Genomic DNA, 52,709 nt, shown 5'->3' on the forward strand with positions numbered 1-52,709 from the left:
CCTTTGGTTTCCTTTTGGAGCATGGGGACTTCGCTAGGATGTCCTCAAGTCAAGTCACCATTTAGAAAAATGACAAAAATTATAGAAATTAGTGCTGGCCACAGTATGGCAATCAGACCTCTATCTGGAAATATAATCTCATTAATAAAACCTTTTTGGAAAACCAGGAGTGAATTTGAATATCCTGATAAATATTTGACTGACCGTGACTGTGGAAAATGAAACCAATGCGCTTATCCCTAGTCACCACAGTTGTAGTATCTCATTCTAACCAGAACATAACACAACACAGTTTTTGAACCGTGCTCCAAATACCGAGCTGCACTTACAGATCTTGAACCCGCCAATGAAAGAATTTAGATCCTACAAGCAAAAGTCTTATCAGCTATAGATCATATCAAAGCTCTCTTTTAAACAGGATTATGATATAATTTATGTATTGAATAATTCTGTGAAATTGCCCAAGCAAAGGCATAAAAGCAGTTGCTGCTGTAAAAAAATACTTTGTTTTCCTCCATCTCAATCTCAGACTATTTGGCTTTATTAAGCTGTTTGACCAAAACAGGTCAAAATAAAGCTCCGCTTCACTCTTTGACAGTAAATTTTAACAGTGCACTGCAGAGGGATGGGTATCGGCACTGGATAACAATAGCTTAGACAGCCCTGAGGGTTATTACCTCTCGTTGTGAGCGGGCAACACTTAGATTTACGTTTGTAGAGAAGCATCTAAGAGGCAAATGAAACACTAAACCTTATTTATTGTTTATCTCATGTCACATATATTACTAACAACATATACCTTCTCCATCTCTTTCCTAATTATTCCCTCTTTTATGCTGTTACAAGTTGTAGTTCACTTGAAAGTCATTTTAAACTACCATTAACTGCAGCCATTCACTGTCTATGGAGAAAAATTACATCCACAGTCTTTTGTTACTCTTCTTTTGTATATTCCAGAACATATAATGGTTAAAAGACTAATTGACAAAGAAAATCATTATTAGATGTAAGACCCCGATTCTCTACTGCAGATGGCGCTGACATGTTCCTGTAATTATATTTGATTCTGCAGTAATATCTTGTCAATGTGGTGAGGAGAGTCAACAGACGATCACCTGTCTCTCTGAGGACTTGAGTGGCTAGGCAAACCTCATTACTGTGAATCACAGAGGCTGAAGAAAGACCAAGCAGAAATACCTTTATCCTGCTAAGGTGGATCCCAAGTGAGAGTCAGCAGCTGTCATTTACCATCAACTCCAGCCATGTTAATTCCATATAAATCTCTGACTGCTGCAGACCACAGTGTCTCCTGAGAACCTGGGAAGTGACAACCATCGGTCAGGCCCTAAAATAGAGCATATTACAGATAGGGTTAATCCACCATAGCCAGAGGAAGTGCCAAAATCCCTTTTGTTACAGATACTGCTGGTCCCTGCAGCACATGTGCTAGTTTCCTCACAATATTAAACCATACAATAAAAGCCCATTTTAAGAATTCCAATAATCCAGCTTGTTGTAGTAACCCAATTGGTGCAAGCTTCAAAGTCCTTGCATATTAAATCTAATTTCAGGTCGAGGAACAGCTTAGCTGGCTTATCCATATAATGCAATTGTGCTGCAGCAAAAAAAAAAAAAAAAAAAGTGATTCTTTTCGTGCATCCATGAGCTGCTTTAATGATACAAGATAAATCAATGACAAGTCATATAACAGTCCTATAACTGAAGTTGGAGGCTCTTTAAAGTTACCACAGAATGTTTTACAACGAGAAAGCGCTGTGCAACTGTTTCATGCAATGACCTCTTTTGCGGCGGAGTGATAAAATGTCACAGCATCTGTGCATTTAATCCATCAAATGCTCGACTTTCTTGAAAGGCCTCAATCATGTATTGGCCACCTTAATCATAATTTTTCCAAAAATGAAAATGAGAGTACAAAACAAATTGCAGATTGAACCGTCTATATGCATCAGAATGAGATGAAAGTGTAGCCTAGCCCAACATATGTTAACAAGAAAATATGAGCCGCACTGTCAAACTAAACTATGAACACATTATGAGCTGACGGCCAAATAAAATCACACTTTGCCCCTTGTCACATTTATGAGTCATCCAGCAGATGAAAGTAGTTTTATGCATTTATGTCCAGAAATGATGCTGCTTGCAGGTTTCTACTCAAGGCTAAAAATAGTTAGATATACAACATCTTGGGATGCTGTTATGGGCATAGGGAGCAAGAGAAGCAAATATAACAGTAAATTTTATTTTGCCAGTATGGGAGAATACTGTCTCCTGAATTAGATTTGTCAATTCACATATTACAACCACTTAGTCAGAGCAAGCAAGCGGGAGCAAAATAAATAAAAAGATGGATGGCCTGACGCATCGTATAGCTAAGTCTATGTAGTAAAAATATCACTGGTGTTATTTAGCTTTTCTGTCTGAGTGAAACTTGGTGTGTTCCTTCACAGTGTCAATGAGTGCATTGTGCATGTTTAGCTACAATGGTACATGTGTGTCAGAATCCTGGTCTAACCACAGTTGACTATTAGACAGGTGACAGGATGTCTGTAATCACCACGTCAGCAAAGTTCAGTCCCCACACACACGCACACACACACACACAAAACAGATCTTTTAATAATCAGTGTAGCTGGCCGGGCTATGCTCATCATTACCCAGGGAGACAGGATATAGAAAAATCTCACCAACATCATATTTTTCTGCACTAGTGGATGGTGAACATTTTTTCCATTTTGCACAAGGTTAGTAACTTACATTGCACTCCATCACTGTTAGTTATCCCAGTCACCCCCAACAACCCACCCCGAGGATGAATAATTTTGCATGTGAGGTAGTGGAAATAATCACTGAATGAATCATTTTAAAGTGAATGTCATTTGTCACTGTACAGATACCTGGACTACCCAGTGTGATGAATTAAACACGGGGTCAAGACTGAGATAGAAAATAAAGCAAGAGCAAAATGGAAGGGCATGGAAGGATGGGGGCGTAGAGAAGGGATGGAAGTCTGTGTTAATGATATGGTCATATGTACACAGTTGAGCTCAGATGTGATTAAGGCAATGATATGATGGGTGGTGTCAGTGCCGAGCTTAATGACTAATGCAATGAGATGGAATTTGAAGAGACACTGGTGTCAGGCTGAAGTGGAATAATGCCTGGAGCGTCTGCAGCAGCAGACACATGGAACTGCCACAATGAGCAGCCTCATAAGCACAAATTGTTACGGTAGCTGGAGACTTAGACATGCATAATTAGCCTTACCGCAGAACAATACAAAATTGAAATTCAGTGCTTTTGACATTCTGTCAGGCAAATGATAAATAACCAGAAAAAAATAATGATGATGATTATTTCACTTACTGTATTTGTCACAAATCAGTTTCCAGCGCTCTAAATGGAAGAGGGGGGAAAAAAAAAAGTAAAACGTCTCACCAAAAGGACAGTGACTCCATGGAATAATGAGGACCCCAACCACCACATACAAAAATATTCTTAACATTGTGAACTCAAGCCTCTGGTGATAATGAGTAGTCTTAGTTTTAAAAATGTTAGTCTTGCAGATTATGATGGCACTGAAAACCTGTTAGACTCAAATAAAAAGTGTATATATATCTTTAGATATCTGCTTCAGCTTGTAAGGTGGAGAATATGAACAAGGTGAAAAGAGTACAAAAATTATGTAAAAGGGAACATCCACCTCCATCAGGATGACCAGGGACACTGCCTCTATCCACCATATTGCTGCTTGGCCTTTCAGGCAACAGAACTGCTTGCTATTGCACATCTCCAACAATATCTCCCTGCATACATAAAAAAGAAGATGGTGAGGCTCACAGGAAAGACTGGATTGTTTATGGTTGCAATATAGATTTTATACAGCTCCCAGGAAAAGAGAATTACGTCTTAAATTACAAAGATGTCTCAGTGAGTTGTCAGCAGCAGGAATTATATGGGCCTGGCAGGTAGTGTGGATGTTTGGCTGCAGGGGACACTGGGGAGCTGATGGTTCCAGAATTGGGACTCAACGGAGACGCCTGACCTACAGTTAGCAGAGTCAGCACAAAATAACAAAGTTACACAAACCCCCTGATAAAATAATGGCCCAGATGTGGCTAATCCGTAAGTACAACAAAACAGAAGAACAGAACTGCACAAAAACACTAGACACACACATGATATGAACAGACACGCGCATATCTTCAAACAAAAAACTGAGGCAAAAAGAATATAATAAACAGTTTGGTGATCATTATGGGATTGTGACATAGAAATGATCTGCTGCAGTTTTTTAAGAGTAAATAAAATAAAATAAAGATTCTTATTTCAGATACTGATAATAAGACTGCCAGAATTTTAAGGAGTACACGAGCTGTTAATCCAAAATATAAGAAAATATCTAAAATGCAAGTCAGCACAATTTAATCCCTTATATTAAAAATTCATGTCGTGAAATTACCTTATTCGTTCTTTCCAATGAAATATTAGTGTTCTGTAATCACTGTGTTATTACACCATCATTAATTAATCACCTTTAATTTAGCTAATAACGTTCAGTTAATCTTGCAAAAAGAACTTAAGCTACGGGTTGTGGCAGCTAATCTTGTCATTTGGGAAGAAGCAGCCATTGGGCAGAAATGGTTTGATTGCAGATTGTTCAGTCTGAACACAGTCCCAGGGTTATTGTGCAGGTTACTACTAAATCCTCCAGCACTCATAAATTTGGATGTGTTGCATCAATATTTGCAGAATTAAACCTCAAATGGAACTGTTGCCTTTTCTCATTTAAGGAATCACTGGGATGAACCTTCGGGAACTCATGTCTCCAGTCCCTAGACATACTGAAGTAATATTTATGTGCACACACACAGGAGACTGGACTGGAGACACACACACACACACAAACACACACACAAATGGAAATGGCGTGTTCCATATTAAAATGGCATTTATAGAAAAATGTGTGCACCTCATGCATTCCTTCCATCCTGGCATGCACACAGCATTCTAGAGCCAGATGCAGGTGAAATGATAAGGAGATTAGATACAGGATTAGAGATGTGATTTTATTAAAACTTTCCCCACACTTCAACTGCTCTGTTTTTCTTTTTCTTGTTTTTTTAAATTGCAGTTTTTCTCATTGGCAGGTCTATGAAAGGTGGAGCTAGTGGAGATTTGTACTCTATGTCCACTGATAGCTGGAATAGCAAAAAAGTCTACATAAATATTAGGATTGTGCATGTATATCCACTTCTGTAAAAACAGAGGTTTATTTGTAATAACATAGAGGGTTTTTTAAAAAAAAACCCCATCAACATTTATTTCTCATAAGACTATAAAAAGACTTGAACAGACGTGAATCTACACATAGATGGTAAATGGACTGGATTTTATATATAGCACTTTTTTACTCTACCGGAGCACTCAAAGCACTGCATACAACTTGCTTCATTTACCCATTCATACAAGAGCTTTTTTCCATGCTTCCTACCTACACATTCACACTCTAAGGGATGCATCACAGAGCAACTTGGGGTTAATACCTTAGATATTTGGCATGCAGACGGGAGTAGCCAGGAATCGAACCACCAGCCTTGTAATTAGTAGATTACCTGGTCTTTCTCCTGAGCTACAGCCACCCCCAAATAGATTTACACAGAAGAAGTAAATATCCTTCTGTAAAAGATGCATGAGTAGAAAGTTTCTTCATTGTTAATGTACTTGTCTCTTTGGGTTTCTCTATGAATAGCTTTATCCCATTGCTTTACAGTGTCAGGGTCATGATCCTAAGACAGGAGAACATTCATCACAGTGGTGGCCCATTTGTAAAATGGCATTTATAACTGGCTTGCTTCCAGCTAGAGGAACCAAACACTGGTGTTACTGAACACTGTGAATAAGGAGGTCTAAGCTGAAATAGAAAGCAGAGGGACAAAAGGTGAAACACATCAGTCTATATCCTTGGGATCCTTGCTTAGAGGTTACAAGAGATTCCACCAGCCTAGTGCACCCTGGGACAAGGGAAAAAATTCACCAAGCATAATGTCAATAGCATCAAACAACATTGAATTTCCTCCATTCTTCTGTATACAGTAATCTCTCTCTTTTATATTCTTCCTGCGGAGGAAGCTGCATCCAACTCAAATGTATAAGTCATTCAAATGTACAAAGTGTGACATTTACAATGTCAATTACAGAGAGACTAGAAAATCATTATTAATTTAAAACATGTTGAATTATTCAGCATAGAGACTGTTATTAGTTTTGAGCGCTGGAAATTGTGAACATTTATGCTTGAATCAGCAAATAAATTAAATCTTTTCCAGCACTTAGAATAGCAATAAAGGTAGGAAACACTGGTAGGAAGAATGTATATTTATGCAGTGCTTCTTGTTCTCCGGGTGTACTTTTGAACATAAGGCATGAGGAAACCAGATTAGAGTTAAGACTCAAAATATAAGAACTAATTGTAGCATCATATTAAATGCATGAATTTGGACTAAACCTAGTTTAAGTATCTGCTGTTAGCGAGAGAATTAATAACACAAACCCATTTCTGAAAAAACTGGGAACCGGTGTAAAATGTATGTAACAGAATGCAATGATTTGCAAATCTCATACACCCAGATTTTATTCACAATAGGACACAGAAAACATATCAAATATTTGAAATTAGAATATGTATAATTTTAAGAAATATATATTTTTGCTAATTTTGAATTTGATGGTAGTGACATCTCTCAAAAAAAATTTAAGGAGAGCAACAATGGGCTGGATACCTGTGATCTGTGGGTTCTCAGGTATTAAAAATAAAAACAATACATTTTATTAACAATAATTTTATATCTTCTTTTGGTGTGGAGAGACTCACCTAGCAGCTCCAGTAACATCAGAGCATCATGACCTTCATTACGGTTAATAATTAACACGGCAGTTACGGTGCATGTTAAATATGCTCTGGTTTGTCAGATTGGGTTGCAGGATTTATGTTAAGATAGAAGACCGCCCACCATTATCATTACCTTCCATGTTCCTCATCCTGGAGGTTGTTAACATGGCAGTGATGTTAGCAAGCGTCGACTGAGGTGGACAAGTTGGTGGCCCTTACCAGCTTCTTGTTAAAAGCATTATGGGACATTTGGTTCAGATCAGAGTTCCAAGAGCCTAATTTTGTATTTGAGTTTTGGTAACAGATCTAAACAAGATTCAGGACTGAATACTTTATAGCACAGAAATATATGTGTTTCTAAAACTATGAAATTCACAGATTAAGTTGAGACAACCTGAGACTGACTATAGGGGTCATTTACTGAACTGAGATAAAGTGAAAAGTTTGGAGTTTTAACCAAATGAGCAAAAGTAGACAGTTGATGGGATTTTCATTTCTCCCCTTTCTTGTTCTTTCATCTGCAGATATTGATCTCAAAATAGCCTCTCCCTTGAACTGCTACTGGAGCTGTCATCAAGTAATCTGTTCGCACCTCTGGAAATACAGTCTACACTTTCTGCGGCTGCTCTGCGTTGACAACCTAGCGAGTCTTCGGTTCCTTTGAAAGATAAACTTCTTATAAGAAGATTTGGAATCTATAGTAATACTAGCAACCGTGTGAGGCTGTGCATGGGCACAGAGGTGGTTTGACCTAAATGCAAAAATCAACCTTGCATACTGACAGAGATAATGATAAAGCCCACATGCTAATATTTAGAAGGTATACTTCTGTTTAGAGAAGTATTCACTGAAATAAAATTCACAAAAAAGAAGTGTAATATCAAATCATTAGTTATTATGCAAGCATTAGCTTTTTACATTTACTTATTTTAGTTATTTTTGCATTTATTAATTATTTCAGAACACATTTAAAAATATGAATACAATCCCACACAATACTTCTAGTCAAAAATAATACATTCTAGTTCAAATAAAGTAATATTAAAATTACGTTTTAAACTACATCACAAAGATAAATGCAGACAAGTATTGCAGTTGTCTTCAAAGTGTCCAGTTCAAGTTCAGGTACAAAATGCTTTGTAACATACCTTTAAAGTTACTTTTTTAAGAATATCACACACTCTCACACCTAAGCACACTTTGCAACTAAAAATTAAGTAATTTAAAATAAATTAATGAATAAATAAAACATTGAGTGCAATTTCTGTGGGTACCAATCAAATGCCTTAAGAAAGGTGAAAATAAGATCTATTGTAATTTTTTAAAATATTTTCTGATGGTTGTGTAAAAAAAAAAAAAAAGTCCTGTCTTCACCTCTACAGTTAATGGAACAACTTATAGCAGAAATAACTCTGGGTTAAACAGTCCTGCAACAATAGTATTTTCAGACATGTGGTGACTTAAAGAGAATGGAGAAATGATAATAGAGCTGAAGAGGCCAGAAAAGCTCAGTCATCACATCTGTCTTCACCAGTTCCAAATAAAATTACCGTTAACTAGATGGCGTTCTTGGCCCCAGAGTTGCTGCGGTTTGAGCACTCTGAGGGTGGACAGCACACACGAGTGTGTAACTCATATAAACCACTTTACCAAAGTTTGAAAGAAGTATGAAGCACAATCCCACTTAAGCCTCGTGGGTTTTAATCTATTTTCACATTAACCCTTTGCTCCGATACTTGACCTGCAAGGTTTCCAACATAACACCACGTTGTCAACAGACAGATTCATGTGTCAGCTGGCATCAGCGAAGCGAAGCAGGGCAATATTGTGCTGTTTGCCGATGTGATGTAGCTGCATACCGTGACTCCTGTGGCCTGAGGAGATGGCCACGGCCAGGCCACAGAGCCTCTAGCCGGGTAATAAATCACTGAGATGACAGGAATAGTTGCCGTTGCATTATGACACACACTTACACAACACGTACAGTGCATGTGCAACAACTCAGTCATACAGTATATTATAAGAACCCAAGTTCTCCTCTAGGACTGCAAGTTATTGTATTGATATTTACATTTTCTTATTGTATATCATATGGGTTCATTTGTTTTGCCAATTAAAAGATAATAGCCTGGAGGGTCATAAGAATTCCATCACCTGGAATGTGGCTGTTGTCACGATTGATATCACACACAAAACAAATCAATAAGTCTAAGCACTGCATTCGTTAAGATACACTATCTAATTTAAACTATCAATCCTGCATGTCTAGCCTGGTGTGTAGTCATTACCAGCCTCCAGAGCCCAGAGCTATTAGTGCTGCAGCAAGCTAGTGAGCTGAACAGAGTACCTTGAACATTAGTGTGGTCAAACACTCTCAGCGTAGAAGGATGAATGAATGGCAGTGCTGTGTAGCCAGCAGAGTATGATCTTACTAATGGGCCATGGTAAATGGACCAGCTATGAGTAGTATGGGCTCACTGGCCTGCTCTGTGATCCAGAGCAGTGCCCATTTCACGGTGTCTGCCTGGGACCTAACTATACTTACTCACTGAGATGGAGAGCTCCATGTAGGTTCCAAATTTCAAGAAGGGGTTTGTCTGAGGTCTCCGAACAATCATTGGAGGCAAAAAGGGAGCTGTCTGTTCTTGTTAAGTTGTGAGACAATCTGTCTGAAAATCTGTCTTTGAACACTTTGGCCCATCTCATGGCTTCAGATTTATAGAAAGCTACGTCAATGAAGAGCATAAAGGTAACATTCATATTGTCTGTTGTTTTACAAATGGATGTGCAGTACATTTATTTATTTATTGTAGAATGCATTAATTATAAAACACAGTTGTTAATGTACTAAATACTGTTGATTTTTCCACTATTTACTATTTACTTCATTTTGATTCCTGTGTCTCATATTCTAATCTTAGATTTGATATCTAGTCGTGATGCTTTATGTGTGAAATTATGTTGTTTGATGTCACTGAAAGATGCTATACAGATAAATTATTTTTACCATACCTTTTAATGCACTGAGAATGCCAAGCTGTGTACTTAGCAACACATATTAGTAGGATAATTTAATTGTTCAACTTTATCATCGCAAAGTAAATGACAAAAATGTGAAGAAAGGATTTCATCTGTCAGAAAGAGAATAAAAGAAATGTTCACAAATAGGCTGTAAGCAAGTGAGTGAAATGACCTGCACTGTGGTTGTCGATGTAATAAACTGACAAATTCAGTTTGAACAGCGTGCCACTTTCATGACATTTACTCTCCTGTTTTTTGTTTTTTTTAAAAAAAATCAAATTCTACTGCAAAATATGAGAAAAATAATGGGTGTGCTGTGTATCTGCTGCCTCCAGCAGTGCCCGGTTCTAACAAACTCACAACACTAACCACAACTGATGAGAAAAGAAAGCTGAGTGAGCCATCTTCTACCATTAATGACCAATAGAACCATTCAGCTAAAAGGGGTAGAGGTCAGACATTAGTGGCTGACAAGAAAAGAGGGGTTTGCTGCTCCAGCTCTTTGGTATTTAAAAAAAACGCATCATACATCATTTAATTACACAGTACAGAAAATAGCTGTTTATTATACTAACGACTTGTGCTAGTGTCAATCCAAGATAAATAAAATCTCATTTGTAACTTATGTACCAAAGAGAAATAAATGGATGAGCTGCATTTTAATAAGTAAATGGCTCACTATATTTTTAATAAAAATGTTTTTAATGACATTTTGTATGATGACTCTTAAATGTGTGTTATACCTGTATGAATTATATGCAATCTTCAGACAATATTAAAAGCAGACCAGATATTTAATCTTAACGGCTCTAATATAGTTTAGTCTTCATATCTTATCTTCATATAATGAAACAGATTAATAGCTTTCTAAGAACATCCAAAACACTCCTCTGAGCTGATGCCCATAGAGCTTAAAAAACAAAATCTGCATCTTGGAGAAAAATCCTGAAAGTAAAAATTGCAACCATACTCAAATTTTGTGCAAGGTCAAATAAAACTCAAATAGTACTGTTGCTTAGCTTGTACCAACTGGTAAATACAATGACTATCAGTGTGAACGAAACAACCACACACTGATTATTTTTTTCCTGCCTTTATTAATGAATGGTGATGATGATAACCGTAAATCAGCAAAAGTGGCTCTGCTTCTTAATCTAAAACAACTGTTATTAATTAACCTTTTCCATCTGCCAGTCCTGACAAGGGCACTGTGCACTCTGCATATCTCCATATGCCCACACAATCATGTTTCGCTCTGCACACCAACATCAGTAATATTCAGCTGAATCGCATTCAGGGTTCGACACAGCTACCGCAGATAACCAGCTGTCATGTGGGTCCTTGCAGGTCTACCTGTCCCTCAGGACAAATCACTACCATTACTGTTATTGACATAATTTATTTTTTTAGGTTGTTATTTTTGTAACTCCAGGACTGTCTGGGTTTTTATATTCATAATGTACAACCCTGGTACCAATGGCATTTTCAGACTTTGCTTTCAGTCAGTGTTTAATTTAAATTTCAGACACTGTGTGAAATTTAATTTTTTCAGAACTTTATCTTGAATTCATTTAATATGTTAGTGTTTTGTTTTTGTTTCAATTCATTCTTGGTTAGTATAGTTGGAAAAAGTAGTTGGAGTTAAAGGAAAAATTTTTTAGCTAATGAGTCCAACCGACTACAATATGAATAAAAACAAACACACAAAACAAGCATACTGAAAACACAGCAAAATAACTATTTATGTTGTAAAGCACTGTAACCACATTTTGCTGTGAACTTGGCTCAGTATGGAGTCCTACGTTGCTGCAAAAAACATAAGATGTCATGAATTATTAGATTTAAAATTAATTCACTTAAAATTCATTTTTCACAAATCTCACATCTCAAACACGAGAGACAAGAAAAAACACTGAAGTAAGGCTACGCATAGTTATCAGTGAAACAAAAAAAAAAAACAGAACATTTGACTTGGATAACTTATCAATAATTAACCTTTTACCCACTACAGACGTCAGAACGAACACAACCTATGAGCTGAAACCAAAGGATAGATGGTAAACAATCCAGAAGCTTTTAAATAGGCAGAGCCTAAATCCGAGGTCTGTGTAAAGATACAGTATATGACATCTGACATTGAAATTCTTAGGGTCTAACCTATTGATTTTTTTAAAGACTTCACCTTAATCTAGCCAATGCAAAACACAAGGCTGAAATCTACTGACTGACAGATTTTTTCATATGGGACAGGGAAACCTTTCTATTGATTTGATGCCTTATGTCTTATTAAAGTGTGTTTACAGCACATTTTGTAGACTCAGCAGTAAAATGTGGGAGAAAGGGGTCTGTAATTCAAGCTGTTATTCAGTTATATTCCAAACATTGATCTACTGACTCTCTTGACTTGATCTTAATATCACATATATATGCTGTTAGATCCAAGACTGTTTTTGGAGATAGACACTGGTAGGTCCATATTCCCAGCATCATGGCCCCTGAGAGCTACAATAAAATTGCTAATATAAGGCAATAAGTTTACCCCATAGCCCCAACCCTCCTTTTTAACAACAAAACCCTGTTTACCATCCTTACCTAGACCATGCTGGATAACATCTATAACCTCACCCAATATGCTGCGCTTGCACTCACAGGAGAATGGGCTGAGTGGTTGCTATAAGACATCAATACTCCTTTCTACTACTACCCTTTCACGATTTCTAAATAATAAATAAACATTGAGTGGACCAATCACTAGCTACAAACCAGGTATGAGAGGAAAGTTTGTTGTCTGGTAATGTGATAATGTAAAAATAATGTGGTGAGAGCACATGCTAAAAAGAAATAGCCTCTTCATTTTGACACACATTAGAGCAGTATGTCCATGGGCCAGTTGAATACCTCCAAATTTGAACAAAAGTAGTATATCAACTAACAGTGACCCTGCTGTATTTTAGCAATATGGCTAAAATGCACCACAAATGTACAACAAACAGCAGGTGCCGTTTTTCCTAGCATCTTTTTCTTGTTCCATGATTGTTTATTGATTGTGATGGATTATTTTAGCAGGCTGGGTTTATTTTAACAGTTCCCTGTGTTTGAGATTTTGATTTTAGTCCTTAAAGTAATGTGACTATTATGACTATTAAACATCAAATCAAATCAAATCAAATCACTTTTATTGTCACGTCACATGTGCAGGTACACCGGTACAGTACATGCGAGTGAAATTCTTGTGTGCGAGCTTCACACGCAACAGAGTTGTGCAAAATACAATAATGTAAAACAAGCAAAATATAAAAATGGCTAATCTAAAAGTAATAAATATATGTACAATATATAAAGGTATATACATTACTGAATGTGTATACTAAATATGTTTTTCTACGTGTGTGTGTGAGTGTGTATATAGTGTGTATATGCATGTTTTACAAATGAAATAAAGTAAACAATAAAATAAGATATATAAAATATACAGAGGTTGGTATGTGCAAAACAGTGGTATTTATATACAGTATGGAGTGCATAATGTTGAAGTTCCAGTAATGAGGGTGAGGTGTCTATGACGTGTTCAGCAGTCTGATGGCCTGGTGGAAAAAGCTGTCTCTCAGTCTGCTGGTACGGGACCGGATGCTGCAGAACCTCCTTCCTGATGGAAGTAGTCTGAACAGTTTGTGGCTGGGGTGACTGGAGTCCTTGATGATCCTCCCGCTTTCCTCAGGCACAGCTTCCTGTAGATGTCTTGGAGGAGGAAGCTCACCTCCAATTATCCGTTCAGCACACCGCACTACTCTCCGGAGAGCTTTGCGGTTGTAAGCGGTGCTGTTGCCATACCAGGTGGTGATGCATCCAGTGAGGATGCTCTCAATGGCACAGCGATAGAAGGTCCTGAGGATGCGCGGGGCTCATGCCGAATCTTTTCAGTCTCCTGAGAAAGAAGAGGCGCTGCTGCGCCTTCTTCACTGTTTTGTCTATGTGTACTGACCACGTAAGATCCTCAGCCAGATGTACACCAAGGAAGCGGAAGCTGCTCACTCTCTCCACAGCGGCGCCGTTGATGGTGATGGGGTGTGTACTCCTCTGCACCTCCGGAAGTCCACTATCAACTCCTTTGTCTTTGCGACGTTGAGGGTGAGATGGTTGTCTTGACACCAGTGGGTCAGGGCGCTGACCTCCTCCCTGTAGGCCGTCTCATCACCGTTGGTGATAAGACCCACCACTGTAGTGTCGTCCGCAAACTTCACAATGATGTTGGAGTTGTTAGTGGCCGTGCAGTCGTAGGTGTAGAGTGAGTACAGGAGAGGGCTCAGTACACACCCCCTGTGGAGCACCAGTGTTCAGTGTGATGGGGGATGAGGTGGTGCTGCCCAGTCTGACCACTTGGCGTCTGTCAGACAGGAAGTTAAGGATCCAGCTGCAGAGGGAGCTGCTGCATATATTAATTATCTAATTCTAGTATGTTTGCCATGGTCTGGATGAGTGGGAGTAGTTTTCCACAGTGCTATGGTATTTTCCTCTGGGCGGAGCCATCTTCATTCCAACCAGGATCCTCATGTGGAGTTAATTAGGCCTCTGTATATAAGATCAGTGAACACAACTAGTTTTCAGCAGATCGTTTGCTAATCTTACGTTAGTTCTCAGCCTCTCATGTCCTTAGCTAATCATTGTTCTTGTTTACTTACCTGGTTATCTTGCGCTTCTCGTCGTTCCACAGAAACCCTAGTCCTCCAGTCTATAATAACCACGCTCACCTGTATGGGGAGGCAGGCAGGCGAAGCCCGAGAGCACATAGTGAATGAGTCTTCATTCAATCTCAGCCGGGACCCATTCACTATATGCTCTCGAGCTTCGCCTGCCTGCCTCACCATCTGGAATTCCTGGATCACTCCATCTCCATACTCACCCAGACCTCATCGACCACACTTCCCCGTCCCGTTTCTCTCCACCTACAAACAATACCTCTGACTACCGGCTCTCAAACCACTATTACCTCGTTAAGCTTACCATAATTCACAGCCCATGTTCACAGCCCCTAGCCTCGGAAACCCATAGCTTATGTTTCATGTTCACCGTTCCTATAGCTGTTCGTGTTTGTAAATAAAGTTGTTGTTCACACCTACTCCGAGCCTCTGCTCTTGGGTCCACCTCACGCTCTGGCTTCCCCGCCATAACAATGTTTCTAAAAAGTCAAAAAAAAAAAAAAAAAATAATGAATATGAAAGCAATTCTTACATCAAACCACTTTAATTTGCTGAAATTAACTGACATTTTGTATGACAATATTCTACAAATTATTAATTGATTTATGTATTTCCCCTATTTATGTCTACAAATGTCGTTTTTGGTGTACTAAAATGGAACAGATATAGAGCTATGACACAATATATAACAAGAATATGAATATTCTATCAAAAAACAAAACAAAAAAAAAAACATCCGCTGTCTTAATTACATGGGCCAGAAATTGTGCTGTGGTCTGATCCCTTTTCACATGCAGTTCAAATGTATATATGTGTGTTTTCAGTAGAGATGGACCGATCCGATATTACGTATCGGTATCGGTCCGATACTGACGTAAATTACTGGATCGGATATCGGTGAGAAATTAAAAATATAATCCGATCCATTAAATATAAAAAAAACCCCACCTCACAAAACTTGCGACACGGCGTAACTCGGCTCATAACCGTAGCATGTCGGAGCAGTGTGCTCACGTGATAGAGCGGCTGTGTGTATTTGTAGCCTCCCTACCAAACCAGCATTTCATCTCCGAGGAAGTTATCCCAGAGAGAAGTAAAGCAAATGTGTAAGTTCATCTCTGAATGTTTGCAAAGCGTTCCCATGTTAAGCTTAACAACCGATATATGGAGCGACTGCCTCTCTCTCTCCCTCACCTTCCTGCGGCTACTTCAATCGTGAAACTGCTTAATGATCAGCTGATCGGCTTTTCTGTCGGGAGTCCGTCTCTCTTCTTTGTTTTTGGTCCACTTTCCACCAGAAAGAGGAAACCAGCGGCGGAACAACAGCAGCACCTTTAAGCTTGATAAGCTGTTGTTAGAATTTATTTAATATTACTTTCTACACCAGGATCCTTTTCTACGTAGCTGACGGCTGGTAACTGTGCAGGGGCGGATCTAGCAAAGTGTAGCCAGGGGGCCGATAGGGCATGAACAGGAAAAGGGGCACAAAGACATACTTTTCTTTCTTATGCTCATTTAAAATATCTAGCTTTTAATAAATAATTATCTGAATCTTACACCCAAAGTTTTAATCTGATGTAAAATGTATAGAAGTCCATTACTATATATAGTAACTGTTAAGTCTAATATACCCTAGTAAGCTATAGTACTTTTTCCTTTGGGAAGATACCATCTGTGCAGTCTGCAGTTCTGTTGAAGAAAGATGTTGAATCTATTTAATTATTCTTGAAAAATAATTTAATTCTGTGCATTTTTTTTCACCCTGCATCAAATTTAAGTTGATTACATCGATTAAGCATCACAAGGTGGAGGGTGGGGGGTTCCCTATTTTTTTTTGCTGGGAGTTTGCAACCCTATTAGTTAGGTTGCTTAATATTTCTGCTAAGTACTCTTTAAAATACCAGAATAGGGAGGATGGAGTAGGTTTAAGTTTATTAGATTGATCAGTGTTGCTGAACTATAAAATATTTTGGGTGCAGTGTATTTTTTACATACAGGTATAACAGAATAGCTTTAGTGTTGTTGTTTATTTAAACTTGAGTATGAACTTATACAAAATGCAGCAAGATATTAAAAAAACAGTTTTATTGATTAAAAAACACACATCGGATTCATATCGGTATCGGCAGATATCCAAATTTATGATATCGGTATCGGTATCGGACATAAAAAAGTGGTATCGTGCCATCTCTAGTTTTCAGCACATAAAAATACACATAATATATAAAATGGTACTATATAGCAAATGATACAGACGTGAGTGTTGGATTTACATATGATGTGAGCTAAATATCATAAAATGTTGCCTGTAAAATAGGGTTAGGGGCTACACAGTTGAATTATATATATCACCTTTTTACACTATAAAACTGATAAGGCCAATTGGACATCAGCATCGGTTAACTGAAAAAGGAGTTTCCCAGTTACAAACATATACTTTGCAAGTTAATTATGCTGTACCCATGGAGATGACACCAGAGCACTTACACCACTCACAAGCTTGAGGGACCAGGAGCCAGTCAACTTGGAAGCAACAATTTATGCAGGAGGGAAAAGGCCAGAATTTGAACCCTGCAAAGGATAAATATCAGTGCAGGGGAAATTAATGCACAAGGAAACTCTAAGTTATTGTAAAATGAACTCCATCAATCAATCAGAAAGGTTAGAGGAGCCTTTAGGTGGCATTAATCCCACCAAGAGGCAGATAAGAGTGTAAGACATAGGACCACAGCAAAAAAAAAAAATTCTCTTCACTTTCCATCTCTATCTCCTGACTGTGACTTTGAAATGGCACACGTGTCCTTGTTACTGTTCAAGAACTACTTTTCAGAGGAGTTTCTTTCACCAGGATGTATCTCTGGCTCTCAGTAAATCAAGGTGTTATTTTTCCATTTTCAGTGTGGGAGCTTTGATTACTTCTGCTCAGTGACTATGTTTCTTGTTTGTGGCTATTTTTGTTGTTTGCCTCCATTTGGATCATAAAAAGTGAAATTTAACTTGAGCTTTTTTTTGTCCTCCATCATATAAAAAAAATCTGATTTACTGTAGTTCCTTAAATAATTCTATAATACATAGATTCTTGATTAGACATTTGTTGAGTCTGAAGACTGTTAATTTTAGATCTACACCTTTTGGTTTTTCAAAAGAAAGTGCAAAGTTGTGCTCAGACTGGCTCTTATATAGACGTGTTAAAAGTCACGGTGATAACAGGAGCAAAAGTGTTGCAAATTAAGGACTGGACTGGATTAATGACAGATATCAAAACAGTACACTACATAAGTCTCATTTGGAAACCTGCTTCCAGTGCTTTTCTTTCACTTTCTTTCATCTCTTTCAAAGAAAAACAAAAACTCATAACATGCTGTTTCCTTGGCATATGGCATCTATAATTTCTCAGCTAAACAAATGATATATTGGTTTAGCATTGCTCTTGTTACCTTATCTTTTCCTGGAAGTACTGAGGGAAAAACGGAGAGCACAAGAGCAGCAGACACAACACAAGCAGACACAAAGGCCTAAGCAAAGTCATTGGGTTTCTTCTCATTTTATAGCATTACAAGCACATTTTGGATTATTGAGTTAACTTGCCTATTATGCCATGCTTAATCCTCTTCTACACTGTGTCTTTTATCCTGTCTTCCTCCCCTGATGCCTAACCAGATTGCTGCCCCTCCCAGAGCCTGATTCTGCTGTTAGTTTCTTCCTGTTAAAAAGTTTTTCTTTCCCATTGTTTCCAAGTGCTTGTTTATAGTCTGATTGTTGGGATTTTCTCTATTATCGTAGGGTCTTCAGCTTACAATACAAAGTGCCTTGAGGCTACTGTTGTGACTTGGTGATATATAATTTAAATTGAATTGAATTAAACTGAGTTGAATTTTCAGCTGCCACATCTGAAATTACCAATACATGTTGTTATGTTAAAAGTTAAAAAAAAAGAGAGCTTATTTCTAGAGGCTGTGAAAGCATATATCTACTAATAACTACACCATAATTTATGAACTAAGCCTTCATTTTACTTTAGGCGCACAACATCAATGGCTACTCAGGTGTCACATCTACGGTTGTTCAGTTTCATGTCCACAATCAAGGCATTATTCTCACTAAAGCAACAACAAAAGACCAGTAGTTTTTTATTTATTTATTTATTTTTTTATTAAACCTTACAGATAGTCCCATTAAGACTCAATGTCTCATATACAAGAGAGACCTGTTCCAGACAAACATATTAAAAATTACATCTTAACAAGCATATTAGCACAAAAACAGATATGTTTATGATTCTGTTTCTTAGTTTCTAGTTTTTAAAAGTTTCCTATAACTTGTAAATGTCTTATTATCCATTAATCACTTCCTTTTCTGAATTGAAAACATTACTAAGATGTTAAACCACTAAGCAGCAAAATGATAAATACATGTGATAAATACAGTGAACAATACATTGTAAGAGTGCAACCACATTAGAACTTATCACAAGTTTTGCATGCATTGGCCCAGTCCTTTCTCATGGGTTTGACATGAAAAATGCATTAATCAGAAGGCCACAATCTCTGTTTAGCCTGGAGCAAATCTATATCAAAGCCTGCATTTCTATTAATATATATGGGGCAGTACTTGTTACAAAGAGTGGCCTGTCTCATTTATAAATATAAAGTCTCTGTGATGTGTGTTTGCTCTTTATTCCTGCTTTTTAATAGTCTTATCAAATTGCTGTTGTGAATAGAACACCTGTTTTGCTGCCACATCTCCTTTTGATACATGAAGACATTAATTAGTTTTTTGATTAAAACACACACGCACACAAACGCACGTACACGCGTGTTATGCCAAGACAGGAAACTCAGTTATATTTAGCATTGTTTGTGGACACTCACAGACCCAAACAAAAACCTAATATATACAGGTCTAACCTTTAAAAAAAGCTTTCTACTTATCTATTATTTATGCACCTCCTTCACAATCCAGTAGAGCACAATAGTGAACAGGACAGTCTATAACTAGAATGTTGTTTCTCCTCAGTGTCTAACAGTTATTTGCTGTACCATAGCTAAGTAAGATAAATAATTTAGCATCATTGTGCTGGACATTATAATATAGCTGATCTCTTTATACAGAAGGGATCTGGCTAGCTGTGCAGTTTCTAAGTGAGATGGATGAGGCAAAGCCTAAACTGCTGAGGGGTGAAGTGAATTAGGTTCACATTAGCGCTTACATTTTACCATAACAATCAAAATGGAAGAGAGTAGGCAAGCTATATTCATCTGCTAAAAGAGCCCACACCTTATAGCACAGACTCAGCGTAATGAAACGGATTAAAGTTGAATGAAACTAAGAGCAATTAAAACTTTAGATAAGACTGTCAAGGGTTATCTAATATATATATATATGTTACCTGAAATGTATGTGCTTCTTTACGGTTTATTACAAACTGTAGGGCTTTGACCCATTGTTGTGATCTGTATGTTCGTGTGGGGTGGCCTTCGTTGTCCTCCAGGAGATTTGCTCACTGGTGCATCTTTATTTATAAGGCCCTGCTTGGTCAAATGCCCACTTACATTTGTGATCTGCTCACACGGAAAAGCACTGTTTCCTATAGCTTGCGTTCAAGCGATCTTTTGTTGCTTAATGTTCCATTTGCCAGAACTGAACTGGGAAAGAGGGCTTTTAGTTATGCTGCCCCATCCACATGGAACAAGATGCAAAAAGATTGGAAGATAGCAGATCTTATTTCATTAAATGCTTTTAAGTCTAGATTGAGAGAGCCGGAGAAAATTGTTGTTTAAAATGTAATTGTTATTTTACAATATGTATGTAACTTTGTAATTTTTAACGTGTTGTCGCCTCTTGGCCAGGACTCCCTTGAAAAAGAGGTTCTTAATCTCAATGGGATTATTTTTCCTGGTTAAATAAAGGTTATAATAAAATAATTAAAAAAAATGTGTGCGCCTTTGTATGCTCATATTCTGTAGCATCTCTGTAATCTGGCACATAACGTAGAAATAACTCATTATAATAGGTAATGTGCTTATAGCACATATTTGAAAATTCAGTTATCAACCTTTAGATAAATTAAACATCTGGTGAATACGGGAATTAATTTTCTAGCTTGCTGAAAATTGTATTGTCTCTCCAGGTATGATTATCTCTAAAATACACACAGTCATTTAGATTGATATCTATTAAAGAATTTCCCCAATTATGGAAATTAAAATATATATATTTAGAGCAGCATAAGACAAATAAAGCCTGAATCAACTTTAAAAATCATCTTTCTGTTTATTTTATTAATCTCATACATTTCTCATATTGAAATACTCCAAAATGCTCTGCTGCTTGCAAAATTACTTTTAATTGATTAAACAGCAGGGATCACACTAAGAGACAAATGATAGAAAGCGAGAGAAAGTCTTCTGACAGGCCTTCACCTTGGTATAAAATGTCAGAATGTCAAGGCTTTCTGCTTGGCACTACTTGCAGGAGCCTCATTTGATACCCAATAAATGTATGACAACATTTCAGTGAAGCAGTCAGGCAAAGACCTGGGTCGCATTTTAAAAACATCTCCTGACCTTTCCACGGTGGCAGTAATTGCTAATGCCAGACAAGGAAAGAATGTAAGTCTCTTATGAGCCGCACCATCAGGAACGGACCCGGTGACTTTGAGAGGGAAACGTATAGCAAGTCACAATTTCCAGGGGAAAAAAGTAACAGCAGCCTTCACCATGCAAGTGCAACCTAATCACCCCCCAACTCTCTCAGTTGATAATAAAAATAAACTCCACATCATATCCTTTTTGAAAAGACACAGTGCTTTTAGGTCTCAGACAGAGCCAGGTTTCATTTTCTTTACCTTACGCTCAGTGTCAAGGGGCTTAAACTTGATGGCACTATGACAACAAATCCACTCCTCCCATTTCATTTCCCCATTACTTCAACCCGTCGCTGCAACGCTGTGGCAGAGACAGATCAGAGAAGAAATTAGAGAGACATAAAGATGTCTAAAGGAGTTTAAAAAAAACACTAGAACAGAAGAAGCGGCTACACTCCAGAGAACTGTCAGGAAACTTCTTCCACTAGTGAGTGTGTCAGGAGGAATTCATCACTGGGAATAAAAGTAAAGCTCCCTTCATATCAAGTTATTAAGTCAAAGTCTTCCTCCCAGCAGTTATCCATGCTGATAAAATGCAGTGTCTAGTTCATATTATATCTAAATAAGTAAACGTCTAAAACTCTTTTTAAAATAAATCTGTTTTTGTCATAAAACCTCTCAGGCGCAGATACACTCTCCCATGCATTCAGAAAGAGTATGTTAACGTTTTGTGAAAGAGAAAAATGGCTACGTTGTTAAACATCTGAAAAGACACCGAGTTTCACCAGCTGTGTCGATAAATTAGTCAGTAACAGATTAATCAGAGGTAAATAATAAATAGCAGTAGGTTTAAATTGAACAAAGAGTACCATGTACTTGCTGAAAGTATAATGGCATTTCCAATTAAGATCCCATCCATGAGTGCTTCCAGTCATGGGTTCTCAATATCCCCTCTGGCCAACAAAGCACGGGCTTTAATCTCATCACCTGGGTCCATTGTTGATCACACTAATCACAACCGGAGGAGACATTGGAAAGATGAAAATATAGTGTTTATGGGGACTGGAACAGGACTTAGGCAGGTGTTTGGTTTTTGTGCCATCACCAGTGCCAGTGCTCACTCACTGCCCATTCGTATTACAGCCTTCAGCCAAAGAGACAGCTTGCGAGGCGCTGGCCCCTGATCCCAGCACATTAGTTTAATGCCTAGATCTGTGGACTGTTCCTGACTCCCTCTCTACCCAAGCATAGTAGCCTGCCAGATAGACAGACAGACTTACAAGCGCACACTTACACACACAGAGCCTGTTGTCATTATACTGTAGTTCACAAATTAAAGTAGCATCTTTAGAAAGCTGTTTGCTTCCATTTTCTGTAGCTGCTAACTGGCATCAAATGTGAACAACTGTGTCATGTGGCAAAGATGTAATCTTTCCAGCATGTTGCTAAAATGGCCAAAAATTGCTGTCGTGTGTTTGCACTGCACACTTTTTCTCCCCTGATACATAGTGCATAGCTCACTATCAGGATTTAATCATTTGGCTCTTGTTTAAAGCACAGCATGTGGCCATAATTACCGCTATTTACAAAGAGTAAACAAGATCTATGCAAGTAGATCATTGAGTAAATACCCAGCAGTGTTTGAGATGACCAATTGTACCTTAAAAATAATCCCATCCATCCTCATAGACGCCATCAGAAGGAGACCAAGGGGGCAACTAGCAGGCCATCTGTCTATCTGTCAGCACCTAAGTGTCAGTGCTAAGGAGCCACAATCTGTTCAAGATAACCTGCCAGAGGAAGAGATCAAATAAACATCTGCATGTATATTTATACAGTATATCCAAGCCTCCACCCTAATGAGTGTTAGGCACACTGGTTGAGGATCTGGATTTGATTTCTTGCCAACATTAAAGCTTATCATCTGCTGATATCTTCTCATCTGTCTTTTTCCTGGTTTCACCTGGACTTCAAGACATGCCAACAGCTGCATAAGCTACTGGAGTAGAGATCTAGTGGTGAACATATGGGCTGTCGGTAGAATGGAGAGTCTCTTGTCAGGGATTTTTTCAATTTTCCCGACAGTTGGTGAGGCTTTTTTTTTTTCAGAAGGTTGGCTGAAGTGTCTGTCGGTGGCAAAAAGATTAATGTAGTGGGGGAAAAGGAAATGTTTATGCAGCATTTTAATAACCAGGCTATAAAGAGAACCAAATTGTTGCAAAGTGGCGTAGTTGCTTAAAAATGTACTGTTTCATTAAGTGAAAAAATATTAAGTGAAATTTTTATGTGATTACAAAGAAATTAATTTGGCAAGGGAAATAAAATCTATGGTGTCTACATACTTGCAGGAAAATATTGTCATTGAGAAATACAGTTTGTGCACTCAGTAGTATTCAGCAGTCAAAGACACTCCAATCTTAATGAGACTGCCAATTAAATAAAGACTTCGAAAAAATTAAACACCAAGGCAGGTTCACATACGATAGACTTTTGTGGCGCACCCACACGCACACTTGTAAACTAAGCCTTGTCAACACTGGCCTCTACCAAAGCCCCCGCCTGTGAGGTCCAATGTGGCAAGAACAACAGTGCATTCCCATAAATTAAAAGCTTTAAATGTTTGCACGGTTTAACCTTGTGTGGGTGAGGGCTCACAGAAGAACACAGAAACAGAAACATTGAGTGTACTTGTGCACAAGAGGTAAAGATGGCCTCTAAAACACTTCAGCCCTGGAGGTTTTGTCTCTCTTTAGCGCAATTTCTTTCCAGTAGTTTCAGTTCTTGCGTGCTTCCTTCAGTCATTCCAGTCTCTCACCTTTCGATTACTTTGTTTTTGAAAGGAAAGTGAATGAGATTGTCTCAAATCACAGGCTTCTTACCAAAGCCATCATTTACAGAGCTTAGATTTACTGGTTGTAAACATATGACAATTTAGACAACGTGCACCGAGTGTGATGTCAAAACATCTTTTTTTTTACTTTAATTTTTACATTTTATTCTGTTATATGTTTGGTATTATTGTGTTGTGCATATAGTGTTGTAACAGCAGCAAAAAAATAAAGAAAAAAAAAATCACAGTGTACCATCTGCTGTTGTATCAGTTGAGTGATGTTAATGTGCTGTCCTGGGAAAGCCATCCATGTGTTGAACATATTTTAATTCGTTTTTATATCATGTGTTCACACTAACGCTTCATCTATTAACAGATAGTTAAATCAGCGACTCTCTGAGGAGACGTAACATTCTTAAATACAAAAACATTTTTTAAAAACAATAAAACCGCTGGCAATAGAAGTATTGAAATCTCTCTTCAGAGTATGAAGTTCAGTTTTCTACAACATTTTATGTGTCTGGTTTATTTTTTACAGCTAAACCAATAATGCCTCTTCCCCTGATCCATCAAAGCACCAGTGCTTATGGTTGAAAAGTTTACAAGACTTCGAGGCTTTTAGTTTTGTTTGAGAACTTGCCTTTAGGGTCCTCACAAGGACAACTGGCTTCACGCACCACCTGCCAATAATGTTAACAAGGACCCACAGCCCCACACTAATGTGGCCTGTTCCAGTACTAGAGGGATTGCTAGCAGTAATGGCCATATCTTTCCCACATGGTGTCCAGCTCTCAGGAATTTTCCCTGCAGGTTGCAGTGCGGCACGGTCTTCATAAAGCCGCAGGAAACTACACTTAGCAGCAGCAAGTCTCCAGTATTACCAAAGCACCTGCACCTCCACTGAAAACATCTTTCGCATGAACTAATATTGCACAGTGCTTTTATACTGCCATGTTCACAGAATACTGAGTTGATTCAAAAAGTCAGTGAAATTAGAGTTTTAAAAAAACATTTTTTTAAATATGAGCCATCAGCATTATGTGTCTGTGACCTTTCTGCCTGATTGTACACATTTAGAGATAGATGACAAGAAAAAAACAGAACATGCAACGTGGTTGTATGTAACATTTTTGAACCGCAACAACTGACTTGTGCATTAGTTGTATCATTTCATGGTGCTCAGGCGATTCAAGCACAGTCATTTCTCTTCCCAAGCTGGTATGGCATGCATAATAAAGAGGTGGCAAAATCATTTGTCAGGCTTTGATGGAAGTTGTTTAGTACCCCGGGGATGTGTTTTTCACTTTCGCAGGCTGTGATGAGGCAAAGGTTTTGTTTGTTCACTTGACTCAAAAGGCCCCAACATTTAATGCTTTGAACGAAATTATTATCAAACCGTTCTCTGGACGTTCTCTGGCTTCCTTCACATCAGAGCTTATCGGTTTTAATAGCTATGTGTGCTGTAATCACGGTGCCAACATGGTCCCTAGGCTCAGGGCCTATTACACTCTGTAAAATATTAATGACTCTCCAGTAAAAACCATTTAAAGCAACTCCCATAAGGCATGGGAACCCAAAACATCTTCCCCCCCAGCTGAGCACACTTAGAGAGCTCAGCTATCTAAATGTGCCCTCCTTTCTAAGCTTTAAACAATAACCTTGGAAAGAGCATGCCATGGTGTTCTAAAAACACAAGTATTGACAAAAAGCAAAGTTCCTGTGATGATTTTAAGAGGAAGATGCCTACAAAAGATTGGAAAATGTTATGAGGTCTCTTATTTCCAGACTTTTGAATCCATGAGTATTCTGCCCATACTTAAAATTGCATCATTGGCTTTCACATTGTCTTTGCTGATCTATTCAGTTTGTTTATGCTCCAGCCAACTGTAACGGGTTCTTTGCATGGACAGCTGAGAGAACCTAGACGGCTCTTCTAGGGCTGGTGCAGAACACTTAGCTCGGGCTATGGTCCAGACATCACGTTAAGATCTTCCTTTTACTAAGGAACTGAGTGTGACATCTTTCCACTGGTGCTGATTATAGATCATCACGGCACAGCAGTCGATCCATTAGCACATTTACAGACTTCCATCTTCCATCTTGTGAAAAACAGCCAGACTGAATGAACAAATAATAGATTTGAGAATAATAATAACTCAAAAGCTGAAGGTTGGAATGAGTGAATCTGAGGGAGATGAGCTATCGAAAGCTCATTCATAGTGAAAAATAAGAAAACATCTTGTCCTGATTACTTTTACATTGGTTGTAAATGTAAATCCTAAGTCTGCATTAATCAAAATGAGCACAAAACAAGCAGATGATGCTAGCGGAAGCAGATGGCTTGATGTTCTACAGCCACTTAAATCATAAAACAGTTTCTACCTCGTTTTATCATTAAGAACACTGGAGGCTAGACAGTTATTATACAGACAAGTGAACGTGTGCTGTAATGTGCCATAAACATGTCAGAAGGGCGCAATCTTCAATATGGCAGTGGTAATAACCCATAACATAGGCTAGGTAGCAGGAAAAGAGGACCTGTTAATGGGACTATTATCTGAGAAACATCAGGCTCCTGTAAAGTCCTGCATGGTGCAGGGAGACCAAAGCTGACTACAGAGAATTAGGCCAAACTCCCTGTGCAATCATTCAACTTAGGACCTGTGAGAGCCTTTAAACTGTGTTGTAATTACAAATTATTTGTTCTCATTAATTTGGGCTTTCGTGTTCCATTAGCTTGTTGTTATGCTGGTTGCAGTGAACTGAAAATGTTATTAAGCTAATAATGTTTGCTTTGTCTTGTGTGGGCTGAACTGGGTGCTGCTAGAGTGCATATCATCCCTTCTCTTCCATTCATTCCCAGGAGCTGTTTGCTTATTGTAATTGGAGATGGGAGAGTTTTTTTCCCCCCTTCATGGCTACTTCAGTTCCCTAATCCATACTGACGTGGTGTCTTCAGGAGATGGACAGAATGTTAACCTGCAGAGCTGCTGTGCCCCTTCATTACAGAGTGGCAGGGACCAATGGACAGAGGGAGACGTAGTGACTTCCTCCTCCCACGTAAATAGTCATGTGACCACTTGTCTTTAAATCACTGTAGCACTCAAGATGAACTAAACCTCATGACACACGTTTAGGTGCTGACTGTACTTGCTGAGATATAATGTTTCTGTTATCTTCTTTCAGTGTTATTTACTGACACAAAAGTAAACACTAGTCTAGATGTTTTAGTCTAGATCACTTTTTTGGCATTTATTGTTTCAAAGCGATATGACGGTCAGAAATTAATCCTCAAACAAAGTGTAGGATTTGCTTTTGCTTCTGTGCCATGCTTTACGGTAATATTGCCATGAAACCATGAACAACATGGCCTCAATCTAATTTTCTACCAATATGACTCTGTCTAACTTCATCAGGTTTCAGCCTATCACATGGCAATAATTACTGAAGGTAGGTGTAACCATTAAACTAATCATTTACACAGCCAGATATTTTTAAATGGTTTGTAATTAAGAAATTGCAAGGTCCAAAATAAAGTATTTGGAGTAAGAGAAAGTCTCACTCTGTGCTACAGTAGAAGCACTTGGTTATGTGAAAACAGTTATTATTAGTTATTATATATTTTTGCACTGTTCTAATCCACCTTTACCAGACCATTTAAAAATCAAAACACAATTATAAGTGCAATGAATCACCTGTTTTCCTGTTCTTTGCTTACAAAAATATTATTTATTCATTTTTAACTTGGGTTTTTTGAGCTTTCTTTTGAGCAGTACATTTGAGTTTCTTTGTGAAAACAGACAAAATAAACATGGGAACATGCGTGCTTGTTTGAACTGAATTCTCCTCATTATAAAATACTCAAGCTAATGTCAAAACTTTTGGGCCATGTCAATTTAATTGGTGCTACTAAGCGTCATCTGATTTGCATGACAGAACAATATCCAAGAACCTTGAAGTGGCAAGAAGAAAAACAACAACCCCGGTGACTAACATTTGCTAATTTTAGCGGTATAGGAACTGTGGGCATTCTTGCCTTTGTTAGAATGATTATTTTCTCCATTTGACTCCACACAAGACAGCAGCGCCAGCGTCTTGTGAGCAGTGACATGTTAACCGCTTGGTTTGGCTTCACTCTCCTTCACATTGCGATTCTGGAATAATGATTTATTCTCCAACCTTTCCCATCAATGCAAGTGATGCTGCTTTCAGACATTGAGCATTTGCTATCGTGGATGCTGCCTGGAAGCTTTTCTCTCTGTTTTGAACAGCGGCAGCAGCAGGATGCCGTGCCACAGCAGTGGCATGCAACTAACTTCATCTCAACAGCATGTACACCCCAGGCTGCTGCTAGTCACTGTTCAGACACAGTGAGTTGCTGCTTAAAATCAGGGATATGGTTAGCCATATGACACAATAAACTTATATGGAGCGCCCTATTAACAAATATTATAGAATTTGTTTACTGCCCCATATTATAAGCAGATGTTCATTCCATTATGGGCTTTTTCATTGTTCTGTTCATTCTCTGCTGTTGAATAATCTCTTCCTGTATCCTTTCCCACACTGTATTTTTGGTGGATCCTATGGAAAAAAATATCATGACTTTCTATTGCAGTAGCAACAGTTTTTGCCGATGACAACAGTAGACAGTGGAAGACACTGCAAGTGCAAAAGCACTAAACTGCTTGAAAAATCTACTTTTCTAAACCATATTTCTCATTTCAGGCTTTCATGGTTTTGGTATATATGTCCACACCAGTTGATTGATGCAAACCTTTGCTTTTAAATCCCATGCCCGGGCTACTTAACCCATCTCTGTTCTCACCTTGTTCCTGCTTTTTCTACAGTCTCACAGTGGAGCGGAGGGAGCCAATTTCCCATCAGTCTGTTAAAGCTAGATTTGCATTAATGAGGCCTGCAGTGTTAAGCCTGAGGGGTGGCTTTTGGTCAATTCACCAGCTGCTGCAAAGTAAGCCACAAACTTTTACTGACACAAGCATTTAGCCAGACCAAGCACTCAGAAGGAGGATATGAAGCAAAGGGCACATGAAGGAAAAAATCCTAATGTCAGACATTTATACTTTGCAATTTCACTATGAGAAGGAAAGCATGTAGCACATTTTAACTGATTTTTGTGTTGCTTAAATAAATCCTGTAAGATGTAACTTTTTTTCATTCCGTTTAAAAAAAAAAAATAAAAGTCCCCTATATACCTAATTGGTCGGTCACATTTTCTTTTTGTCAGCTGGATAGCAATAACAGCAAGGTCACATGTTATGCCACACTTGTGATGTGCCACTAGTAGTGAAAATGCAAGCTTGTTCCTCTATTATTGCCCTAAAAATGCAATGAACATGACATTCACTGACCTATTCTGTAAAATGAGCTTGAACAAAAGACTGAACTCCTCCTGCAGACTATTGTAGTTCACAAATGTAGTGCTTTATTTGAACTGGAAAAAACAGTTGCCTCTTAACATAATCAAGCTACTGACTGCATTCCACCTAATCTGAAAAATCATTGCCATAAAACAGGGATTAATTGAAAGCTTGTTGGATATATTTAAATAGTAGGTATTCAACTATTTTACATTTATTTACATGTTCGGACATCCCTCTCAGGTTGTACCGGGGTGATCTGAAGACTGCTGCATTTTTAACAAATTCAGTCATTGAAACCAGGTCGTTGGACTCATATATTGAGACTGGATTAAATGGCTTGTATCTTGTTTATTTATGACAGACAGCTCCCAAGCCAAATAGGCTATTGGATAACAAAAGCCCATACTTAATGATGAAGGCCCAGATAGCTACCTGCGGTAGTTTCTACTTCTAACAAAAACTGACACAAAATAAGTAACTGTGGCTGTCATTTTGCTGTTTCACATTGATGGAAAAACATAATTGATTTTGTACAATTTCAAAATGATTCTGGATCTTGAATTTGTAGAAAACGCTTTTGTTGAGGGCTATCTGCAAGGGGCATCATTATTCCTCACCACATGCATTTCCCTCCAGAACCTTCTAGTGATCAATCCGCAATCATGTTATTATTATGGACCTATTTTCAACAATGGAACTAAGATTGAAGCTCCAGTGACTTGTTGAATGAAACCCTAATGGATAGCTGTGGGAAACTGCCACATAGACTGATTAATTAGTCCATCACTATGAGCTCTAAAGCCTCTCCTTTCCATCTCATTAGAACAAAAGCCCCCACATCTTGGCTACAATACTTATTATCCTTTCAGAGTAGTGAAAAGTGATATTCTCTGCATGTACAATTGCCTGATGATAAGGTTTAGTGTAGTATGTTGCTGCCATGGATGGAGATGACATTTTGCTCTTCTTCCTGCTGCACATCCCACAGTTATATTTTCACTCAATTTCAGTCCCTCCTGATTATTTGTCATCTCTTATTGTACCAGTGAGAGGGCTGGAAGCTGACCGGGTGTGAAAGGCCAATGGGTCTCAACAGCATGAGGCTATGATGACAGTCAAATGGACTTTCATTTGTGTGAACTGACCACATAAATGGCCAAACAAAAACAAACACCCTCATACGCTTATAACAGAAGAACTCTGCTGTGCAATTTGTAACATGATAAGAATCCCAATAAGGGCCTTTTATTATCACTGTCTAGCCAATCAAATGACCGTTTTCATTGTGCAAACACAATGTGGTGTAAATGGGTGTTATGTGAAATTTGTTCAGTTCGCAGAAGCAGAGTTTGAATATATATATAAAGGCATAAAGAAATGAACGCTTGATTAATAATTTGGCACTGGAGGTTCAAAATCTCCAGTTATGTCTGCAAGTTCACAGTTAAATTGACCCTTTCAGAGAGTACTAAGACAAAGTATTATTTTGCTGGTGGAGCACTCATCTCACTGACATGCTCATGCATAAACAGTACAATTTATCTAACCTATGTGTATGTGTAATTTCTTTCCTTCCACTCTCTTGAGGATCAAAAATAAATAACCTTCTTCCTTTCTGTGTCAATGAGCATTTAATGGGATGCAGATAGGCAGGCTGTGACAGTAAAATACTATGCTGGAGAGCCGGAATGATGCCAGACTGGACCAGAAACATCTGTTCACATTATTAATGAATCAATTATATGTCACACATGTGCCAGGCCTGCAGGGGTGGAGGGGGAGGTGAGAGAAACCGAGTCTGAATATGCAGAGGATTTGGGCTCCCCACAGGGGCACGGGCTTCAGTTAGAGCCTTTACTCATGTTTCTCTCAATGATTCAACTCGTCAGGGCTAAAAGACAGTAAAAATGAAACTAAAGAACTCTTAAGCATACAATGGAAACTGTGTAGAAATTACCATGACTAGAGAGGAAAGATTTAAAAACAAAACAAAAAAACAAAAAAAACAACCAACAAAAAAAACAACAAGCACATGCCTAATTTCATTTCAGTATTCAGAGAAGAGTAAAAAGTTCCTGAAGTTCTCAGAAAAATAATACATCTGGCCTCGCTGTATTACCTGTGTTATCTTCATGTTTGAAAAATATGGGCTGTTACCTCCCCAGTCTGTCATGTCTGCAGGCGCCCACACACATAATTGTACATCAACAGTGAGACAGGTAATACTTACTGTTTACCCGCTCCATGTGATTCATCATGCAAGCTACATGCGGGGATGCTGTCAGTGAGTATTTACATCATTAGAAAAGAGGTGAGGCCACATCCTCAATACTAAACATGGTGGCCACTGACTCTTAATGGGCTCCAGCATGTTTCATACCCCCCTAGAGAAAGAGGCTTGCCAGGGCAAATGAACTGTACATCGCAGTGCTCTCTAGGGCAGCAGCCAGTGAGGTAGATGGAGGGAAAAAATGTAAGCAAGGACCACATGTTTCTACTTTTGTGAAAATAGCTGTATTTTTTTAATTTCATTGATCGTATGAATATGCATTTTTGAACAATGCAATTATACATTTATATTGTTCATGTTAATTATGGGGGTGTTTTTTTGTTTGTTTAGATGTTGTGTGTATTCAGTTGACTCTTGGTTTGTTTGTCTGCTTGCAGCAGATGTGTTCCTGGGGCAGCTGTGCAAAACTGTCATAAGTGTTAAATGAACTCTGATGGGATTTAGCTTACATCAATGAGATGATGATTTTTACACTCTCATACCAACATTTAAGAAACAATCCAAAAAATTTGATACAAATCATAGTGAAAAAATATAAAATGTTCAAAGTAAAGAGCCATTTAAAATTCTGATGAGTAGGTGGAAGGCTGCAATGTCATCAGCAAGTAAGAGTCAACCCTCTCACGGACTTTAGCTGTCTCCCTGGATTCAGTTTCTATGATTTTGTTCCATTTTAAAATGCTGCTCTTTCACAACTGTCACAAGTAGTTAGGTTCATCGGTGGAAAGCCTAGACTGGCCTCATGCTTGTTTGAAAGTGTTCTCAAAAAAGGAGCTTTTATTAAATCTAGTGAGTATTTTATATTCATCATATTTAGTATTCCTGTGTTTTTTACATTATCAGGATCATATTGATAGATAAATGGTGTCCTGTCTCTATATATATAATTTATTTCAGGAAATCAGGAGTCTTGACACATGGAACCCATTATACTATCACTTTTATTACATCATTTTAATAAATGGAATTCTACTTACATGGTATTTGTTGGATTAAATTTAGCAACTTTTACACCTCCCTCCACTTTCAGCAGATTAATGTGGGAACTACTGAGTTTTCTAACTTCTAAAATACCTTTGACACTGCAGAACAGAAAAGAAATCAAATCGAACAAAGGTCAGGTCTTTCAAACCGCTTTTACCTCGCCCGAGTTCTGGATCGCTCAGCGCTTTTTCACAAAAGAACTGTCTTTTTACATTAAAATGAGTGACCCTCCTCTGTCATGCAAAGTTCCACACAGACCTATATTTTTGTTGATGCGGTTAGCGGTGCTTTAGGCAAAATGACAACTTGCTTTTTGACCAGAGCTGATGGCTTTTTTTTCCCATTTTTGTTGAGACACAGGGGGGAAAAATTACTTCCAATTCAGTACCCATTTGTTGCCCTTCCAGTGATGTGTGACCCTGTTTTATTTGATTTCATTTGTTCACTTTCATCACTGTTATTCACTTTGATTTACTGGAATGGCCATGCAGAGAAGTTGGACATCAATTTGAGATGGCACTGAGAAACCCCAGTCATCATCTACTTATCTAGTTACTTCCTTTTATTCAGAGAAATAAAGATTTAGAGAATCTCTCAGTATTATGGAGAAAAACATGGTTTTGATTTTATTGTTTCAAATTGTTTTTAATCTGAATTGACTATAATTATCTGTTTTGTAGCACTTATGAAGCCATTTTATAATTTTATACACATGGCTTATAAAGATTGTATTAAAGTGGTCATTATTCCATATATCCATCCCGCTTTAGAATGGCCGAAGTGCTGCCAAGTAATCAGTCACTGTGACATTGTGATTAACAGCTGAGGCAGTTTGGGGGCAGAGGGCAGGACAGCTGGCATGGTCCACTGACCATCCAGCTAACAAGCACAGGGAATAATTTGTAATTTAACTTACCTTACAGGTTTTCTCTCTGCCCTTCACACTGAGAGCCCTCTGAAAACAACGTGGAATTGTAGCTCATGTACTCTTACTCCTCATCAAGCAATTACTGACTGGCTCATCACCAAAGGAAAGGGGATTAGGCATGGAGGTAAAGCGAACCAGAGGGGAAGGGCAAATAGAAACAGTGAATATCAGTGAATATCAGTGTATCTAATTTTTGCCTTTGAGAAAACGTGGTTCTCTCACTGTAGTCTAATTTCTCATCCCCCCAAATTAATCCTCAGAGAGCTGTCATATAATAATTACAAATCCCACTGATAATTATAATAGCCACACTAATCCCGTTAGTATAAAGAAAGCTGATGTAATGTGGAAGTATTGTGACGATTCTCGACTTGCACATGATCAACTAGTAACCGAAGAGAGCTGCCACTCTTTTCAGCTGCTTTGAGTTTGTTGGAAATGTACATCTTCTCTCCGCTCCTCCTTTTAGGGTTTGCCACAGCAGATCATCTGTCTCAATCTCATCCTATACACCAGTGACCATAAACATACATCAAAGCTTTACCAGGACCGTTTGAAGTCCAGAAAGAAGCAAGGAGCACTGACCTGTGTGGTCACTACCTACACAATCATGAGACTCTAAATAACTTTGAAAATAGACAAGAAAGTGCCATAAAAGAGTACTGGAATATCTATAAAGTTTTCTTATTTGTAGTCATTATGAACACACACAAAAAGATTGATTTTCAATAAATACAGTAAATTCTACAACCTTTAGTTAATGAGCAATTAAATCTAATAGGGAGATTGATATATATTACTACTGAATGTGTTAATGTTTCATGTCCTCCAGCCTGGTGTTGCTTCCAGTGACAGCATAAATAATAAGATCTCACAGGCACTAACAGCTTCGACATCCTTTTTTCCTTCTCGTCCATGTCATACGTTCATGGTGTAGACATAAAGTGGTGGTTGTGGTACTTCAGCATCTTAGCTAGTTACAGAAGAGGAAGTACCACTACCTTTTCAAACAGCTCAGCAAATAGCACACAAACTGTATTTTGTTACAAAATGTGTCTGTGAGATGAATTGCTTGCTGGATTTTCCTGGGAATAAAAATAGCATTAATGTGTGACACTGATAAATAAAAAAATGTAAGAATGAGATGACAGCAGAGGTAGATGGGATATTATTATTACATGTAAGGACTGCTCAGCAAATGAAATTTTATAGACTGGAAATTTAAACTGTACATGCAGTACACATACTAGATCTGTATGTATTTTACAAATATTAGCCCTCCACATACATCTATACTATCTATGTCTTAATGCATGCACAGCAATCCAGGTAAGGAAATTCCAAAAAGCTTACACTGTTCACTCATGAAATTGGGCTCACAGCCTATTGTTAGTCAGTGATACTTGTTTCATTCATTATTCCACTGTGCTGTTGATAAAACTGGGGAAACCCACAGTCAGCTGAGACTAAAGATGTCACTGGATGAAAAATTTCACTGAAAAAAAAAAAAAAAAAAAACTTCCACTGAAAATGTTGCGTCCAAATGAACAGAATCAACTTCTTGGGATCTATACAAGATTTTTTTGCTGAATTTTGTTTTTGTGGAATAAACTGGAGTATACTAACTTTGTGCTATATAAAGGATTACTTTGCAGTGTTGCGATAGTTTACAGTTTACAGTGATATGCCATGCTGGACTGATTACATCTATGGTTCATTACATCAAGGATGGCAAGCATCAACTTAATTTTAAGGAGTTGATGCCAAGTTTCTTGCATTGAATTCTACTTTTAATTCTTTCTTTAGTGTCTAGGAGTTGGAAATGCTTGTATCCTGCTGAATTTGAGTAGCTAAATCAACAAAGAGCAGTGAATATCGGCACATCGATATCTCTTCAAACTACTACACCCCCTCTTAGAGTTCCACCATTCACTACTATTTAGTGAGGGATAAAGAATTAAATGTATTTGTAATGGATCTAGAAAGGAAAGAAATGAAAAACAAGCATCCAATCATTTATCCCTAAAAGTGGAATACTGTTTGCAGTTGTGCAAATGCTTAAAAGATGAAAGATAACACATTAAGATAGATCATTAGCTTTATCTAAAAGTACTCCCACTGTTTTTCAGAAACATTGACCAGAAATGTCTTGCGATTAGGACAATAAACAAGCTGTATAATTTAGACAGCAATGAGAACAATTCATACCAGTGCAGGGAACCTTAATGTTTAGTAATTTAAAAGGCAGGGGGCTCAAATGCATTTTAAAGTTATTAAAGAGATGCTGAGCTGGGATCCATGAGAGTAGAAAACCTAGAACTTTTTCTTTCAGACTCAGTGATAAAATTCAGAACACTAACCCTAAAGTTAGTGGGAAATGTAACCATTTAACCTGATAAGGAATTTCTTTATTGTGTTAAAAATACTCACAAAGTAACGCAATTGTCCTATTTCTTTCAAGCAAAGAAAACATTCTTCCCCAGTGGATAGAGTGTCATCGCTAGCAAAACAGTCTTGTCACTGATGCAGAAGGACACATGACCCCCACACCCGCATCTCAGACCAAGCTGATCCGACTGTACCAGATGGGAGTGACTTTGCCCCGCCCTTCTCTCTAGGCCCTGTCACACACAGCTGCTGGACAAAGCATCAGAAAGAGTGGGGGCAGGCCAGTGAGCCCACAGGATAATCAGACATAGGGAGATAGGCCACCAGAGAGTGAAGTAAGACTCTGACCCCTACTGTTTATCTCCATCACCCTTCTCTTCCTTGGTCCTTACTCCACGCTCCATAAATGATTTTAATTCTTAGGCACCAGAACTCTGCTGGGAGTGCTGAGGTGTCTGACATCCCTCAGGCTCTTCAAAGGTCGCTCGTGTAGCCTCTTACCCAGCGCGAAGGCTGTGAAAATAATATGCACAAACTTGGAGACATTTTTATTCTGTTTCACTTTTTTGGTCTCATTTTCTCTTTAGCTTTCAGACTAGCAGATGTAGAGCACTAGACAGTGGATAAGGTTGAACTCCTCCTAACTCTAAAGCAAGGGAGTTCATTTGAAGACTCAAGAGTCCTGTGCCCTGCAAGGCAGCAAAAGTAATTTCAGCTCCGAGCTTAATAACATTTCGGCTCCTCTAAGTCATTTTTTATACACCCCCCTATTCTGATAAATATTAACAAATGAATCAGAGTTAATGCTTCAAATTAAGTGTCTGTGACCAGTCATCATTAATAAGTTCTATGAGGTTTCTATCTTGGAAGCTCATTACAGTATTGTTCATAATTTATTACTGTTGACTCCCTAATGGCTTCTTAAAGGACTATTACACAACCAATTTTTTTTTCTGTAATAGCCACAAGTCAATCCACTTAACAGGCTGGAGTGCCAAGAAAAATTTTAGAAATCCATTCAAGACTCGGTTCTATAGAAAAAAAAATTAAAACAATAAATTATTTTAAAAATTACAGTAATTGAACTAGACACTATATGCAGCCAGCAAAGAAGAGAAATGGAAAAATAGGCAGGGAAAGAACACAGAGATTGCTCATATGTCTTGAAAAATTAATAGAATTCAGAGACGCCCCCATAAAGCTCATTTTACTTAATATGAGATGTTTTTTATTTTAAAGTGGTACTTTTAAATAAATTGTAAATCCTTAGTGCTGTATTCTGTCCCTGCATAGCTAAGTGGTGTACATGTTTGCCTAATGAGCAAAGGAGCCCTGGTTTGATCCCAGGAAGAGATTCAGATTTCTTGAAGGTTGCATCAGGTCAGGAAGGGCACCTGGTGTAAAAATGTACCAAGTCAGACAAGGGCACAGCCAAAGTAGCTTTTTCTACTCTTAGTACTGTATAATATCACCAGAAGCACAGTGTTTGCCATTTCTGCTGACAGCAATTTAAACATTTTTCTTCAAACTAGTACGTCTGGACAACATAAGTATAATTTATGTCTAAGTGTAGTCGAAGAAAAAAAGCTGAAAAAGCTTAGCAATCCACCAATCAAAACCTGAATTGCAGGTTGGTTCTGAAAACTAACGTCACTCAAATCAGATTGTGATTTAAAATATATTTTTCTATTTAAGCCTGAACCTGCAGTCTTGTTTTCAAAGAGACAGATCATCCTGGATGTTTCAAAGCAGGATTATAAAGACATGCTGCAGAGAAAATCCAGTCTGTCCTGCTTTAGCCTTTGTCTGTCAACCTAGGAGAACTAGATCAAGTAGGGATGCGAAGGTGAACGTTTGCCCTTGCCTTCCCCATCAGGGAAAGAGGACGCCTTAGATAATGAGAGGGGATAAATGGCTTAGTGGAGCCAACCCCAAACTGAACAAATGACTGTTCAGTTTGTTTGCAGAGAGCTTTTTACATAATAAAGCACAAAGAGGAGATCTATGCTCCTTTGGTGAAATAGATGTCATTGGTGTAAAATGATATTATTCATCTGGGGATCTCTTTTCAGAATACCCTCAAACTTTATTGAATATTTTTATTTTTATTTTGTTTAATTCTATTCATTATGAAACAGTACATCTCCACATGGTAATTTTCATGGTTTTCACATGTGTGACGTCATCACGATCTGTAACCATAAAAGCAGTGTGCAGCCATATTACTGGCTTTGTGAGACAGTACTTCTTAGTGCTTTTAGCTGGTTGCCCCATTTAAAATGGCAATGCTCATGCTGGTATTTAGCAAATACAATTTTTAGTGTTGCAGCTGCAGAATTCGGATTTTTTTTTTTTTTTTTTGCCAAATTAAATTCGAAACTACTTGTTAATTCTGTAACACATCCTCTATTTTCTTTCAGTCAGATGGTGAATATTTTTGTGGCATGGGTTTGATTATTGACTATTCACATATTCAACAACCCTCAATCAGTCATTTCCATGGATCTCTGTAATGATCACTGGGAGGCAGAAAGAAAAATGTTTGGGCAGGAATAAAAATTGCTGCAGTCAGCATCCATGAAATCCCATAACATATTACAGACAGGAAATATAGATTACATTTGGCTAAGAGAATTTTCATTTTCACATGTGTTTGTCAAAGAACTCCCCCACAGACACAGCGTTGCTGGGTTTCAGAGCCTGGGTGTCTCTATACATTATCTGGCTCTTGTTATTTATAATTAACAAGGTTTGCCCGTCCCTTTCCACTAGAAAGACTAACTGTAAGGTAAACAATGATGTGAGTGGAGGCAACAGTCTTCATAGGTTGCAAGAGATTTCAGGCACAGCTACCTCAGATTCTGACAACATAACTGATGAGCAGCAACCCAGTGCACTCAGACTAGTTTGTCATAAGTGACATCTTCATTTTGCCATCAATTCCTTAAAGAATAATGTGATGTCCTTAACTAAGACATTTGAAGCATTGCTCAAGCATGCCAGCTCAGAGCAGATTCCACTGCATACTCTATCCTGTAAGCTTCGGGCCTGAATTAGAAAATGACTCCACATGGGCTTCTCAGGGGAGAAGCAGATACTCAGGTCTGTCCTTGTTTAGAGACTTCCCATCCGCATAATGACTTTAGATTATTATTTTCATCTTTTTCACAGCCAGAGAAGGGACTGTGATTGAATCCAAATCAACCTGTCAGATGGCTAAGCTAGAAAAGCCAATTGTGTTTTAGCATCACACAGAGGAGAGCTGCATTCACTTACCAGGCAAATCAGAACCTTCAGGAGATTATAAATTGGAGAGAGCAATTGAGTCTGTAGCAGGATTTCCATTCCAGTTTAATTAGATCTCTAGCCTCTGATTGACTTACTAATTTTTCAATTAACAATCAACATTAGCTTTTTTTTCCCAGGACCACATTGCATTGCTTGCATTGTTTGCTAATCTGCTGAAATGAGAAAGGATACAGCCATAGCTGCAATGAGTGAAACAGGAAAACATCTGATAATCTTTCAGTGTCTTTAGGGTAATTATCAGTCACTCTGACAGGATGACATGATTTATTAAATATATATTTTGGAGAGTCATGTGGGCCATGCACCACTAGCCAGCCATACATCAGTCATGAGCTCTTTTCGGCCGCCTGAATGCATTGCTTATTGTGGTGTAAACACTGCCTCTCAATTAGCATCTCAGAAGTCATTAACACATGTTAATTAACTCATGACTATGGAACAGAAAGATTTTGATCATTAGCTTTCTGAGACTATAAATATGGGCAATTCTGAAGCATCTGTTGAAGACCCATTTAATTTCATCTTCGAACTACTCCAGTAAGAATCTGTGGGAAATTCTGACACAAAGACAAATTGATCTACTGAGATAAAGTTAGACCTCAGCTGTACAAAAGCCTCCACCTGGGCCAGAAGAGCCTCCTCCAGTTGAGTCAGCTGGAGCAGGGCACCTCCTATGGGACTGGAGGGCCAATTACACCACATAATAATTCATTGCAAGCCGGTAATGAAGTCCCCATCCTCATCAGATCCAATTAGAAAGAATGGATATTTGAAAGGGGAACAAAATGAAGAGGGAGGGGAAGAGAAACAGAGGAAATGGAAGTGGATAAAGAGTGCAAAGATATTTAGGATGACTGTGGAGAGAATTCCTCATCTCTGTCTCAGGATGCTCACATGAGTTTCCCATTAAAATGATTGTAATTGATGTTTTCTTGAAACATGAACTTCTACTTCAAATTGCTTTGAGTTTGTGACAAAAAATAGAGCACGTTAATTACATGAAATACATGTCATCTGTCCAAATCCCACCAAAAAGGAAAAGAATAGAAAGAAAGAAAAGAAAGAAACACTGTTTAAGCTAAACCAAAAGTATTTCTTATACTACTTATTAGCTGTGGGAAATGTTGCTGGTTCACAGGGTAATGAAGGCACTGTATAATATTTCTTCTGATGGGGTGTTGCTGTCTCTTTGTGGCAAGCCACCCACAGGGAGTAATACATGCTTAACAACCCCCCACAAAGCTGGTCGGATGCCACTGCGAGGGAAAGGAAGAATAATTCTAATTAGATTGCTGAGCACTTGGGGTGATTTCAGGGCTGTTGACAGAAAAGACTTTACTGTGCTACATTCAAGGACATACAAATGGATTATGATCTCAGTGTGGACAAAACCATGCTAATACAGGGCAGAAGTGGAGCTGGGATGTATGAGTTAAAAGGAGGGAAGAAGATAAATCCCTCATTAGTCTGTTTGCATTTTGCTGGCCTGTGTTTAGTGAAGGTTTCAGCCCCACAGGGATTGAGGCGTTGAGGAGCAGACACAGGTGGTGTGATATCCCCAGGGAGCAGCAAATTCTGAAATAGCCCAATTTAAATATTTTGGCTATAATAGTTATGCCAATAATCATCCCGAAGTCACTAGGTCAGTCTAATCAACCCTTGGGGATAATATGCCTGTGCTCACAAGAAGCTAAAGGCAGTTTACTCCACACAGATAATGTGCCGGGGCTTTCACATCATTTTGAGATAAGATAAGTTACCTTCATGTATTAAGTTAATAACTAGGAGGAACAGAACAAGGTCTATCTGATGTAAGCTTGGCCCCTGACGACACAAACTTTTTCTAAAACTTAGTTTGACTTCTTTCAGCTTCAGCCAAGTTGTTAGTGCATCTCATTTTTAGTATTCCATTTTTTTCCTTTGTCCTCCATCCTCTGCTTGACCTGGAAATCAATCTAGACCACCATCATTGAGGACATCCAAGTTTTCTTAATCCTATTCAGAGGAATAAGTAAAGGATGCAAGCAAGGGCACTGAGAAGACATTGGCGAAATTAAATACAAAGCAACTGTTTTTCTCCGAGAGTGAATCATAAACATGACTTGAATAAAAAATGTACTATTTTGTATCTAATGCGTTGTATGTTGAACCTTAATCTTAAAAGAAATATAAGCATCATATTATTGATTACTTTAAGTCCTATTTTGTTATTTTACAGTGTTCCCAAGCAGCTTCCAATAGATTACCACACTTGGTCTAAGTTGGTTTGTTGTCAAGTAGTATATACAGAGGAAAACTGGATTTGCAAGTAGAAACAATATAAAACTTAGACCAGTTCATCAAATACTTTCTCAATTTCAATGACTTAGATTTCCTTCAGGGGCCAATTTAAGGCCTGCTTCATTTAGAAAGCGATATTGCACAGCATTATTCATATACAGTAATTATATTGGAGCACTATAACATGACAGTAATTTGGGGAGGAGTGATGGTGATGTGTCCCAGTCATATCATTCTCAACAAACATATTCCCAGTTGGTCTAGTTAGAAGCTGGAAAACTGCCTTGAAGTAGTTACCTCATTGCAAATAACAGTAATAAGGTGGTGGAGATAAATAACTGTAGTGGCACAAAGGGTTCTAACTGTAAACAAAGCCATATATTACAGTAATGTTTCTATGTGGGATTGCCCCACAAGCAGTGAGAATGCCCAAGTTGAGGTTATTAAAGGGTGAATATTGATCCTCCACCATGGCCGGTAATCGATGAAAAATTATTTGCAGCATTTGGTTTACGTACTGGGCATTATGTGTAGTTTTTAATCTTTTGCAGATTGTGGGTTATATGTTTAGTATTACATTCAATCATTTCTCCTTGAGCTCTCTGTTTAAATAAATTATTGCATCACGACTGCTGAAACGTGGGGAATCTTTGCATAAATCTTACTCATTTCATCTATTTTTTATATGAGTTAATTGGTTGTTATGGATGTTTTTTTTTTTTTTTTTTTTTTTTTTTAGGGATTGCGTTATAAAAGTATGAGAGTAATCCTCTCTGTACTCTTAAGAGTCCTGTGATTACTTTCCTGAATTCATGTTTTCAAAGAGTTTTACAGTCACTATGACTTTAGTATTTACTACTATTACTTTTGTGTGTAATGTGTCTTGGGAAACTGTGGGGTCATAGGAAGTGCAACAAACATAACTACCTCTACAGTGTCCGACTACAGCAGCTTAACTGTTTTGTTGCCTATACGAACTGTTGATATGCCAAAACTGCAACTATCAAACGCAAACACATATATCTGTATATCTCTTCTTCTTTAATGACACTCCTGGATTAAATTTAATTAAATTTAAATGGAAATTATCACCCATTTATCAATTATCACCAATTATCACTGGAGTCTAAAACATAAGCAAAGCTCTTCGTGTGCTTGCTATGTAGGTGTAGGTAACAACACAGCAGCATGTTGATGGTTCCCCAACAGGAACATAAAATCCTTTTTTTTTTAAATCCATGTTTAAACTGAAATAGACCCAGAAACAGTTTTGAGGTGCAGTTAGGAGGTCAGGGGTCAGTTCAGGTAAGACTCACGTAATGTGTGTGGGTAAGCAATAGTGTGTGCATGTAAAGGAAGACATGTACATCTGTGTTGGTGTGTTTTAAGAACATAGATAGGACTACAAAGGGATGCAGAAGGTACAGGGATTCAATGGTACTCCAAAAGTCAGAAATGTGATGTCCACCTCACATTTACCAGCAACTGCTTCCTGAAGCTCCACACAGAAAGGTTATTAATGACACACACGTATAAAAGCACTGCTTGTATAAATATGAATATATGAAGTTAATGATTGTTAAAATAAAACAGAACATTTTAATCGATTTCTTGTTTGCTCCCAAATCTACAACATGACCATATACAGAAAAGCTCGACATGGTATGCAAAAGAAAAAATAAATAAATACACTAACAAAAAGTTTCGTAATTGTCAGTTTCATAATTTCAACATTCTCCAAAACAAAATTTTCTTTGATTGACTCATATTAAATTGATTAGGGTCAGATTTAGTGTGAACCCATCCTTCAAGTCAAACGAGCTTGAAATATTTGAAGGGAACATTTTGGGAAAGCACCACGAGGTAGAGGCTTTCTTTGGAGAAGGGGGTTTTGGTTTGTAACCAAATGTCATAACACAGAAACCAACCAAGCCGTGGCGATTAAAGTCAACGAGAGCTACCCTGAAATTCTGCAACAGCCAAACTGGAAATTTTCATCCTGGAGCAGCTGCGATTTTGGATCCAGATACCTGTGACATTGGTAAATGGAAGGGCTTTTTCCTCGACAGGAAAAACTAGAAAAGAACAAAAAATAGAACAATAGAATAGATGAATGACATTGAGGTCAATCCATCAATCGATGCCCACATGGATATAAAACAGAAAACATTATATTCAAATATATTTGGACACCTTGTCATTGGATTAGATTGGAATTATTTTAATGTTCTATGTTTGATCAGTTTTCATGATCTCTGGAATTAAAAATTTACAATTAACGCTATTCTAAATTGATTCAGGAATATATGTATTTGGTTAATTAGCAACCATGGTTATTGTCTATTTGGTACAATTTTAGCAAGTACTTGGAAAGAGAGCTTTTCATCTACTGTATATCTGGCATTTTGAACAGGTATGTTCTAAATATTATTTATTATTTATTAAATATTTAATCCTAAATGATGTGGGGTAATTAGCTAACTGATATATACACACAAATCATACAGGAAGTGTGGCAGTGTGCTTAAATTGAAATCAGACCTAGTTTTATTCTTGAGATCATTCTCCTTCAGGTATACATGGAGGCCAACAGCTAGTCTTCTCCAACATCATTGCTCTAGTTCAATAACCAAATCTGCATGAGCGAATCTGTATCAACAAAGCATCTTAATTACTAAAGGTGCATCATGATTCAGATCAGCTAAACTGAACAAGCGACACATTGCAAGTAAAATATTTACAGCGTGGCCATGTTTGCCAGTTCAACACTTCAGGTCCAACACTTGATGTTTCCAGAGACTGTAAAAAGACCGGAGGTGACAACAAACCCAACAATGACCTGAGTAGTAAAAGGTTAGAGAGGGATGCTGCTGTTTCTGCCAGCTCTGAATAGATCACACCTCGCTCTTAGCCATCTGACCTTTGAAATACTCAGGGAAGTTTCAGTCATGCGATGAGGATGCCTACATCTATTTTATGATCTACCAAAATATTTCTACTGGGTGTCCTGTTGAAGCTCTCATCAAGGTGTGCCTCTAATTTGAATGCTGAACAGGAAACATCTGCCTGGAGTCAGGAAGATTCATCTCGCTGTCATTTTCTATCTTGCACAGCATCCAGTCCTCCCTTCATCCTCTCAAAGTGGGAGGGAGGTGGAGAAAAAAAATTAAAACACAACAAATATTAATGAGGTGTTACACTGAGAAATAACGATGTGTGCACTCCCTGATAGCATCTGTACTTCCTTAATGGCTTGCGCAATTATGTGGGCTTCCATTAATATCAAGGCTGGAACTGTCACCACTAAGGGCTTCACTTCAATCACTGCTGTGCCTCTACTGCTTGCCTCTGTAAGTACACAGGAAAGAAATATATGTGAAATATAGCTGCTGTGTCTGGCTATTAAGTCGTTTAAATAGCTGCTGGGGGACACGGCCAACAGTGGTACCAACAGATATTCATAATAAAAAAAATGAATTAAATATACTGTAATGTTCTGAAACATCTTGGGGCCCATCTTTTATTGGATCTGGTGAGTTCTGCACAGCAAAAAACAAGACATACAAAATTCAAGCAGTAATGAGGACCTATGGGAGCATGCAGCTTTAGGTTTTAGATACTATAAGTTCATTTATTACCTAAAGCTCTTTTTGAAATAAAAAAATAAAGGGAAGAGAAAAAGATGTAGATATCTTTTATCTTTTATGACAACTAAGTGGCATCGCTGTAAAGGTAAACAGTTTATAAAAACAAACTTAAAGCACTAGAGGCCACATGTGACAGTGATCACACAGTGATCGGGACTTTTTTCTGTACATGTTAATTCAAACAACATGATGGTGGCTTGTGCAGTTACATATAATCAGGCTAATAATACTGTTTCCTTTTACTCAGGGTTTCTAGATTTTATACTGTTGTCATATTGACATAGTAAGACGGGGGTTGTTTTTGTTTTTTCCAGTTTTCACTGCCTTAAGGCATTCTAAAGCTACACTGTTTTTTTTTATCATCTGTGTTAAGCACATTGAGTTTACATATAACAAAATGTGCCATATAAATAAAATTGCAATTGCTGTTGGGTTACTGACTCAAGCATCCTTTACATGGAGCATCTTGCTTAAACGTTTTCAAATAAACAAGATCCTTATAAGTTAATTTCCATAAACACAAACAAACAGACAAATAAATAAGCAGTATTTGCTAAAAGGAGGATAAATCAAATAAATGGGCTGGAAGAGTCTGTTGACATATTCATGTGTAGCCCCCAGAAGTAGCTGTTGTACTATCAAGCAGGTTTGGGGCTTTTACTCAGCTGGCACCGACAAAAAAGCCAACCCTTCATCATTCAGGGAGTCAAATACTGCCGTTCTGTTAAAGCTCCTTTAGATGCTGAACGCTGCCCTTTGGCATCTGTGCCACTCCTCTTTGAAAGAGCCCCAACATCCACATAGGGAGGCCGGGTGTTTCAATTACTGTTAGGTTTTGCTTCCCTTTGCTTGGTTAACCCCATGAGGGCCAAGTCATCAATGGTATTTTTTTTTTTTTGTCTTTTTTAGAATTTATTCTTCCAAGTACTGTTAAGGAGTAGACAAAAAGTAAAATTGATGGATTTCAAAAGTCATGTTTTGTTTTTCTCTTTGGCTATATCACTGGGGTCATCACAGATTATGACAGAGAGCTGCTTGGTTAGGTTTGCTAAAAGATAATGCTTTTAGTTAGAATACTTAAAAAAGAGGCTTCTGGCACAATTTCACCTACTTCCAAGGTCCATGCAGATGAAGATGAGATCTGAAGAAATCAAAGGTCCAGCAACACCTGTAGTATGAAAAAGAACTTCATTGCATGACAGATCTATTTCTGCTTGTGGCCTTCATCATTATATTTGTAACAAGTTTTTTTTTTTTTTTTTTTTTTTTTAAATAGGATAGATTTAGAGTAGAAAAGTTACAAAACAACCAATCATATATATTCACATACACATCTGCCAGTGAGGCACCAACAATGGGCAGGGCTGATCATGTTATATAGAGTCACTCATTGTCTCTGGTAAAAAGTGTCCACCTGCTTTGGGCAGGAGCTGAAACAGCCATAAGTTCAGGAAGTGCAACTGAGGTAAGCTGTGTAAGTTGTCCCCCACCCAATGTCATACACATCTACTTAAGATTTACTTCCAAAGTAATATAAACGATTTGAATAAATGAGTTCAGTTCAATTCAATTCAATTCAATTCACTTATTTATAGAGCGCCAAATCACAACAACAGTTGCCTTAAGGCGCTGTATATTGTAAGGCCAAGATCCACAATAATACAAAGAAAACAGAAAAAACTCCAATGAGCAAGCGCACTGGTGACAGTGAGAAGGAAAAACTCCCTTTTAACGGGAAGAAGCCTCCAGCAGAACCAGGCTCAGGGAGGGGTGGTGTGATGGCAAGCCACACAGAGTAAGCGCCACACCTCACCATTAGTTGCTTCACTTTAGTTTGCTTTGCAGTCACTACTTTAAATATATTCTACTTATTGTCCAATATTGTTTCTTTATTAAATTTATCTATTTTTTCATTACACCTTCCAATGTTTATATGGCGTGCACACATATTAACACTGCAAGGTCAAAGTTCTGTTTTATGTTATATTAATACATCTTTCTTTGTTTGAGTTACCTGGAGTTGGCTTCTCCTTCCTGGGTGGGGAAAGTTGTGGCAATAGGCTTGGAGAGCTGTACTGCTGACAGCCTCATTGGATGAAACTACATGCTTCATTGCCTGGGGGGTGTTTCAAGTTTGTTTAATTGTTTTGTATTAGTTGGTTATATGGCAGCCATTTTGTTTTCCCCCTTGTGTGACATTTGGTTTAGCTAAGCCAGTATTTAAGTTCCCTCGTCATTTCAGCAGGTCAGTTTGTCTTATGTTTGTTTGAAGTTTGGTTAATTGTTATCTTGAATTTAGTTTTTTGAGTTGAACTCTTTTATTGGTCTGCCTGTTCAAGTTTTTTGGCTTTGTTAAGTATCTTTTTATATTTTGGGGTCACCTGAGCAGGAGAATTGAATCTGTGAAAATAATGAGAGCTATTTTTCATTAAAACTAATTTTTAGGTGATAATTGAAAAACTGTTTTCCCACAGATATGTCAGATCAGATATGACTGATCACACTGGGATGGAGGTTTTTTTATTTTTTTTTTTTACTGTTGCTGCAATGTACAATTGGTGATGATTAATTCAATTATTACAATCAAATTACTATTATCTCCAAATAGCAAGAAAATCTTTGATAAAAGAAGTGTACGTGTAAACTGCAGTCAAACCGAGGACTGCTACTCCACACACGCACAATATCTTTATGAGTAGCTAGACAGAACCACATCCTTCACTATGATCTTAATTAACTTCTAGTCTCCAGTGAGGACACTAGCTGAATAAATCACAAGGACAATAGACAGGATTAATTCATTTATTTACTAAGCAAGTGCAGCTCATCAAATTCTAATATTGGTACATTTCCTTCATGCAAATAGCTTTTATCCAGTGAATACTTCACTTTCCCAGACAACAGCACGATCCCCCCAGGGCATTGTGGTTATTTAAAAAGACCAATGGTGAGTTTTTGAGAATGTATTAAAATCTTTACTTAGGAAACAATTCTGTTAAACCAAAGTCACACAGTGATTTTTTTTATGTAAAGGTATGGAATTATCACCCATTTTTCCATTCATCCATCCATCAAAGTGTAAGGTTCCTTTAAAGGGATAGACTGAAAAATATCAATTTTGTACTTTTGCATAAATATACTTGCAATATGCAAGAGGGGAACAATAGAGGGGTCTTCTCATTGTCTGAGTTATTAGATCCTAATAGTGCACTAGCAGAGCAGATATGGGGTTAAAAGGTGTCATTTCAATAGCTTTTTTTCTTTGTTTTTGATTTTTCATTAAAGTGCTTCCCAAGTGAGTTTGTCATCCATCATGTAGAACTGATAGTTTATGTCCTGCTTGCAAGCTCAAGGGCCACTCTAACAAAGAGGCTGCAAAGCAGAACAAGACCAGACCAGCTGCAGTCCAAGACGAAGCAGTTGGATTCTATCCACGGGACAGAGACTCTCTAAAGAGACAGCTGAATGACATCAAAAACCAGCCTGGAAACAGGAAAATGTGACTTGGGACAGAAAATAACTGTTTAACATTGAGCAACCTTTCAATATAAATACATACAGCACCTTTAATTTGATGACAAACACAAGTCTTTTCTCAACAAGTCAGCTTTATCTGCAGTGGGTCACATTTTACTTTTTACAACTTGCTATTTTTATTTCTCTACAACAAAGTAAAAAGAAAAATGTCTAAAAATAAAATACCCGCGGTGGTTCCACAGCATTTTCTAACCTTCCAAAGCATAGTACAGTATATAACACTTTGTTGTAATCAGACAACCAGTTAAAATGCTTATCTTGGACAACCACAAAGTTTTATGTGAACAAATAAGTCATGATATATGAATATGGTAATAAGCCAATCCAAGGATTTGCTGTGGCTATGATTACATACCCCAGGGGTGTAAACCAAATAAAGAGTTTAAAAAAAATGTCAGCCTCCTCAGTAATTTAATACTCCCCCAGTCTGTTCTACTCTCTCTGTAAGCTTCAGCAGAAGTAGAGTCACTGCTGCTCTGTGTGCAGAAAACATCAGAGAAATGTGTTATTTTCCTCTACATAGGAAATAGACATGGGCATGATGGAAATTGCCTCCTTCACAGACCCCTGTGAAGAGCATTTTCATATTTTCATGCCTTCATCATTTCCTTTGAAAACCGTGAAGGGAGGGGGGTATGGATCCTGCATGGCACACAGCGTTTGATGCGCTCACCACTGCGTGTTAAAATGGATCAATAGAACAAGACAAGAAAGCTGTTGGCAGAGCTGTGCTGCTCCCCAGAGTGAGATGACAGTTGGGTAGGCCAATGGGACAGGAGGTGGGTGGAGGTTAACAGCAAGAAAGATTCTGTGGTGGTCCCCTTTATCTCCTCCCTCTCTGTGGTTTTTTTTTTCTGTTTTCTTTGATTTTTGTTGACCAAAATTGACTTGGGGACATTTGCTCATTGATAGCGCTTTTTATTTCCACTTTGCTGTAACATAAGATAATAGGAGTTGCCTTGCAGCTATGGATTAGCTTTGATTATGTGACACAATTTATCACCGCACAGAGCTGTCTCAGGGCCAACCTATAGGGTCCAGACTGTGTAAAGAGATGGAGATGTCCTGTATGGAATACTAATACTATCAGCACTATTGTCACATCCATGAAAAATTTAAACTTGCATCTTTAAAAGATAAACTCATGGGTGGAGTGATTAGTGAAATGTTAGGGAGGTGATAAAATCTTTCCAGATTTTTTTTTAAAAGAATGAACCCAGTTAATTGAACTCAGACAACAAAAAGCAAATAAGACAGGTGACAAGAAAACTTTTGTGGTATCACCAAAACAAGTCAACTGAACTCTTGTGTGAGCCTACAGACAGGGGGAGGGATGTATGGAAAAAGGACAGAGAGTCTAGAAAGTCTCTGAGGGTGTGAGTGTGATTTAGAGATGGTGTGCACTGTTTACATGGCCTGCCTAGAGGGATGCGCTTCTGTTGGCAGGAGAACATTGTTAGCATGGGAGGCACGTCGCTCTGACCCCACTTTCCTCTCTGTGTCTCACTCTCCCTCTTTCTACAGCTGCTCAGGGGCATATGATGGTCTGGGAAAGATTAATGCATCTTCAACAGCATGCCGTGAAATCAAATTAGTGTACTCTGATCCACAGACATGGAGGTCTTAGGCCAGGGCTGCAGCAGGGACAATTCCTCAATAACCTACAGCTTTTTCACCCCACCCCCATGAAAGTTACATGTTGATTATTCAAACAGCTTACATGCATTTGTTTTGACTTTGTGCTTTTCGATGTCAAAAGAATTCAATGTGCTATTCATTTACAGACTTGTCCACATAATTATAACCTGTTAGATTATGTTTTTTCTTAAGCACTTTGATTTCTAACTCTGTAGTGGGTCATTAAATTATATCAGTAGACAAATGCGGAAAACCAAGCCACTCATCAAACTGTCACTTTGCATTATCTGAGGCATTTATGCCCACTTATTATTGCAAGTTTCCATCAAATTCAGTCAAGGATGAACACCTGATCAGAAAATACAGTATTATTGCTACTTTAGTGTTCTGTTTGTGTACACTCTCTTATGTCTCACTAGTGTATGATCACATAATCAGCCAAAGACTGATGGAGTCATTCACAGAGCTTAAAGCAGCGGTCCCCAACCTTTTTTGCGCCACGGACCGGTTTATGCCCGACAATATTTTCACGGACCAGCAATAAGGTGTCGCGGATAAATACAACAAAATAAAACTAGTGCCGGTACCGAAAAAAAGAAGATTTATTCATAACACACGTGAAAAGACCCAGGAAAACCAAGTTAACGATAAAAACGATAACAAAATAACGCTGAACACCGATAAAAACCCTGAAAACCACACATTTCACATCTGAGCCTCAACTCTCGCGGCCCGGGACCAAACGACTCACGGACCGGTACCGGTCCGAGGCCCGGGGGTTGGGGACCGCTGGCTTAAAGAATAATAGTCCCAATGTGTTTCTATTGGTGTAATGTATAAGCTGAATGTGGAGAGTGTGGAACAGTAGGAAAGTCTGCCCTTGAATATGGAAATTTACAATTATCCCATGTGAGCTGCTAAAGCAAGCTATGTCACGTTGTTCACCTTTAACCTGTAAACTCTGCAAAGAATAGTTTGCATTTGCTTACACTGGCTCATCTGTATTGGTCGTTGCCATTCTGTGTAGCTCCTGCTTACAACTGTATCCAACGTTATTAGCCTTGTGATTAGTATTGCATGACCTGTACTCTCCCACTGAGAAACAGGTGAAACGATGCCATTATTTAGCAAATTACATTTATTCTTGGGGTGCCCAGAAAATGAAATAATATCTGCAGCTCTCTGAAGAGGAAGAAATGTAAGAGAGTTGAAAAAACAAGGTCGAGTTCTACAGTGAATCATCATACAACGTGAACTTTTGACCTGCAGAACGGGATTGGATTATGCCTAATTGATTTTACAGCTCAAAGGATAATCAAGACAAGCTAAGCGATAATGACTATTGACATCCTTATAAAGTTAACAACAAGTCAATACAGAGGTGCTTTTTGTTTAAACAATGAGGGCCAGGTAGTGTATGACTCATTCGGATCTAACTGACTGATTGAGTGTCAACTCTTTTAGAGCAAACATAGCAATGGAAACATGGAAAACTTTCACAATGGAAAACTTTCTGACTTCAGTTTTTGGTACATTTTAAAATTCTATAAAATGCTCTAAAATGTTTAAGAATAAAATGTTAACAGCAAATGTAAATGCCAAAAGTAAGCCACTGACTGCAACTTGAAAGAACATTCCAATAAAATCCTAAATGTTTTTTTTCCCCATGGCATTTCAGTATGCTTCCAAGCACCAGCAGCTGGGAAACTACAGCTTGTTAAAGGAAAGAGGGAAAAAAATGAAGGAATGAAAAGGATTAGGTCAGTTTAGTGTATTTATACAGCACATTTGAACACAACTGACACTGTGTATATGTTGCACAACATGCCTTGTCCTGCTCAGGAAACGAGGTTGATTTAACACAGTCCTCTAAGCCATGTGCAGTACATGTAGTATACGTAGTATAAGAGATACTTTGAGGTTCAATCAGTGACTATAGCTGATTAACTTAAAACTTGTGGGCTGTGTGTTTTTCATAGAGGTATGTCATAAACTTTAAGTAAAAAGCAAATTAAATAAAAGCAAAATAAACTGGTGTTAATGAAGTACCTTTTGACTCTTTGTGTTTTATTTATATAGATCAATGTTAAAGCACTTCCTAAGAATCCTTTGAAGCCATACAAAAAGTGACAATTTTTTGGAGCATTTCAAGTTGCTATACATGAATACAACTATCATATCCCAAATTTTAATAACATGTACGCATTAGGTCCATAGTAACTATATAAATTGCTATTAATATAATAGCAATTAGTGGAAGGAAATTGTGACCTTGGACAA

The 52,709-nt window shown here is 38.0% G+C and overlaps 1 long non-coding RNA gene across 2 annotated transcripts; it reads right to left on the reverse strand.

Annotated features, from left to right (window-relative positions):
- Window positions 1–1,203: 1,203 nt before the first annotated feature.
- LOC120435387 lies at window positions 1,204–47,316 on the reverse strand. 2 transcript variants are annotated; one of them, XR_005609694.1, is made up of 4 exons: window positions 47,269–47,316; window positions 46,366–46,422; window positions 3,925–4,063; window positions 3,736–3,824 (listed from the first exon to the last, which is right to left on the reverse strand). It is a non-coding gene; the product is annotated as an uncharacterized LOC120435387 (long non-coding RNA). The 2 variants fall into 2 exon arrangements; XR_005609695.1 differs by lacking the exons at window positions 3,736–3,824; window positions 3,925–4,063 and adding an exon at window positions 1,204–1,345.
- Between the last annotated feature and the right edge of the window lie 5,393 nt (window positions 47,317–52,709).

This window comes from Oreochromis aureus, linkage group 20 (assembly GCF_013358895.1).
Source record: "Oreochromis aureus strain Israel breed Guangdong linkage group 20, ZZ_aureus, whole genome shotgun sequence".
Taxonomy (NCBI): Eukaryota; Metazoa; Chordata; class Actinopteri; order Cichliformes; family Cichlidae; genus Oreochromis; species Oreochromis aureus.